Here is a 72,089-nt window from a genome sequence, read left to right as displayed (position 1 = left end):
TTTTTCTGATTTCAGTAAAACCCACCTCATTTGTTGCTGTCACTTCACATTACTTAACACAGACTATAAACTTTGCATTAACATGGCTGTGGATGCATAATTTATGGATGCTTGTGTAACTTGGAGCTGTTGTGTACTAATTCCTCTGCAAGAGAAATTAAACATTCTCCTGGTAGGATTACCTTTGATTTCTGATTAGCTGTGCACTCTTCAAATATAAATTGATATCAAGGACAATTTTGCCATGCAGAAGAAATCAAAGATCATTTCTTGCCTCAAGCAAAAGAGATGAACATAAGAGATGAATATCATTTCATTTCATAGATTATAGAATTCCACATGGATGTAGTGTTTTAATATCTAATGAAAATTCTTTAGTCTGGTGGGAAAATTAAGAATAATGCAGAATCTTACAAGAAATACTATTTTTTATTTTTCTTTCTTCTTTTTTAATTTGCCTTGCAGTGAGAAAAATATTGCATCTTTTTCACAAAGGGCAGCAGTAGTGCAGTTTGCATAAGAATTAGGACACTGTTTAAATGAATTAATATCTACTAAATGATAATGTATATATTAAATGATGAAAGGTGTATAACTCTGCAAAAGCTCTGGTTATGGTACTTTCACATTAATGTTTTTATTATTGAATTTATGTGTAGTTACACTATTACCAACAAGCATTGTATAATGATAAATATCTATAATAATAGTAATTAGATTTATGTGCTGTATTTCAGTAATTACATACATAAATAACATGAAATATTGAAACAGAAATACTGTACAATCAATGGTCAAATTCTGAAAATAGAATTGCGCAAAATCATTTATGAAAAATGACCAATAAGATATACAAAGAAAGAAAATGTGAACAGTGATTTTTGAATTATCTGCTAATTTTTAAACAATTCTTAATAAAAGATGCTCATAATTTCTTGCTAGTCAACTTCATATCATTATGTTTAGTATGAAGTCATAACATTTTAATTGCAGAAAATGGATGTATAGCACAACAAACAGGTGCTATACAAAGACAAACAATTAACATCTTCAGTAGTAATGTACTAAACATAGTGAATGAGGCAGAGAGACATCGAATGGGATTCAGTAAAAAAGAGAAAGGATGAACATTCAAATGTAGCTCAATTCCAGATGGTCTACTTACACTTAAACTGAATGTGGCATGAAAATCATCTAAATTAAAATCTCATGAATAACTAATTAGGCTAGCCTATTTGTTATCCTGAATGAGTTGCAAATCAGTTTAGCATAGGCTGTTATCCTGAATGAGTTACTAATCAGTTTAGTATACATTCCCTTGATTTTCTGAGCACATTAATGCTATAATTTTGTGAGACTGGAGACATAATTTCAAATAGACCTCACAGCATGGCTGGTTAAGTCCAGCATTGCATTCTCTAAGCTGTCTTTCATGGTAAAGATTCCAGTGGAACAAGTTGACTAGGCTATGCCAGATTTCCATATACTACCCAGTAACAAATTCTTGCTCATCCTCTAGGATCAGAAAAAGACTGAGAGATATAATACCTTTCTTGTGTTTGAGATGTACTATGAGGTTTTCATGGGTCTTTATTACAACAGCAAAGAGGCATTTAATCGAACACCACTTTGCCGACACATATAGAGCGAACGCACTAAAGCGCGAATGCTCAGAACAGCGATTTCTTACCATGGGAAAGAAATCGCTTGGCCTTCCCTGTGTATTTGCCCCTTTCCCCACCGTAGTGTGATCTCAGAGTTGGTATGTTTAGTTAAGGGGGTGTGGGGTGCACAGCCCCCAATGTTGGGGGGGTGAGGGGCAGAGCCCCTTACATTGCAATGTTTGAAAGTTTGTGTGTTTGTGTGTTAGTACTACCGATTTCTTTCCCAGGCAAAGAAATCGGTGTTCTGACCATTTGCACTTTAGTGCATTCGCTCTATATGTGACGATGAAGAGGTGTTCGATTAAATGCCTTTTTGCTGTTGTAATATAGACCCGGTTTTCATTCAGGAAACCAAGCTCGGTGTGCATCCTGGGGGAAGTATCTGAGAAACACCTTCACAAAATGTCCCCACCATGTTGAATGACTCCTTTTAACATGGAGAATCAGCAGTGCTTGTACTCTTAAATCTTCTCAGATTGCAGAGCTAGTGTGTGTGTGTGTGTGGGGGGGTTTCAGCAACCTTGCTTTAGTCACCTGTATCCAGGAACTCATACTGTTATTCATTACTCAAAGTTATTAAAGTTCATAAAAAATGACTCTGTGGCATCTTGTTTCATTCACACATTACATTTTTAAAATAAACACTATAACAAGGGTGAAGTGTGTAGTAACCATCCCACATCAACCATGCAGTAACTTTGTTGCCTTACATAATATTACTCACTCTGAGATTGCACAACAATGTGCCCATTTATTAATTTATATTTTTTAACTAAAGAAAGTCTCAAAGAAGAGAATTTCAGTGCCACAAAGAGTTGTTTCTCTGAGATTGATAGGGTTGTGATCATAGCTAAAGAGTTTGACATGAATTGACTGGTAAATTAAGAGATTAATTGAATCCCTTAGTTCTTATTTCACCACTGCAGTTGAGGGCAGTAGCTCATTAGTCAGATTGCAAGTCCCTGCTATGTTCAGTTACATACAAGACCATAAGGTAAACAAACTCCTCCACCTGTGACAGCTATGTTTCCATTCTTGCAATAAGAAACCACAAACTATGCAGTAGGCAACCACAAACTATGATACAAAAACAAATCAAATAGTTGGACATAATCGTATGGTCCTTGATGGTTGTTAAGCCAAGGCGCTAGAGAGATTAATAAATTGTATATTCTTTTGGGCCAGTACCCTCTTGCTTTGCTTTTATTTATTTTTTTGTCAAGGTTATTATAATCTTATGTTTTCACTGTAGGTACCTAATACAGTTGCAATAATAATTCAAAGGTACTGATGATTTGTGAGGTGTATAAAACATGTGTGAAGCATCAGAAATCTTGGTATACATCAGAAATATTGGAAAATGCTTATGGAAATCTTAAGCTAAAATTGGTTTATGAACAAAGGACTACAATATCATTATTACTCTAAATAGATTGGTAAAATTAAAGAAAATCAATACTGCAAAACTTGTACCCATCTAAAAATTGGACAGGTCTGGGAGGTGCACATAAAATATACATTTTGAGGTGACATCAATTGTATATAGTTTATATAGTTAGTACAAGATACAATTTAAGTTAGGTAGGCTAGAATGTCTTGATGCAACTGTTTTATTTATGTCAGATTCTATTACGATTAATATCCGAAAGTAATTTTTGTCTTACAACCTAAATGTGAATAATGTGATTGTTAGTTAATTCTGCATATTGATAACTAAACATGATGGTATATGTTCTGTATATCTTATTATGCTTATTGTGAATTGATATTCTATGTATTTTGTTTTTATATAGTTCTGTTTTATTTTCTTTTTATATTAAAAAAGAAGAAAATGCAATAAAAATAAATAAGAAAAAAAAAAAAAGAAATCTTGGTATACATGGCTGCCTATCCTCCAAAATCATCATTTTTAATTTTGTCTTAATGGTTTCTGGATCACTGGTTGGGATACTGGCAAAAGGAAGTTAAAAACAACTTTCACTATGTCCAAAGCTTCTTCAGAGCAGTATTCATCACTTGTTAAATCCCATTCAGCTATAAATATCTGCTCTTAGCAGCCAAGTCCATTTAATACCAAGGTGTGCCTTACTTTCAATCTTGACCACTCCCTGAAATTGGCCACATTTTGAAATAAATAGGTGTCAAATTCAATTGCTTTACTGTTTGTAGAAAAAATGGATTCCTGGGGGACACTGTCACACTTTTGAAGTCCTGTTACATCTTTTGTCTGCTTTTTAGTTGCCAGGGTTAAACAAAAATGAGGATAGTAATAAAAACTATTTACATTATATAAACATGTATTCTGTTTTTGTCAAAGATAATCTGATTAAAGGATAATCCATCTTTATATTTAAAATGATGATTAATTGATAAGATAAATGTCTGAGCATGAATCTAGGTTCACACAAATGAGCAACATTATTAAAGAAATATGTCAGCATGGAAAAGTGGTATCAATTTTCAGACAGATGAGCACCTGTGATTGCTAATCTAAGTAATAGTAAATAAAGTTGAATCAGCAATGTAAATATGTCAGACATCTTTAGTTTAGATGCCAAAATCACTAACGACTTATTCTCAATAGCCAGCACATTTTATGAGCCAAACAGCATGTTGTTTTTGTCATTGATTCTAGACTCATTTTCATTAAAAAGCAAAGCCATAATTTGGAACGCTTTTGGAAGAAAGACAATTGTTAGAACTAGTACATGTTTAATACCAAAAAAGACTTATTTTTGTATTTTCTGCAAGGCTTACAGGTTTACAAGAAGTGGTCCCTAGTATTATTGAGCCGGTACTGGAAAATCCTATGAATATCCAAAACATTTTAACTGTTTAACAAAGAGCACCCTGTATGCCATGTGATAGTATCTATGTTTGGAAAACATTAATTTGGAGGATGTTTATACATTTTTATACCATAAGAAAATTCTTGACTCAAAATGTACTTTTTAAAACAGTGTGTGTGTGTGTGTGTGTGTGTGTGTGTGTGTGTGTGTGTGTGTGTGTGTGTGTGTGTCTGTGTGTGTGTGTGTGTGTATGTGTGTGTGTGTGTGTGTGTGTGTGTGTGTGTGTGTGTGTGTGTGTGTGTGTGTGTGTGTGTGTGTGTGTGTGTGTTTTATGCCTCTCTTAAACTGGCAGAGTCTGTATGACAGTCTGCAATAACCCAGGGACTGATGATTTGATGAACTTGGAAAAAGTATTTATAGCAAAAATCCTTTAAGCACTAACTCATTTAATGCTGTGCCCTTTTCAATATTTTCCTTTTTGGAATGGGGTTTTATGTTGTTTTGATATATCAGGCTGAAGAAGTCATTATTTCCTTTGGTGGCTGAAAGGTAGCATATTCCATTTGCTAACTGATACGTTATTACTTTTTATAAAAAAGAACCTTAACAAATCTTAAACTCCAATCATTGAGGAATGCATTTAATTTCCAAAATCCATAAATGCTACTACTCATACTACCTACAGATGTTCTAGGAATTGTTTAGAAGCACATCACTGTATAAAGCTACCTCTGGCATGAAATATTTATATGCTGCATTTGATCATCCTTGATAATGTATTCCTTCTCTTAGCGTAAGATTAAAAGACTTAGGTAAAATACAATGGATGACCATGATTTTGGTGTTATTAGTCAGGATAAGGTCTGTGGGCTAACCAAGAGAGGGTATTGCAAAAGGCCACTACATGCAGCCAAAGATGTGGTTATGAGAATTTAGGGCAACAGGAGTTGAAGTCTGTCACTGATGCCAGTAGAGGGAAAAACATTTATGAAATGTAAGGATCCTATTTATATTGTTAATAACTATACAGCATTCCCAAAGAAGTTACAAACAATATTCAGTAAGTGGTGTATTTTGTCTGGCAAATACTTGAGATCAATTTCATCAAAAGCATCTTGCTTTTCTTTTATAAAGGATCAAAATCTTGGTAATATATTGTCTTTTAAAATATTCGATTGAAGAAGAGGATTAGAAAATCCAAGACTGCTGATGCATAGTGATTGTTTCATATGCCATTATAAGCTTCTATAAATTTAACAGGAATGTTTTATCTTTCATCAAGAGACATTTCAAATCCAATTGAAGTTAACAAATTCAGTACATTACATCAAAGACTGTAAATTCTGGGAACATTTCTCCTTGCTTTTCTCATTAATTAAACATTATATCATTCAAAGCAGCACATTTTATCCTAAACTGTCACAGTCAGGCATTTCCATTAAAAAAAAAGACGTATAATGACTAATCTCTTCTACTCATAATTTATCCCAGAAATGGACTATTTATCTTTGCTGACATATGGATAGCGTTTATATTATGCTGTCGAAAACTCAAACTGTCGACAGCGTAATAATCGACACGAAAATGTCAAAACCCCGAACATCAAACACACACAAAAAAAAAAAAAAAACCCAAGCACAATACAAATTGCTCTATGCAGGGGGAGCAAGGCCCCCTACACCCCCACACCCCCCACTACTTAAATATACCAACTCCGAGATCACACTATACTGCAGTAAACGGAAATTTCCCCTTACAGAAATTTCTGTTTACACGCGCGATGACTTTTGCTTTCGACATTTTGGTGCCGACAATATCAGTTTCAATATTGTTGGCCTTCGACAGGGTGAAGTAGACCCTATGGATATGAGGACTTGGTTGAAGAATTAGCTATAAATTTTATTTGAAAATATGAAAGAAAACTATAAAAGAAATCTAATTCTGGGAGAGGAGCTTCTCAGGAATTTGAGGTGAAATTCATCAAATATCAGTAGCCTGAAGAGAAAAAAAACCCAAACCACAATATTGAACACTATTTTTCTATGGAAAATCATTGCCAGTATGATTTATAAAAGTTTGTGCCAGCAATGACTCACTTGTTTTGGAAGATTTTCCCTTTCCTTGAGTTGGTGTGACCATAGATCTAGTGTATATATAAGTTTATGTGGATAATAGTTTTACCCTTCTGTGTTTTAGATATTATTTGTTGGTATTTCAGCTCCTTGGTATAAAGGAACACAATGTTGCATAATAGAATTTTGGGAGTGGATTTCAATTGGAATAAAGCAGATTCTCGTACTTGAAAAGAAGTCAAAATGCTTCTTTGGCAAAGGCATTAAAATTAAAAGATGGAATTGTGAAAAAATGAGGGATATTTTTTTTCATTTTTATACTATTTGTACACAAACATGTATAAATATAATGTACAAAACTAATAGTTTATGTTCCAAAAGTAAATATCCCAGAAGTATTTCAGGTCATAATGCACCTATGTTTAATTTGATTATTGCTAACACCTGGTAGAATCCCATCATAGATAAAAAATTTGGAACTTAAAGAGCAGTTTAGCATTCAATTGATAACTTTTAACACATGATGACGAGGAGATATATGCATTCTACAGGGACCTTATAATCATGTGCATATTGTAAACTTTTTAACTGAATACACTAAAATAATGGAATAGTAAAACAAAATTCAAGAAAATCTTAATTCTGATAATTAAGAATATAATAAAAAGTTTAAAATTGAAATTGATAATTGCCTTGAATTGGAAATAAATGTCTTGTATGCAGTATATAAGAAATCTTAAACTCATATTTACATTGGAGGCTTTTAAATGGAATATGCTAAAATCATGGAATAGTAAAAATAACTCAAACAAGTCATGACATTCTAACTTATTCTAGTTGTAAACTTCAGAATGGAGAATTATATGTGGTGATATGATTGAGCCTTAGGAAATATTGACAAATATTACATCATATAAAACTGTAATTGCTCTAGAAAAAAAACTGTTTAATTATTTAATAATAATAATACATAATTTAAAAAGTGTACCAAAGAAAAATTCTAGATTGAATCAAACTGATCAAACAAGAAACTTATAAACAGTGAACTACAATAAAGATATTCCCCAGGATTTAATAAACTCCATGTAGGTACCATGTAGATCCTACACTGAATGTACCCATGCACACGGCCATGGTCCCCCTCGCAGTGCGCCATGCATATTAATAATGGTGTACTGCTGAGGGAGAGCAAAGGAACAGGGATATTAAATCAGTGTAGAGAGATTTGTACAGGCTACCCATGGTTGTGGATGCCTGAAAAGATGTTATGTACAGGGTGAGGATCCCTGTAATACACCATGCCACTGCTGAAATGCTGTGAATTGTGTTAAATGTGTAATATATGTTATATGGTTTCATTTTTTTGTCTGTATGTTTGCGCTACATGGCGCAGAGCATAGCAATGCCAAGCCATGCTTACATATAGTCAGCTGATACCTGCTACACATCTAAAAATTGAAACCAGATGTAATCAATTATCATAATTATGCATTTCTTTATTTTTGTTGTAATTTTTATATTTTTTGTAAATGCCATTTGTGCAGCATGGTGCAGAGTGCCACAGAGCCAGGCACCACTTAAATATACATAGCTGACACCTGCCAGAAATCCAAAAATAGAAACTGGATATAATTAATTATTTATTTATAGGTTTGTTTACACGTGTTTTTGTGGCATGACACGGTGCTCAGCAAAGCTAACAGGTAGCCTAGTAGTATATGTGAAGGCATACTAGCTTTCATAATATCCAAGTAGCTAAATGGGTAGAGTTACAGCCTTATATGTAGTATGTCCTGGGTTCAAGTCAATAGCAAGCAGCATGTCTGCAAATTGATGTACAATTTTTATTTAATTTAATAACAAAATTGTGAAATGTGGCACTGCTGCGCTCTACTACACTTTGCTCAGTCATGCTAAGCACTCCATAAACATGCTAATGGCTACCAATGTTTGCATGGTGTGAGAGTTTTCATGCTGCTCAGCTCTGCTAAGATGGTTTGCAAGCTGCTAAGTGATGTGGTGTTTTTTGAATGCTGATCAATGACATGTAAGGGTGGGAAAAGAACCTATATTAAGCACAATAGGCAGGAATTCTGCACCATTCATTGGAATTAAATTGGCTGTTGATATGGCAGGCAGTGCTGGAGAAGGTGTGCTCATTTGGGCACATAAGTGGGATATTCAGGAGTCCAGGGTCATAGTTGGGCTCCTGGTAAAGAACCACAAACCCAGGCTGATGCAGGGTGGTTTCCAGGGCTCAGAGTGTAAGGCAGAGGCCTGGGACCAGTTGGTCAGGGAATTCACAAGTGTTACTGGTATCCCCTGCACAGGTGAGAAGTGTCATCATCACCATGACAACAGAACCTCAGACACCTGGGTCCAAGAAACAAGAGATGGGAATGTCCCACATGTATGTAAGTGTCTTTTCCACTGTCTTACTAAAATGCAAGCTGAATCTCTGCAAAACTGGTATGCATAATGGTGTGCTTCTCTCCCAATAGCTGCAGCTGAGAGGGTTCACAATGTTGTGTTCCATGCTGGGCACCTGGACAGGTTGAGATGTGAGTGTAGTAAGTATGGATTTAGTATGCTAACTGTAGTGTAATAAGCAAGAAAGAGTAAAGCATTTACTACAATAGAGTATGCACAAGAAATGTTGTAGTGCCATAAATGGGCACATAAAACTATAGTGCAATAAATGGGCAATTAAAGCTGTAGTACAATAAATGAACAATAACAACTGTAATTCAATAAACAGTAAACAATACTAATAGTAAGCAAAATGGTGTACAGCAGGATTGTGTTGTCATAACCATTACAGTAGAGCTGTATGCATTGACTGTCTATGGTAAGGTTGCTGCATTCAAGTGTAACTCTGTAACAGCTGTAGAATGCAAAACTAATGGCCTTCAAACTGCATTGCTTAACTCATAGTACTGTCCAAGACTGTCTCCAGGCCAATATCGGTCACATAATACTCTCTGTTTCCCCTACACCAGATAATAAAGGTATATGGGTGAGGTAGCCCACTCCATCAGCAGATATTGTGTGTGGACTTCACAGATATTTCAAAGCAATACCAATAAAAAGTGTTCGCTAGCACTGTTGATTCTAAAATAAAGCTGTTTTAATATATGCATTAGAGTTGTATTCCATGCATGTGTGTTCTACTGTCACTGCAGTCGATTATAACACTTTAATAGTTCTAGAATGCAAAAAGACTGTCCTGTAACTTGTATTGCTCAACTCATAGTATGGTTCAAGGTTATCTCCAGCACACTATCAGTCACGTAATACTCACATTTTCTTTCCCCAGGAACTAAAGGTATATTGGTGAGGTTGTTCATGTTATGGGAGGATATTGTGTTTAGATTTCACAGAATTTAAAAATCAATGCCAATAAAGTGTACACCAGCATTGTTGACTCATAAATACATTTGTCTACTTCCATTATGGCTGTATTCCTTGCATGTCTGTATTAAGTTGCTGCAGTCAATTATTAATTTTTTTCCAGATGTCCCCTGCAGTCACAACTGCTATTTCCATGCCTGCCAACTAAGCCACAATGGCTGTCTAGTTTATGTACTGTACACAAACATGCCTCTCAAGTGTCATGATTTCTCATACTGTAATTAAAACTGTGCAATCCATCTGTCACAGGATTACCAGAGAAAGACTAACTGGAATGCAATGTATTACCAAGTCTGTTTACAGAACATTTTGGTAGTTATATAACTCCACATTATGTGAAACTGTTCTGTGTAGTTGTGTACCTGCATTTGTCATTGCTTGGCCCATACTGACCCATGCTAACAGCTTAAGAGGTATGCATGTGCAACATCAGCTATAGGAGACTTGTAGTCATTGCACCAAAAACTGACACTACACACCTGTATAGTATATATTATCATTGATTTCAGGGATATAATCTGCAATGCCACTAATGGAATGCTTTTCTCTCTCTCCCCAAACCTTATCTTCATTCATTTATTATTGCTATGTATTATTATGATTTAATATTAACATACTTTGTTAAACTAACTATAAATGTGATTGGTTATTGTTATGTGTTATTCTGATGCAATATTAACATATTTTGTTAAACTAACTCTTTTGTTGGCCATATGCTTTAATTCTTATGGGCATGCCATTACCATACTGACTGTTATGTTATTTCATGTTGTATTACACATGATATATATGAATATGTATTTGGATTAATTAACATGATGTTCCATTCTGTTAATACTAACAATGGTTTGGTTATTACTAGCTGTAACTTATTGTTATACCTTATTTAGCACATCACATCAAGGTAGGGCAGTTCCGGCTGATCCCCATAGCTTGCCTCAACTGGCCATGGCACCGGGTCCCAGCACATCTGGGACAGAGACTGGTGGTGCCCCCTCTGCTGCCCTTGCACTACCTGTGGCATCAGGTAGTACCAACCCATGGGGCAGGGCCGAGCCCCACTCAGGGAGCTGTGGTGGAGGGGGATTTGTCACCCAGGCTGACTTGCTGGACTTGGTGTGCAGGATATTCTACTGTGGGTTTGACCACCACCTATGCTGGATTAAGGGCATGCAGGCTGACCTGGTGGGGCAGCCTCAACCTGATGCCCAGCCTCCACAACTGCCACCCTCGGGTCAGTGAAGGAGGAGTGCTCACAATCCCATGGGTGGGGATGTGAGTCACGCTCCTAGCTTGTAGAGGCACACGGGACTTGGATTCCAGAACACCCGCCCTATCCAAGGTGTTTAGCCACCTCATGTGTTACACACTGCCCTTGTCTGCTGCCTTGTCTGTCTTGTCAATCTGCAAATGCATCCTTATCTACCCAACTTACCTCCCACACACACATACATATGTCCCTTTCACGGCATTCTACTCTCACCTTAATAAAAGAAAATTGGCGCCTGTCCCCCCAAAAAAAATATTGCTCCATACAAAGCCCTCCATTTTGCCCATGTATCCACTGGACACACGTAATTTGGTGCAATTGGCTTGACAAAGCAGTTATGTTGTCCTCAACCCTCTGTCTGGGGCTGACAGTTCGAATCCATGTCCAAATTTTGTCAAAGTACAGGGTGTTGTACAAGACACGCATAGTTATGGTTCTTCCTTACACCCTTCCTGCACATCCCTACCTACCCTCCACTATGGTTTTTCCATGCTTGCACCCCATTTCATTACTTTTCTATCTCACCATTTTTCTTTTCTTTATGTTTTTTAGTGAGATGCTGCATGATGTGATGCATCTCCCAGCTTTGCAAACGTCAGCTAAATAGAGCTATATTGATTATATGTGTCATTAAAATTCTATTACACATTTACAACATAAACACCTGTCCCATGTTTTTAACCCAAGACCATCACACCTGCAGACCATTGCATTACCCTGCCATGCGACCCAACTCTTATTTAAAACAGGTGCTTTAACAAAAAGATAGTAATTGCCAGTTACAGTCATTAAGCCCATTTCTGCAGAGCTGCATGCTGTGCTGCACCTTGCAAACTTGAGTAAAACTTAATGGAAAAAAATGGAAGTATTCCTAGGACTCTGGTGCAATAGTACACTACTACAAAGCCAAAGAGATAATAATGGATGCAAGTGAGGCCTCTGATAGCAGGTAAATGTGCCCTTTTTGTCAGCAACATGTAGAAAGACACCTGCTAAGGCATTAGTGGCAAAACAAATGTGCAATTGGGACCCTGGTGCAGAAATATATCAATTTAAAGCCTTGAACACACTGATGGATGTGGAACATGATTGTTACAGCATGTAGATGTTTACATTTGTCTTGCAAATACACCTTCTGCAGTAGTGAATCAGTAGTTCAGCTTGTTAAATGTCTCATGAACAGTACAGTTTGCCACACACAGTCCTGGGCTCAAATCCAGTGGTGTGTAGCACTGAATCTTTAGTTTTGTGAAGCCAGCAATTAATGACAGAGGCATACACTCCTTATCCACATGTTACATGTTAAATGAACTGACTGCTTTTAACTGATAGGTTCATAGGTTCATTGGTGTTTACTAGGCTAATGACCACAAGGGCCTTTTTAAAACTAGCCATGCATCCCAAATCTCTGACAAGTTCTGATACTCTTGATAAGTGTAAGCATGTGCCTGGGAGATGAACCATTTACAGGTTACCTCTGTTCATTAGAGGCATAGGTGCCAAACCAGGGATGAATTTCCATTTTCCAATCCAGTTGTCCAAGTTGCATTTGAATTGCGTTAAGAAGGAACTCTGCTTCACATGGATGGGGATCCTGTTCCATAGATGGGGGTAGTCTCTGGGATACATACCTATCTCTCCAGCAGGTTCTATTTATATCACAGACAAGGTTTAAGTCTTTAGAATAGGTAATTATGGTGCTGTTTGTTTTGTGGATATGCAGGAGGTCAATCAGAGTGGGGTCTGACAATACTTGTATGCCAGGCATAGATGTCCCCTTAAAGGCCTGTAGGAGACAGAATACTGGAATAGGGCCTTGAAGTGGTCGGCATAGGACATATTACTTATGCCCTGTATTCTTTTAGTGAGGAACCTCTGTGGACATTCCAGTTGTTGGATATGCCTGGTTAGGTACATACCAAAGGAGACATTGTACTCAATGATAGGTCTGATGAATGCCAAATACAGTGAAACAATGACTTCCTTGGACTTAGATGCCATACCTTTGTTTATAAGTTGTGCAGCATAGAATGCTTTCCTCACCTCTGTAGACATGTGATGCTCAAAGGCTAGATTACTATCTATGTGTGTCCCTATGTCCCTGACTACTGGGTCATCTCTAAGGGGTGTGTTGTCAATATGATAATTACCAGGGATGGATGATTTCCCAAAGGACACTGTTATGCATTTCTTGGCAATTAGTTTTAGTCCATGGCTCTGGCACCAGTTGTTTGTCTGTGTCAGCCCTTCCTGGAGTAAGCATTTGTGTCAGTGTGAGATTCAATGACAGCTCCTAATTGGCAATCATCTGCAAATTTAGTCAGCCAGAGACCACTGACATTGGCCTTGACTTCTGAGAAGTAAATGCCAAAAAGGAGTGGAACAAGGACTGATACCTGAGGGACTCCACTTGTGACTGGTCTGTTTGTAGAGATGGGCTCCGCAATTCTAACTTCCTGGGTCCTGTCTGTGAGTCATTTGGCAATCCACCGGGTGACATACGGGTTTGTACCTAACCTCTTGAGTTTGTCAACAATACCCAAGTGGGGTATTGTGTCAAATGCCTTGGGCAGGTCAAGGTAGGCAGTGTGAACAAGTTTGCCCTCATCTGTTGCTTTGGTGACCTTCTCAAAGAAGTCCACCAGGTTGAGTAGACAAGATCTGCCCTTGACAAATCAAACTGGGCTGGGTCCAGTGTCTGGATGTTTACTATATCTCTAAGCATCATCTCCATGATAATCATTTCCATAGCTTTACATATAAGACTAGTGAGACTTATTGGTCTGTAGTTTACAGGGTCTGCAGATGGCCCACCTTTGTGCAGAGGGATGATTGTTGCCTTTCTCCATTCATGAGGCATGAAGCCTGTTTGGAGGCTACAGTTAAATAGTAATTCCAGAGGCCCTGATAGGTCATGCTTCATGCCATTTAGAAGGCATCCTGGGATATTGTCTGGGCCCATTCATGCAGTGTTCTTGGTCTTAGAGATAGCATTAAGGACCTGTTCCGTAGTGATAGTAGGAGATGTTATATTTATGATATTTCCTGAGGGAAGGTTGAGGGGGAGAGAGGGGTAAAGTTGGAGCTGAATTTATCAGCCAAGAGGTTTGCTATATCTTCTGGCTCAGTATAGGTGGCTCCATTTACAATGAGCTCTGCACACAGTTGCGTATTGCCATTGAGGTTGTGGACATAGCTAAATAATGCTTCGTGGTTGCCATTGACCTGGGAGGCCAAACTTACCTCAAATTTGGCTTTGGTAGACTTTATTTGTCCTCTGAGTTGTTTATTTAGTTTGATGAGAGTGCTTTTATCCTGTTGGGTGCTGCATCTCCTAATTTTTTCCATGATTTTCTTCCTCCTGTTATACAGATGATTGATTTTGTGATTCCATCAGGGTGGCTTGTTTTTTTGAGTTAGTTCTGTACTTCTTTCTGGTGGGTGCAGATGCCTCTATATAGCTATTAACATGCTTGTACAGGGTTTCTGTGAAGAGTTCTGCATAGGCAGAAGTGTTCTCAGGTTTATGGGGGCTTGAAATTTTGCCAGGTTCTCACTTAATAGCAGGAGTTTAGCCTTAGAATAGTTCCTGAACATTCCAGGTTTAGCTGGTGGTCCAGGTTTTATTTTTACTTCAAAGGAGACCATTTTGTGTTCTGACCTTACCAGGGAAGGCATTATAGTAGGGAGTATGCAGCAGTCTCCCATATTAGTGAGGACCAGATCCAGTATGGTTGCACCCCTGGTTGGTGTATTGACTATCTGGTCCAGGGAGTTTGTGTTTACAAAATCCAGGAATCTCTGTGCATGTACATTTGGTGTCGTATAGAATTCCAACTTAATAGTGAGGTAATTAAAGTCATCCATGAATATGGTATTGGGTTGGATGGTTAGTGTTTCTAATAAGTTTAAATACATATTATGGGTTTCCTGGGTCATGGAGAGGGACCTATAGCTTGCAAGGAAGTAGTACTGGATTTTATCTATGGTGATTTGGACATGGATCAACTCAAGTGCATTGTCCTGTTTGACCAGCCTTGAAGTATATTTGTTTTTGATGCAAATAGAGACACCTCCCCATTTAGTCCCTGTCTGTGAAGTAGCTGTCCTAAATGTGTGAAAGTCATTGTAACCTTATACTGTTGATGTGCTCTCTGTGGCTTTAAACCATGGCTCAATGATCGCACAGACATCAGTATTCTCTAGGGTAAAGAGAGCTTCTAGGGATTGGAGTTTTTTTTTTTAGACTCCTAGCATTGAGCAGTAATACGTTTAGATTTTCTTGGTTTTAATTTGCTGTGTCAGAAGTACTTTCAGTTTGGCATTGCTTAAAAAAGGCACTATGGGGGAAGACAATGTTTTAGCTAATATTTGAAAGCCTAGAGGGGAGAAGGTGTAGACCATCCCTGCCAAAGCAGCATGGTCTGTTGACCATCTCCTTCCACGCTGACAAATATTGCACCCCCTTAGAATGACACCAGAAACTAACCCAATTATTAAAGTCAATCATGTTTTGTTCATATTGTGGCACCATCCTTGGAGAAGGTAAAATGCTGCTCAATGCTAGACTCATACCAACCTGAGACAAATATTTTGAGAGCTCTATGATGTCTCTCTTCATATAGTCTAGGGAGGTACATCTGAGATCATTTACTCCCACATGGGCTATGACTGAATCATATTGGTAACTGTGGTCCAATGACCTGAGTGCATGCATAATTTGATGGATCTTAGCCCTTAATAAGCAACTGACCGTAACTTTCTGTTTATTCAACCTGGTGAGAGGGACATCAGCATGTCTTATGATGGAGTTTCCAATGACTAGAATGTTGGATTGTGTGGTGACTTGCCTTTTAGGCTTAGAGGTAAAGGTTCCATGAGATGTAGCTCTATGTGTTGATGTTAGTGTTGTTTTGAAAGAGTGCATTTGGGGCTGCTGAGTGTATTTGTTATGTGTACTTCTAGGACGTCTTTGTGGCTTAGGAAGGTTACATGAAAGTGCCTCAGCATATGTGGGTCTATATGTCTGATCTAAATTTTGTGTGATGGGCGCAGAGTGTGTACTACTGACAAAAGTAGGAGTAATTTTGTGTGAGAGCTTTGCCTCCAGTGACAGTGTGTAAATACATCTCTCACATACCATATCAGTTTGTTTGAGAATTAACTAGTTGTCAGTAAACATGAGGCAATTTCTACATTGCCTCAGAATGCCCATATCCACCAAGCCATTAACAGAGTCAGTAGGATTGTTCATATCCATGGAAACAGATTTTTTTTTTGATTAGACAGTTGGAGTGAGAATATAACTCACTGTCAGGAGTATCTGGTTTGCAACTATGTGGACAGTGTTTCTCACTGCAAACTAATTGTCCTGTATGCAACTAGGTATTGAAGAAATTTAAATTGTGCTTTTACCAGAAAAATGTCGCTCCAGATGTCTAAGTCTGTACAGAGCACTGCCAAACATTTGAGAGGAAACTAATACGTAGACCTAGAAAATTTAAAGATGAAGTATTTAGTCAGATAATCTAAAATTAGAAACAAATCAAGCAGTACTTACTGAAAACAAAGAATTAGCTTGTCAAGAATGATGAAAAAGAGGGGAGTTGCATGAATGCTACTGTCTGGTTACTACTAATGCTGATCTCACCACTGCTTCAATCTGTTGGGATGCAATGCTAGTTTGCTTCTTCTCTCACCTGAAGCAAAATGTTAGCATCAATCCCACAAAGAGAAGCAGGTCACAGCCTGTTTAGTGATCTCCAGTCTTGTCCTAGATGATGCAAGCTTCTGTAGACTTGTAGCCTTTCTCTGGTAGAATATGTTAAGCACAGACACTCACTCTCCAACCAGAAACAGTCAGGAATCAATTCACTCTGCTCCTTCTGTCACCAGGATCAGAATGTAAGCACAGATTCCTACTTGTCAGGTATAAAGCAGTTATTAGGCTTTCTGATGATCAGCAGTCCCCAGGAAATAATGCCACTGTACTCCTTCTCTCACCAGGACAAAACAGAAGCACTAATCCCAAGATGACTACTGAGAGGCAAAATGTGAGCTTTCCCATAACTTGTGGTCTTGCAATAGATACTTAAAGGTAAGATGAAAAAAATGGTTTATCCTAAACACTGCAGTGTGCACTAAGCAGTTAGATATGAAAGTGGGTAATTTAAGTTTTAGCTGCCAAAAAGTTAAGTTTTAGTGGACAGCCACTATTTTTAAAAGAGAAAGAAGTCACAGGTATGCAGGTAGGAACACACATCATGTATCACTATAGCAAATGTATATGTGCATAAATTGTCATGTCATGCAGTAATATACATTGACAGAGAATGTCAACTCAAAGACTGTGAATGAGGGCCACTAATATCAGAGAGCACCACACAATCATTTCAGAGTCACAATGGAAGTTACCACAGCTGAACAACGAACATGCACATTTGAAGTTCCTGCTTGTAACAAGGACTGCCCTCATACATGCTGCAAATTACTACCAGACTGTAATACATGGTTTGGCAATTGACCAAATGGTGGGCATATTCACACACACACACACACACACACACACACACACACACACACACACACACACACACACATTTATATATAGATATATATATATATATATATATATATATATATATATATATATATATATATATATATATACCCCAACTTGCTCAAGGACACACAAAACATTTTGCCTAGTTCTCTGTTATTGATACCATTCCCTAACATATTTACCTTAAATTCATGCCTTCATTGGAGTGTAAAGGGTACTCTAACTCTGGGCCTGGCTCTATAGCAAGGCTGACACAGCTCACATGGTTACTGCTACAGCTTGTTTTCCTCCAAAGCGTTCACACTCTCGGCTTATGTCTATTACCTGCAGCAGTGTCTGCAACTTGTAGCACACCCATTTCTATATATATGTGTCTAGTGAAGACCTACCCTCTGTGATGATGTAGTCTCCTCACCCCAGTAATGTCCAGCACAACATATCAGAAAGGGGTCCTATTCTAGATGAAGGACTTATAAATTATACAGTGGTTGCATATCATTGACTGATGACAGTGCAAATCAGCTGTGTTGGCTGCAATTAGCATTTCAGAACCACAGATTGGTTTGGAGGTAATCACCTGCTGGGAAGCATATTTAAAAGGCAAGCAGCTGGCTATGGGGAACCATTCTGTATGAGACCTTCCCACACAGAGCATGCTATTGTGACAAATATACTATCACCACATATCAACAGAACACTACTGCACTCCATCAAGTATGTACATTTGTGTACAACAGGTTGCAGATGGGTGAATAGACTTATGGGGAATAGATATTACAGCATTAAGCCCATCTTAGACCTGTGATAATGACATGTCAGTGACCTCCTGCTGTCTTACACCTACACAGGACATACAAAACATCAAGGGAACATTGTCTTTTATCCCTGTGGCACACTGGTTTCATTGAACTGTCGCTCTATAGTGGTTGTAATAGCACACTCCTATTCATGTGGCATTGTTCATATGACATATTATAGAGGAGTTACCCGTTGAGGACACACCACAGTAGACCTGAGTATTTGGTGCATGATAATACAGCAGTAGCTGTCATGGCACACATGGGAATACCTGACTATTGCTACTATCTCAGTTATATCCATACAGTTTGTTTGTTTGCACACTGTGGAGTATGACATGTGTGAGCAAGCAGCGGTTGGCCTTGCTGTATCTGTACATAGTGTACATCCACATATTTGATCCGGTAATGTGTTCCTCTTTTGTTGTCTTTAAGGAAGTATGTGCAGTAGATGCTATGCACCCTTCTCGGGTATGGAGAATGAAATTATACTGCAAGGACTAAGGCAACATCATCCCATCCCATCCTACTATTCAGGGGGAGACAAAGCAGGAAACAGCAGAGTGCATTGTGGGCAGACCTTGTCTATGATGTGAATGGCATGGGGCCAGCAGGCAGGACATATGAGTAGGTTCAACACAGTGCAACCAACATGATAAATGCTGCACAATGAAGGGCAGCAGATGTAGCCAAGTATTAGGCTGTCACCGGTGGAGGCCCTGCAGTGGAACAACCACTCTCAGCCACTAAGAAATTCCTGGCAAACCTACTCTCACACAACAGCTTCCAAGCATCCACCACACCATACATCATAGAGGTGGGTGCCATAGTTTCCACAGCTGAGGAGCATAAAGGTAAGCTTACTGTGATCATCATTGTAATACTGTAGCAGTCAGTGTGTTAGGCTGTAGATACTTTTATGTGGTTGTCAGGTCTTTGTTTCTTTGGGAGGGGTTAACCTCAGTTACACACTCATACTCAGACTATGACCAATACAACAAGTAACACAGTAGCTACTGTAAATGTGAGATATATTATATATTATATATATATTACTTTGTTGTGCTGAAACATGCAGTGGTACTGACCTTACCCCACCCCCAACTTTTCTTAGGTTCATCAAGTATTGGCCAAGGTCATGGTCCTGCTCCTGATAAGCATGATACTTGTTTTTTTAAGGAACATTTATATTCTAGTATGGTTAAGGGCCAGAACAATGCCCTATGTACACATAACTTTGTGTGTAAACAGCGTAGGATGTTTTTAAATTCCATTCCTGAACAGGTACCTCAGGATCTTAGAGGGGGTAGTCACAGGAATTTAGTTAAAAAAAACAGATACACTTTGACAGTTACAGGTAAGAGCATATAAGGCTTTTTAAATGAAGCAAGGAATCTAAAAGGCCTTTTAAAAAACAACAGGTTGAAGCTAAATACATTAGGCAGAGAAATGTGTATTTTCTTATATTTGTTAAGATAGTTGTACTAAGATTTTATGTGTTGTTTTTCAAGTATAGTGTCATACCAATTAATTAAAAAGGTAAATATTACTGGTCATGTTTTACTTGATTTACTTCAAGTGAATCTTATAAAAGTCTTGAGAAGAATTTGTATTTTGTTCCGAGGAAGTGTTTTGTGGACGAATGTGGAGAAGAAAATTGTTTAACCGCTAATACAGTTGTGGGTCATCATTATTATGTGTTTTGGAGGGTTTTTCATACACAATAGTTCAGGTATTAATGCACTGCTTTTTTCTTTCTTATTGCAGGTGACCATGGGGGTTGGTGTTTATCCCCTACACAACCTGATGTCAGTGTCTCTTCAGAATCTGATGATGATAGTGGCCACAGTAAGGCACAGGTGGGGGTGTCATGGGCTGAATCTGTCCCAGAGGTAGACATCCCTTTTCTGCCAATATTGTCACTGAATACAGTCTGTATGGCCCCACATACCCAGTCCCTGGAGGTCACAGATATTGGACAGTCAGAGGGTGTGGACATTGAACAGGAAAGTGTGGCAACTATGGCTCCAGTGAGTGTAGAAACTGGCCATAGCCAGAAATCTGGCAAGGGCCTACACAGGCAGATTGACAGGGGTGCTTGTAGGAGGCCTGCTGTCCATCTACCACTTGGTACTGATGTCACATCACGAGTCACTTGGTGCATATTTCAGGCCATCATGGAGGCACAGGCATGTTCTGAACAGAACCCCAGATGCATGCTTAGGTTTATGGTTGCAGCACAGTCTGACATCCATGACTGCCTCCACAGAACTGGGGACACAGCACAGCATTTGTTCACATCCATGTCATCCTCTCCATCGATGCAGGGAAATGAAGCTATGTGTCTGATGCATAGGGTAACTATATTAGTTAACATGTACTTGTGTAATGCAGTGTTGGTTTGCCATGCCACTTGAAGTGGTTACTGATAGATACTATATGCTGGCATTTGTCATGAGTATGCCACCTACATTTGTGTACCTTATGTTGTATGATGTATTGGCTGTATAGTTACACAATGACAGGTCTGTCACAAACCTGTTTATGTTGCTGTTATAGGAGTCTGTTGGGATAACCTATTGATACACAGCGGAAATAAAGCAGAACAGGAATGGCATGTCAGAAATATGTCTTCAGCAAGGTACAGCACAATAAGTGCATGGCTCCATAGTGTTATGGGACAAGATCAGCTTATTAAAATGTATATTAATTTCAGTTTATTAATGATTCTATAATATGATTGCTAAAAAGCAAATATAACAAAAAGCATGAGTGCAGAAAAAGTAAGGTTTAAAACAATATAGTTTAATTTCCAGTGGGTGTACACAAACGGATTAGCGCTTTCACAATAAATGCTTCTTCAGATCCTTCTAGTGAACACAGAAGTCCGCTCTTTATATAATAGATCCAATTAACCAATCAGTAACTGCTCATAATGAGATACACCACGAGCTGAAGGGAATTGGCAGCTGCTGTGACTCACAGTTATAAAAAGTTATAAATATTTGCATGACTGGTTTCAACTTACTAAGAATTGTTCTGGTGGGGTATTTCCATTAAATGGAACTTATGATAAGACTAAGTTGTTGACATTGAAAGGTATTCTGGAAGAAAAGCAAAGCAAAGTAAATTGGAAACAAATGACGGCATTTTATTCTTGATACAGTGAAGCACTTAAAAGGGAAAAGGAGTCAATATTAAAAGGGTTGCAGGATGTTAATAAGAAATTGTTGCAACAAATAAAAGAAGTTAAAAAGGCAGTTCGGACCAGTAAAAAGGGATCCCTTTATCCTGTCTTAGCAGGTTTGGAATAAACTGAGGATGGCCAAAAAGCAGAAAGCTCTGAAGAGGATGATGATCCTTCAGTAGCTACTGCACCCCCCACCCCCATATGCACCAGTATGGGTACCTCCTGTACAAGACTCTGTTGTTTCTCAGACCCCTACCTTTTGGTCTACTGTCCATTAGACACTGAGTTTGCGTGATACTGGTACATCTCAGACTGGTTCCCCTATTCAATCTTCATCTTCTGAACAGCCATCTGCAGTTGAGGGGGTTCTTCTTCCTATCCTCCTCAGATAGCTTCTACTTCCCCAACGGGGGCATTAGTATTTGACACTCCTGCATCTCACCATACACAGTCACATGACAGGGTACAACAGGAGATTACAACCTCTGGAGGGGATCTTTTGGCACCTCTCGGGCAAATATTAGGGGCTAACAATAGGGAACTTGTTCATCAACCTTGGACCCTTGCTGATTTGCATACTATGTGTAAAAAATTTCCAAATATTAGAGAAGATCCTTTAAAATTCAAAGAAGAATTAAAAGCTATAATAGAATGTTACAATATTGCTTTGGCAGATTTAAATAAACTGCTGAGGGTAGTTGCTTCAGATGATATAAGAAAGCAGTTACTGGAAAAGGCTGAGATAACAGATTTCACTCTCACAGGGAATGCATTAACAGATAAATGAACAGCATTGTTAAACAAGATTGTGGATGTGTGACAAGTTAGGACTGACTGGTCTAAAATACAGGCATGTAAACAAAATAAAGGGGAAGCCCCTGCAAACTATTTGAGTCACCTTAAAACAGTATTTGCTAGACATTCAGGAATACCAGACCCAGAATAGCAAGCTAAGCCAGCTATTGCAGCAGCCTTTGTGCAGGGTCTGCAAGCCTCTGTACAAAATCAAATAAAGCAAGTGCTCATAGACTGGCAAGGAAAGACTTAGAGTCTTTATTAAGTGCTACAAATCACTGTACAGAGTATCAGGAAAAACGAAGGAAGGATCCTGAGGATAAGCTGTTAACTTCACAAATTAGGCAGCTGAAAACCCCAAGGGGTTGAGGCAGAAGCAGGGAAAGGGGTAGAGGAATTGCTAGACGATTTAGCAAAAGTGCTGGTTGAGGGGAACAAGGTACAGCTGGTTGGCAACAATGAGCTGGTAGTGTCCCTCCGGCTTCATCTAATACATCTTGCTTCAATTGTGGAGAAGCAGGACATTGGAGAGGGGAGTGCCCACACAAGCAAATGCAAAGAGCCCAAGATACTTGGACTGAATGGCAACCAAATTATAATAATGCAGTTTTTCCTCCACCATCTCCTCAGATTGGAAGGAGTCAGGAAGTTCCATACTGACTAGGTCAAGAAATTAATACAGATGTGAATCTTAACCCTCTAGTGCCAATAGATCAAAACGGACCCTACGTTAAGATGAAAATAAATTCAAAGAAAACCCCATTTCTGGTGGACACTGGAGCCACTGTCAGTGTTATAAATTACTTCATAGAGCCAAATACCAGTATCAGAGCATAAAGTCAAGGCAGTCAGAGTGACAAATACTACTGTTACATATCCTGTTTCAGAACCCTTCCCCATTTCTTTTGGTCTGATTGAAGAAAAGTATTCTTTTCTTTCGAGTACCACTGCACCAGTAAATCTGCTAGGAAGAGATTTGTTATGCAAGCTGGGTTGTTCTATTTACTGTACCCCAGAAGGGGTGTATTTACATGTTCCAACAGAATCAGAGGGGGAAGTATTGGCAATTTTACAGAAGCTGAGGAACAGCCTGTTGAAAGCATACAGGCTGATGGAGAGTTACTACAGCAGGTACCTGCCAACTTGTGGGCTAAGCGTGCAAATGAAGTAGGTATACTGAAATGAGCTGAACTAGTAAAAATAAAATTAAATCCATCAAAACCTCTCCCTAGAGTTCCACAATATCCACTAAAGCTGAAAGCAGAACAGGGAATCAAACCTGTAATTCAGTCTCTAATACAGCAAGGAATAATAATACCAGCTAAAAGCCCTTATAATACTCCTATTTTTCCAGTGAAAAAGCCAGAGAAGGATACTTATACATTTTTACAAGACTTAAGGGCTGTAAATAATGCAGTACTGCCTACTGTTCCTATTGTTCCAAATCCAGCAAGAATACTGAGTTGCATACCACCTACAGCTAGTTATTTTTCTGTAACAGATTTATGTTCAGCATTCTTTTCTATACCTATTCACCCTGACAGTCAATTTCTGTTTGTTTTCACTTATCAGGGACAGCAATATACATGGACACAGTTGCCACAAGGATATACTGAATCACCTTCATTATTTTCTCAAATTCTGAAAAAAGATTTGGAAAATGTGACATTTCCGGGTCGGTCTGTGTTAGTACAATACGTAGATGATTTACTGATAGCATCAAATTCCTTTCAGCAATGTCAACAGGATACCTTGCATCTTCTGACTATCCTTGCAGAGAAGGGACACAAAGAGTCCAGAGAAAAATTACAATTGTGGTCATCTCAGGTACATTATCTTGGTCATTTAATATCTCAGGGTAGCAGGCAAGTGTTACCATCTAGTACTGATGCAATATCTAAGGTCCCACGTCCGACTATTCAGAGACAGCTTAGGTCTTTTCTAGGTATGACAGCATATTGCAGACAATGGATCCCTAGCTACACAGAAATTGCTAAACCTTTGACAAATCTTTTAAAGCAGGATACACCAGAGCCTCTCCTTTAGAATAGTGAAGAGAAAAATTAATTTCAAAATTTGAAACAAGCGTTAGCTACTGCCCCAGCTTTAGGGTTACCAGACTATAATAAACCTTTTATTTTATTCTGTCATGAAAGAAATGGATTTGCTCAAGGAGTACTTGTATAAAAACATGGGGACAGCTATTGTCCATTAGCTTATTACAGCACAGTACTTGATTATGTTGCAAAAGGTTTTCCACCCTGTTTAAGGGCAGTTGCCACTGCTGCCATTCTAGTTAATTTGGCACAATCGTTGGTGCTTGGGCATGATCTCACAGTCCCTCATTCTGTATCATATCATTTGCTTAAAATGAAATCTCAACCACTCTCGACTGCATGTCTAACTAGATATGAACTTACACTTCTTTCTGATCCATCTATTTCTCTGATCCGCTGTCCTGTTCTAAATCCTGCATCTCTGCTGCCTACTGCAGAGGATGGTGAAGAGCATGATTGTGTGTGTGTAGCTAACTATTTGCATTCTCCTAGGGAGGACAAAAAAGACACTCCTATACCCAATACTGAGTTAAATTTGTTTGTAGATGGCTCATGTGGAAGAAAGCAATCAGAAAAGTTGATCTCAGGAATAGCAGTCTGCACCAGAGACAATATTGTTGCAACAAATATTAGAGGTTGTTCACTCTGCTCAAATAGCTGAGTTAGTGGCTTTGCAAAAAGCATGTGAGTTAGTCATAGACAAAGTGGCCAATATTTTTACAGACAGTCATTATGCATTTGGGATAATACATGATTTTGGGCAACTTTGGAAAGAGAGAGAGTTTTTGACCTCTTCAGGAAATCAAATTAAAAATTCAGGGTACATAAAATCATTGTTAGATGCACTTTTGCTACCTGAGGCTGTCTGTAATCAAATGTTGTACACATCAAAAAGGAGAGAATATAGTTACCAAAGGTAACAATTTAGCAGACCAAGCTGCTAAACAAGCAGTAGTAAATTGTTGCAAAAATCTGTGTATGTCAACCATAACAAACTGCAACAGTAATGACATTTTTAATTTTGAAAAGTTGTCAGCCTTTCAAGCTAAAGCATTACAGGGAGAAGTTTTGAGGTGGCGTAAGGATGGATGTAGAAAATCCTTTGATGGCACATGACGACATCAGGATGGCCGACTGGTGGCGCCTGCCTCTTTGTTACCTTACCTGGTTAGGGCATATCATCTACCGGGCCATAAAAGTAAGACGGCTTTGTTTAATCAAATTACCTAAAGTTGGTTTGTCCCTCATGTCTCCTCTTTGATACTTCAGTATGTGCAAAACTGTAGTATATGTTTGGAGTATAACATAAGCAAACATACCAACAGCAAATCTGCATGTTTACCTCCACCCTGGGGACCTTTTGTTAACATACAGCTGGATTTCATCCAGATGCCTAAGACTAATAATTTACAATTTATTTTGATGGTGGTATGTATGTTCTCAGCATGGGTGGAAGCTTACCCATGTTGCAAAGCTGATGAAGTCACAGTTATTAAAAAAAACTGTTATCTGAATTTATACCAACATTTGTTATACCAAGCACTGTCAACAGTGATCAGGGAACACATTTTAATGATGCATTGTTTAAAGAGTTATGTAAAGCTTTTAATACTAAGTTGAGTCTTCACTGTTCCAGCCATCTCCAGTCATCTGGATTAGGGGAAAGGGAAAACAGGACCCTTAAAAATAAAATTTTGAAGATTTGTACTGAAACCCATTTAAAGTTGCCCAATTCCTCTCCTTAGTATTAATGAGTATAAGGGCCTCACTGAATGTCATCAGGAAGTTGAGTCCATATGAAATATCACCGAACAGTAACAGCAGCATTACCAAAGCCTCCTGACCAGCCCTGTCATCAACTACAGCTGGCCGATTGGGTATATGTATAACTTTTCCAGAAGAAAACAACCTCAGTCTGAGGTGGAAGGGCCCTTTTCAGGTCCTGCTAACCACTTTCACTGCAGTTCACCATGCAGGACTACCAACATGGATCCAAGAAGAACTGCCGTGTGGGGATCCCAGATGAATCATCGCAACCAAAAGAGGGACATCGAGGTGCGATAGATAAATCATCTGCCCAGTAAGGTCAACTTCAGTAGCAGTCCATGATGAATCCAATGACAACAGGTACTTTTGTCTTGTTTCTGCTGCTGTTTCCTTCTATAAACTGGTAAAGAGAAAACAGTTTATTGTTGGTCGTTTGGCAGTAAACCAAAAATCTAAACAAAACAAACTGCTGGATATGTTTGCATATGCCTCATCATTCTAAGGCAGGAATTCCTATGATTCCCATCCCTGCATCACAGGTGTTGAAAAGGACCTTAATGCCATCAGCTTAATCTGGTGTAATGTAACTGATTTTTCAAAGGTTATGTCTCTTCATCTTGCAACTGCACATCATGGAGAAACATGTTATGCCAGAAATGGGGCTGCACCATTGGGAAAAAGCAAATGTAATGACACCAGGCATGAAAGTGTGTTAGAGTCTTTGTACTTAAAAACTATGGCTGGGGGCATGTCATGGGCATGATAAATGACTGTTACTACATCTGTGGTGATCATGCCTACCCCTGGTTGCCTAAAAAATGGGCTGAATGTTCCTTTGTAGGCTACATTACTCCTGCTATTCAACATTTCAAACACCCACCAGCAGGTAGACTGAGAAATAAGCAAGCAATTCATTGGGCAGAACAAGTGTTTTCAATTTTTAATCCTGGGTATGGAGTGCAAAGGACAATGCTTGAAATCACCATGCTTGCTCAAATTCTACAGGAGGTGGCCAACGAAACTATACATCACATCAGGATGGCAAATCAAGAAATTACTGAAATGCGAACTGTGGTATTGCAGAACTGAATGGCACTTGGTATAATGCTTGCTGCAAAAGGGGGGGGGGTCATGTGCTCTCATAGGGAGTCGTTGCTGTTCATATATTAGTGTCTATCATGATGAACAAAAAAAACCTGGCAAATTTCATGGAACAAAGGGCCAAAGATTTGGGCAGCACATCAAAACAATGGACACTTTTTGGATGGTTGGGTAGTATTTTTGGTAACCTGGGAACTAGCATAATCCAGGGTATTGCCATTGTACTTCTTATTATATTTGTGATCATTTTGGTATTTTCTATTCTAAAGGCTGTGATTACAAGAAGTTTAACTTCACCTGCACATGAAATGCCACTGCATGTACCAATTAATGACAATTCTATTATAACAGATGCTGATTACTATGATGCAGAGGTGTACTTTATCAAGTTAAGAAAAAGAAAAATATAATTACATGTATGGTAAGGGAGGAAACTGTTATGGGACAAGATCAGCTTATTAAAATGTATATTAATTTCAGTTCATTAATGATGGTATAATATGATTGCTAAAAAGCAAATATAGTTTGTATGCAGGGCTGGGAAAAATACAGCTTCATAAGCTAGAGTATTGCTGTATCTTAAATGCATTCTTTTAAAGTGTAATAAGGAAAAAGTACGTGTTGCATGAAGTTGAAGCATGTTAGTTACTACAAAAAGGAATTTGTTAGCCTGACTCCTCCAGACTAGGAGTCAGTTGTTGCTAGGAAAGGTTTGAAACATCCAAGGTCAGAAGCAAGACCCCATGAAAGCAAGTGGATCATGTATAGAAAGGTGTTCACGTGAAGTCTGAGGCAAACATCATGAGGGATGAGGACATTTGTAAAGTTTTCTATTAGTCAGAGTAATTGAACCGTAAAAAAACTGCATGACCAGTTTAGATAAGTAAAATGTATAAAAGATGTAGTTTGTCTCTCTTCAGAGAGAATGATTTATTAATGGCTATGAAGATTGTCTCTCAGCACTGCTAGAATAACATTTATGTTTGTACATCCTGAAGTGTTGTTCCTGACTGAAGGCATAAAAGGTAAATTCTTAACGTTATTTATTTTTGGCTATAACAGTAGGTTCATATGTGTATAACAGGCTAACAAAGACAATGGCACCATTCAGCATAGTCATGCATCCCTAATCTCTCAGAAGGTCTGCTACCCTTGATAAGTGCCACCAGGGTTTTTGGTACTAGCCCATCTACAAGCTGTAGTGATGATGATGACCCATCTACATATATCCTGTGTCCACTTCCAACACTTCCCCGACACTGGTTATGATTGCCATGTTCTGCAATGCCCTGTGTAACCTGCACATGATGTGAGTCACAGCTGATGTGTGCTTTACATGCATGGGAGGCCTGTTTCATGTAGGTTGTACTGCCTGTGTTGCATACCTGTCTCACCAGCATGTAGTGTGCATACCACACTGATGTTGTCAATGTGTAGAATAGGTGAGACGTGTTAGTCCTGTCATGGATACGTAGGAGGTACACAGTGGAAACTGACACCTCCCTGTATGGAGCCATACACATCCCCTCCAAAGCATTTAGGAGACAGACTACACATGTACGGTCATGACATGGACCCCATAGGACATTTTATCTACACTGTGCATTGGTGTACCATGGAACCTGTGTGACTGCTACAGTTGTACGATATGCCTGTGTAGTGACATGGCAAGGGTGCCATTGCATACAATGATAGGTGTGATGACTGCCGCATTCATTATACTAGTGATGGTCTGGGATTTACATCCCAAACCTGATGGTATTGGTTGTACAACAGTGAATGCATCCACCTCTTTCCAACCAGTGACAGTCGAAGGCTACAGTACTCTCTGTGTTCATAACTCCATGTGTAATTGCTCAACTGTGTGTGATGTGCTGACACTACAATATTTTGCAGGGGTGGATGAATCCCCCACAGGATAGTATTGTGCAGCCATTGGCATTTAATTGTTGTCAGTGGCTCAGACAACAACTGACTGTGTCTTAGGCCATCCTAGATAACTGTTGGTTCTGTGTGGGATTTTGTGACAGCTTATGATACGCAGTCACCTGCTAATGTACTCCATAAGAGGTCAGTGAGAGTAGATCTGACTGGAAAGAGGGAATAGGTAGAAGAGGTACACCAATAATGAACTCCACTGATGACTGGTGTCATTGTAGCACACATCTCCCAATGCTATGTTCCCTGAGTATGACTGTCAGACACTTGCCTATCCACCAGCTGATATAACACTCTGCACATGATGTACAGTTTTCAGCATGGTCTGCTGGCCTAATATTGTCTTAAACATTGTCAGGCCATGGTTTCTGGAGTGAGACTTATGTCCAACATCCATTGCATAGTGTAACAGTCAATGAGCTCTGCTGGTTACATTTGGTAGGCATGAGCTAGCCTTCAGCAAAGATAACAGTGTTTGGTCCAATGTCAATAGGTGCACAAAAGTGGTTGTGCTCATAGCCATGCTAACCACTATCATGGTATTTCAGGTGACAGGACTCAGAATCTGGGGACACTGCTTTGCACTACATGCTAGTTGTCCTCTGTGCAAGTAAGTATTGCAGTTACTGCCAGCATGTTGCAAGAAGAGTCATACAAGGTGTTTGTACAGAGCACAGACAAACATGTTAGCGAAGTGTAATATGTACACAGTGTATTGCTTAGCCATGCTGTGGCTCACTTGCCCAATGGTCCAGGTCCTTACCTACAATGCCCTGGAGCTCTTCCATGACATCCCAACATAGGGAATGTGCTGCATAATGTGTTTATCAATATGGGTGACCACTGCAGCCCCCCCCCCAATGTGAGGTCCTACTTGGTGAAATCTGGCCAAGGATCATGTTCTTTGGAACTACCAGCACGTACTCCCTTGCAGACAATACAGACATATATACCATGTATGACCTCTTGTGGGATGGTTGACATAGCATGACTGCACATCCCCCTGCAGATGGGACAGGCAGGTATCCACAGCTCTACACCCATGCATTATGTCAGCAGCATTACAACTACATGAACTCAGCTGTACAGGACAGGTGGGACACAGGCTTGCCATGGCTCACCAAACCTAACTGGTGGACAACTGCAATTAGCAGGCTGTGCAATAACAGGGGGACATTGCTGTGTGACAGTTAGGGTGAGGGTGCCCTCCTAACATGCAGGCACAACCTCCTCAGCTAAATGAAGTGCATAGTGTTGTTGTGATGTTGTGTAGACACAATAAGTGACAGCATTCGCCACCCACACAAAGCCGAACCAGAAATAACAGTGTAGTTACATGTGTAACCTCAAAGGACAGGCCCAGAATGTCACTGACCTCAGACATCATGATGACACATATTATGGGTCTGTACTCATACCTAACCTGTACTCCCACACTCTCTGCATCAAGTGCACTCCCTTATCCCCACTACACATGACACATGACATTCCTACAACCTGTCCCATAACTCCCATATTTACAGAGCAGTTTGTAATCGGCCTTTCAATGAACCACATGCAGCATCTATTGCACATGCTAACATTCCAGGCTGCATCCCACATGTGATCTCAGAAGGATTACTAACACCATTGGGAAACCCTTGTAATCATACTGACACCACTGGCAGCACACCAGCTTAGTGGACAACAGCAACTATTCTACCCTTGCACAGAGGTAGTGCATCCACTGACTGACATAACTATAGACCTCTTTGTGTAAGTATCCATATCTGTATGCTCTTAAGAGCAATCATCATGGAGTTGATCAGGACATGTATATGTGATCTATACATAGTTGACTGAACACAGTTTGGATGTGTACAGAGTGAGCATGACTGTTACACTTGGTGGACATTTCCAAGGCAGTCGCCAAAGACCTGGGTGAGGGTATTTCAGGATGTACAACCCCCAGAATGAACTAAGCCTTCTGAATATATCCCCACTCAGGCAACATTTACAAAGCACCCACTTAGGCATCCACAATACTATCATTGTAGAGGTCACTAAGTGGCCCATTGATGGCATACATGCGCAACATGGGGACATCCATCTCTAATAGCTGATCTGTAAGCAGCAGTGCTCAACAGGGCTCATTCTTGGGTCCTCTACTGGTTGGAGTCCATGTAACCACAATACATGCAACTACTGAATGACTGTGGCTAACAATGTTGGCTGATCCCTGCAAATTGTGAGCACTCATAGAGTCTCAGTGGTATGTTACTATTCTGAAAGATGGTATTGCAAACATGCATCTGTTGACAAACTAATGGCCATAAACCCCAAGCAAATATATATTTGTAGTATCATTTCCATCAGGTAGATCCATGTAACTGGCAAGTAGCACATCAGTCACAACATGTGCTGTGCATACTTTGGAGTGGAAGAACTGGGCACACAGACCTGGACACACAATGGGGGCTGGCATAATGGTTAAGGTAGTTACCTTGCAGACACAAGGTGTAAGGTTTGATACTCACATAGGATAATTGGTTAGGCTTAAAATGGCCCACAAGGACAGTTAGCTTAGTACAAACCTATGTTGTATACCTCATGTGCCTGAGATCACCATATCTCTACAGTGGCATGGCAGGGATCATATGCCATAACTGAAGCCACAGTCACCAGTAAGGGAAATACTCATAACCTCCACATACCTTTCTCTCAGCATGCCAATATCTGAGTGCAATTGCCAATTTTTGATGTACCTTTCCAAGCAATACTAGCAATTGCACACAACAGTATGGTCCCTCACAAGGACAGTTCATGTCTTCAGTATGTGTTTAATGGGGATCGTCTGCAATGAGTGTTATTGCTGCCTGTGGCATATAGACTACTCAGAGGTGATCTGTGCCTTGCTTACAGGGCAATGTGTGACTCAGCTTGATTGCATATGCTGCCTATCTGCAGGTAGCATAGTAGATAGATGACTCATAGTAAGGGCATTAACATAATATGTGATGTTAGTACTACATGCTTGTGGGAGGGATTTCTCTAGCAGACTGAAACATACCCTTGGAACAGAATCCTGCCTAATGGCACACAGAGCACCTCAGTGTACCTCAGCACATGCCCTTCATCTGATTGGCTGGGTGACCGTCATCTCAACACAGGGTGTCTGCCTGTGTCCCTCTTGGACTTTGGTAATATGTGCTGATACTATAAGTATGGGTATGATGATATCTATGACCATGGGGGCTGTATGACCATTATTCTAGTACGGTTCAAATGTCCTATGGTTCCATAGCATAATGTAAAATGCTCTAACAGGCTCACAGAAAAACTTGGCAACATTAAGGCTAGCACCACATCCAATCACTGCATACAGGACACTCCAAGCCACACACATAGTGCAAGTTTGCTGTATGTAGGTGTGAACACTTACCTATGTAATGGTACATACTACAGATCACAGTACATGTTGGATGAAACACGCCTCATGTCTGCTAGTATTATCAGTTTAGGATATATTATGCTTGATGACATAAGCAGGCCTTGTTGTGATCAGTCCTTTTAGGGGGTCACATTACTCACTACAAAGAAAACACTGCAAAACCCTAATTATGTCTATGTTACCAAGGTTACACCATACGAATATATATAAACACACACCAAGTGGGCTTGAGTGAGAGTAGAACCCCCTACCTATCTAGTCTTATATACTAGAGAGCACAAGACTTACACACTCCACAACTTAAGTCTGAGATTACATTGTCAGCTGGTAGTCTTAAGGTGGCTGACATCATCATCATACCTTACAGAAGAGGGCAGTTTTGAAGCCAGTAGCAAGTTACAGTCCCAAAAAGTGCATAACCATTGCAGGTGGATAGCCCATTAGGGCATGACCATTGTTATGAGTGGGGATATACACGCACACGTACTAAGTGGGCTGGAGTGACATTAGAACCCCTATCTATCTAGCCTTATATACTAGAGATCACAGTACTTATTGCCTGTACCACAGAGTAAGTCTGCTGTATATGCAATTGCAGGCACAGTACTTGTGCATTACACAAACTGGGCTTGTGTTGAACAGCATCTGTGGCCTGCAGAGAGATATTGATTCATGCTGTTTCCCGCATCTAGTATCCTAGCAGTGAGATAACTGTTTTTATCCTAGCCATTTGTGTACAGTTACCAGCATGGTCATGGGTGGCTTCTTGCAGTTAGTTAGGCAAACTTGTGGGCAAGAAGAATGTGCTCTGTCCATACATGTGTTGACAACATTATACATTACACCACCAGCTCACCTGTGTCTATGTGGTGATATCCAGCAGGCACAGAGGTCTGTAGGTAAATGGATTATGTACTGTTGCACCCTTAGTTTGGTTCATTTGACCAACAGTATGTTTGTGTGATAGTGCAAATTTCCTCACCATTATTTGAGTATGTAGGACAATACAGACATCCACACACATATTTCTATATGTAACAGGGATGTATATATAAATGTGGCTGTGTGTATGATATGCATATGTGTTATGTAGATATATGGGGAGAAGCTATATATCATTTTAATATATATATATATATATATATATATATATATATATATATATATATTAGTATATATCTATTTGATATTACATAGTAATCGATATATTATGCATGTGAGAGAGAGAGGTAGTGACAGACGGATATGTATACGTATATGTCTGTATGTACAGACATTTATACATAACAGGTCATTTTGATGAAGGGGCAAATGTACTGCGCTCATTTTAAATAACTGTATGGGCATGCCCAGTGGGACTGTCAGTACTTATAATGTGATGCCAGGCCACACCAACCTGTACAAGAGTCCTTGATTTTGTATGTTACAGATATTAACATCTGACCCTGTTTCTGCAATACTGCACTTCACTCAAAATGTGCATGACATTCCTCAGCTGTCTGTGGTACTTAATATGCGACTGAGGTTGATAATGTTACATTACACACAGACTGACAGTCTGCATACCTCTCAACTTTCCTGATTTTCACAGAATGTCCAGAGTTTTGCCTCATATGTTTGGTCTGTTCCTCATACATTTATGGTTTTCTGGTGAATTATTGATTATTGACATCACTAAATTATATTAAATAAAGACAAACATTTCTGGTTCAGACTTTATATCCTTCAGAAATGTGTAATAATATGATACATTTTATTCCAGCAATGTTCTAGGTTTATAGGAACAATAGTTAAAGTCTGCCCCTATGTTTAGGCCTTTGTCCCCCCAGTCTTTCTGGCTTTGTCCACATTTCTTGCACTAAGAGGTTGAGAGGTATAACGGTCTGTGAAAACACAGACCTAGTGCTACTTCACATGCAAAAAATGTGAATAATTCCAGATCAGAACCATCAACACCATCACCCATGCAATCTTCCCTAGTACACTGAGCCACACAGGTAGCCAGACAGAGAGGAGTCATTCATCGCACAGTCAACAGCATAAATATGAACATTGTTATTCTGCATGAAGAGAGATATAAAATTTGTGAGTGATACCTATGTTAGAGCCCTGAGATTTCCTGGTCCACTGATATACCATAGCTGATTTTCTGTTAAAGCAGTTATATGGGCACGCTGCTCTGTTGGGGGTGGGGGAACAACAGCACATGATCAGCTGGGGTAGACAGTAGTCCCAATATCTTGTGAGCCAACTGTTTAACATCTCTCTTGCCTGATGTTGTGAATATTCCAACCGTGAGGCACAATGAATATTAAGGAACACATACTATTGGACTGGGTATCTGTAGTCTTATGTGGATGTTACATCTGTCCAAATAACCCACTATATTTCCTTGCACAACAGCAGCTGATCCATACATACACTACCCTATTACAGTAATCCTTCCAATTAGTGCTTAGGTTAGAGACTTTTGCAAATTCAGCAGTTGACAGAACTGTAGCTCAGGGCTGACTCGATGTGATGCAAGCAGTACACAGCCAATACATGGACAGGTATGGGTTGTGTTAGTTGCCTGGAATTAGCTATTTTAATATATGTATGTGAGTAGGAGTAAGGTGTCAGTCCATAGGACCCTAGGTTGTCAGTGCATGTGATATGCGTTGTCTCTTAGCCAATGCCAAGACATACTGGGCACACCTACATCTGCCTATAAGGACATCATCAGGGGGCTCCTCCTCTGAGTCCTCCTGTGAGTGTGGCTGTGGTGACTTAGGTACTGGTGGGGATTTGTATATCCCTTCTTTTTGCTGATCTTGCTGCAGCTGCTTCTGGAGGATCATACTGTGTAGCATGGCACATACTGCGAACATATGTGAACATTTGGCTGGAGAGTACTGCAGGACTTCACTAGATATATCAAGGCACTGGAACAGTGACTTCAGCAGCCTAAACACATGCTCTATTATGTTCCTAGTTTGTGCATGTGCATCATTATGGCATTCTTGTGTGGAAATTTCTGATGGGTGGTATTATCCACTGTTCCAGTGCGTAGCTAGCATCCCCCAGTAAATGGCCATGTGGGATTTGTCCCGTAGCAAACATCTGGTACAGCACAGCTGTGATATGTGCTAGATATGGGAGTCATGATAACTGCCAGGGCTTCCAGCACACACATTCCTGATAATGCCCTGGGCATTGCACATAACCTGGAAATTCATGGAGTGGTACCCCGTGCAGTTGATGTCGTTTCTACCCTCTTCACTGGGTGGTACCTTGATGTGAACATGAATGCAATCTATGGTACCTAGTACTTCAGGGTAATGTGCTACATGGTAGAAGTGTTTGCATGTTGCTGGCCCTTGCCTCAGGGGTGAGAGGAAAATAAATATGCTCACTGGCATGTGGTAGCATGGCATCCTGGAACTGGTGGAGTACCCTGATGCTGATGCCAGGTAGTCTTTAAAAGGTACCTGTGGCTATTATCCTAAGGGCTACACATAACTTTGTTTCCATTGGGATGGGTTCTCTTCTGTTGGCTCAGGGTCTGAGTTGAGGGAGGCAGAGGTAAGTGAGTTCTTGTAGTATGTCACTGTCCACCTTGTTGCACTCTACAATCTCCAGCTCATGTAGCTTATGGAAGGTTAGTCTGAGCCTGAACACTCTTCTACTTTTCTGCCTAGGCCTATTGTCATAATCAGCAGCAGCACTGACTTCAGCATCTAGCACATACAGATGTAGCAGACCTACAGCAGCCCCTAGCATTCTTTCAGTTAAATTTTCCAAGTCTGTATTCCAATGGTGCAGAGTATGGGTGAAAAATCAGATTGGTGGGTGTATGCATACTTTATAGTGCTCTACTGTAGGTGGTGACTGCATGATTGGCTACATATGATGCATTGCACCTGCCTAGTATATCATTAACATCATTTAATGTCCCTAGTTTAAGTTAAACAATGGTCAAACCTAATTAATATATCATTGGCTTTTAGATACCCTCAGCACTGAGGCATGCCATGCAAATGTGCACCCTGTAGATAAACAAAGCTTAGCACTTAGTGAACACCCCCCCCCCCCAGACATCCACTCTCACCATGGTGGCATGCTGAGCAAACAGGTGCAGCTAAGCTCAAATCTGCTTTGAAGTTATTGGACACATCCTCTCCTGATGTCAGCTACCTTCTGTGTGAACACCAACACAGTTCAATGCCTACACATAGGCGATATGTGGACATGATTACCCCATTATTCTATTCAGTAACTCCACCTCATTTGCATAGTGATCCATACTCACAACCTGGAAACTACATGCATCCAAGCCCTACCACTTTAGCAACAGCACTAATGCACCAGTGTAGATACTCCATGCAGGGTCCTGTAATACAGTTCTCTCTCATAATATTAATTTTGTTTTTGACACATTTTTTTTTATTTTTTATAAGGCATGTTTGCGCATTGCGGCACACCAAACAAATATGCCCAGACTATTAAAAAAAAATAATTATTTTAACACATTTTCTGTAACTTTTGAGACACACAGAGGATAGTTTTGCTCATATCTTGTGTGTGGTATGCCATCTCTGTCCATCTACCTACATTTTTACAACCTCTTTTGTCTGTCTACATTCCTGTACATGGAATTTTTCCATGTACAATACAGACATTGACACAGGTCTGCAGAGCTGCCTAGCTACTTACTGGATCACACTACCTGCCTCATTTACATGAGATTCACCTGTTCATGAGGTTATTTGCATGCCAAGGAACTTGCATGAGTGCCACCCAGCAGTGCCTACTGAATCAAAATCCTGCGATGCCTACATGGTAAAAAAGACCATGTAGGGTTTATTAAATTCTCTCCATTGACTTTGCATGTGTTTAGGAAATATTATGAAAATATTAATAATTGATAAAATGTAGGCCTAGATGATGTAAAATTAAAGCAACTAGCAATGAGCAGTATTAGGCACACAGATGATCATATTAAATTGCAAGATGTCCAAGATCATGTTAAGGAATTAAAACACAGTAAAGCTCTAACAGATGGATTTATATCTGAGATTTAGTTTCAGCAAAATGTTATTAATTTACTACACAAAGTTAATGACTCACAATATAGTAAATGATTCTTCCTTTCTGGAATCATACATTGTTATAATCAATAACAGAGAAAGCTAAAAATCTAGAACATTGCTCATAATATTGACCCAGTTCATTGATAAATGTTTATTATACATTCCTTTGCATAAATTTTAGATGAAAGGATTAAATGTCTTACTATCCATACTAGATAAAAATTAATCAAGGTTTATAATAAAAATAAAGACTCAATTGAACATTTAAAAAAATCTCATTGTTTCATTACTCTGATCATAATATGTATGAGTTAGCAATCCTTTTGTCTTCAAACAGAAAAATCCTTCCAGTCATTCAGCTTGACATGTTTGTTTAAAATACTTAAACATTTTTTGAAAACATTTACTGTGATAATTAAAAACTTTATTTTAATTATAAAGCTGATATTAACCCTTTAATTGCTGACATCTTACAAAAGGTGTTCTCAGAATACTAGATGACTTGGGCTTTTTTTTTTGCTCAAATAAACACACACACACACACACACACACACACACACACACACACACACACACACACACACACATATATATATATATTTATATATATATATATATATATATATATATATATATATATATATATATATCTATATATATCTATATTAGATGATCGAACTTTCAAAAGTTCGACCGTCATATGGTCGACATCATCTGATCGGACTAACTAAAAAACAAAATACACAAATAACCTACCTGAATGTCCTCCACACCCCCACTCCTTAAATATACCAACTCTGAGATTGCACTACAGTGCAGAAAAGGGAAATCTTCCCATTCCACGCTGTATGGAGATCTCCGTTAAAACGTTTGAACTTTCAAAAATTCGATCATATGCTGTTGACCATAGGACGGTCGAACTTTTGAAAGTTTGCTCATCTAATATAAACAATATATACATATATATATATATACATATCTATATCTATCTATCTATCTCTTTATATATGCCCATAACTCCCAAATGTTTCAGAATTTTTTCAGGACATCTTCAGGGAATGCTACTGGCATAGATATCGATAATATACCCATCAGTTTTAATGTAATGCCCCTGCCTCAACATATGCAAAGAATAACAAATCACTTTGCACAAAGTTACATATTCTTTTCATTCTGAAATCACCAATATTTTGCACTTATGCTTTTCTTGTTTTTGTGTATTTTACTCTAAAGAGAACTTAATGTTACATATTGTTTCAATTGGCTGTTTGTTAATGTTGCAGTCTATCAATTTACAAAGAACATTTAGGTCTGAATTCCACTCTGACATCAAATGACAGTATCATTTAATTTCTACAAATGCATCCTGACAAGACTCCATTGCACTCCTACTTATATGTTGTTTTACACAACTTAACATCTATTAAGGAAAGCAGACAACAGAATCTTAATACGTGCATGTCTTTCAGAACATGTGAAGATTCATATATTACCATAACATATAACAATGGAAAAAATATGACACTTTTCTGGGAAAGTGTATGATGTGTTTTCACTTTTCATAAGAACACAACGGTGCTATAATTTAAATACATACAGACTTTTTCAGACTAGAAAATTAAAATATACAATTTTGTGACAGAATGACAGCAGGATTTAAATGGCTATATAAGAAAGATTTCAGAGGATACACAGCATAAATGGCCACATTACACTGTAGCCAATTGAAGTATTACATAAAATCTACCAGAATAATGTATCTTTGTACTTTGTTACAAAATAAGTCAGATATGCAAGTGATCCAAGAAGAGAAATAAAACACACAAAGAACGCTGGTGGTGGAAAGCATAAATCCAGGAAATTATCATAAAAACAATTGGTGTGCAGGAAGATTTGAGAGAGCGATAAGATGGATCTGTCTAAGAAGAGATACTGGCTGGTTAACAGCAATACTAAGAGAGAATTAATTATGGTGAAGGTGTCAAGTAAACCTCTGCCAGCTTCCGGGAAATGACTAAACAGATGGCACAAAGAAGGTGCAAGTTAATGACAGACAGATAAAGAAGATAGTCAGCAAATGCTATTAATAATGGATGCCAGCAATAATATAGTCAAAAATCAATCAAGGGCAGCTGGAAGAGAACTTCAGGAAGCTTCTGGATAAAGAAAAATGCAGAGGGTCTGTTGATGTATCCATAGCCTAACATGAAAAAGAAAGGAGACCCTACTTTAAAAGAAGAGTGATGTGCATTAAGGAAAATTAAATCAGGGAAAGTGCCAGAATCAGATGAATGCATAGCAGATGTTATCAATATATTGCATGTTTTAGGGGAGAAACATTTTCTGATGGTACTTACTGAGGAATGGAAAGAGAATGAGTATCCCAGATGTTCAGATAATAAGTATCAGTCCACCATAACTAAAGGGGTATCACATGCAAGCTTTACAGGAGTTTTAAACTCATATCACAATGCATAAAAGTAGTGGGAATGGTGGCTAATAAAAGAATACACAGAGTCCGAAAACGATGGGAGAAATGCAATTCAGAACAGGTTGCAGTGCAACTGACCTAAGGTTTGCTATGAGACAGATACTGACAAAGAAGCTGAGGATGAGGAAAGAGTCCAAGTGGAAATTGTTAGACTTAGGGGAAGTATATGACAAGGTCCCAAGAAAGCTGATTTTGTTTTCATTGTAGGTTTGCTCTGCATTGTTTTTGAACACTGCAACTATATGTACACGTGTACCATCAACTGTTATCCAGGCATCTCAGTGACAGCCAGTTATATTCTGGTTTTAGTGGACATGGAATTTGGGCTGGGAAACCATGTGTCTCTTCTATCACTGCTGTACCCTCCATGACATGTCTTGCATATCTCTATATTTCTTGAACTGTTTTGGCATAGTATAAAACCTACAGTATAGCATCAATTCAACCACACCATGCTGGTTGTGTTCCCTTTGGTATATGCCTTTCCATCAAACTTCAGTTATGAACCTTTATCCCCATTTTGTGGTCTGCCATTTTTTACTTAACCCCACCCACCACAACCATATTCCTACTAGCACTGTGCCACGTATACAGACTACCATACACATAAGCAATGAACACATCTTGGCATTATCCTTTATAATGGCATTGACCACATGCAGGATATACACATACTACTACGCTCACAATAGTTGCTGTACCTGTACTGCCTCCCATATTTTCTAAAAATTGTGTTTATCCCTACAGGTATTTTCATATATGTCTTCCTAGTAGTTACCAAATGGTATGTAAATGTGACAGGAAGAAATGATTTACATACATGTGTGGTATGTATGATGTTCCCCATGTTCAAGTGACAGACATTATGGTGGCTGTCACATGTTTTGTTGGTATACTATCAGCAATGGGTATGCATCACATGTCAATTTTCATAGATGTACATGTCTGCCATGATATGACTCAAAGTTTTGAGGCAGATATTGCTGTTTTGCCTAAGCCAGCATATATGGCCACAGCCTTTATAGTTCATGGTTGGATAATGTGTCCCTTATGCCCTCCTGAATATCTTGAGAAGTCTGTGATAGCTCCTCTTCAGACATCTGGAGTTCTAAGGCCAGATAATGTACACCAAGGGCTGGAAAGTCCACCATGTTTGGATATGCTGATATTGTGCAATATGATACACATTATGACCATCTGTGCAGCCTTTCATGGTTGTTGCAGTGCATTGCACCCTGAATGTGTTCACATACCTGAATCATAATTTCAGAATGCCAGATAATGAATTATTAGTATTCTGTGTTGTGGCATATGCTCTTTTGAATGCATACTCAGCAGGCTTACATGGGGCTCTGACTGGTACCTTGAGCCAGGGATCCAGCAGATATCTGCAGTCACTTGGCATAAAAAGGACACTGTGAGTATAGCACATATCTTCTATATATAGGAATGCTTACCAAGTAGTAGCCACTTGAAGAAGTATCACATCCTATGAGAACAATTGCCTTAGGGTACTCTCCCTCCATATTGTTGCATCATGTACATTACCATAATGTGTTGCCATTAGTTTAATGATACGACCATCTGCTGAGCACACTTCCTGACAAGTGATGGCCATGCCTTTCTTTGAAAGTACAGTTCTGCACCATCCGTAGAAGAAGTTTTAATTGGTACATGGATACAATCAATTGTACCAAGGGCACATGAGAAATTGGCTATAACTTTTCAATCCTTGGCAGCCTGCATCTCATGTGGTGATGATGAGAAACAGAAGAACTCATCCACATTCCTGCATATGACTGCCAAGAACTGTCCTAGCACCTGACAAGTAACTGCCTGGGACACCCCGATGGTACCAGCCATGTGCCAATGGCATGTCCCAGAAGCCAGTAAACAAAGGCTCAGCCACATCTTTGTTTCTAATTGGTCTGGGTTCCCTTGCAGGATGTGTGCAAACATGATGGGTGCACACATCCCACATACAACCTGCACCAGCTTTCTGACTATTCTATATATGTTTGTCATTTCTTAATCAATGAACTGGCTTAACTGTATCTTGGAATTCTGTCATGGTGGTTGTCTCTGAACATTACAATGCATTTGCACATTACCCTCCCACATCCCCTGTAGAACCACAGACTGCTATATTGCTTTTTTAACATAAGTTATTCTTGAATACATTTTATGCAAAAAACACAATTAAATATTGTAGAATCAAAATATAATTGTATTATTTGTTCTAGTGAATGCAACCTTCACTGAATGTTTGATGTAATATATTGGCATAGTCTACTAATACTAGTTTGTCACTTTTTATTGTCATTGATTGCACACAGTGTATCAGAATCAGGCACAATCCCATTAAGTCTACAATTACCTCACACCATCCTCATCAGCATATGCACCTGACTTCTGGCTGCGCTTGGAATAACATCTGCTCTTTCTTCACAAAAGACCTACTTAAGTACATGAGCACTACTTTCTTTTAGAATTTGGGTGAATCTATTTAATATTTCGGTCCACTTGCAACCAGAACCCTGTATTAGCAGCAGTCCAGACCAGAATTCTTTCTCCATTACTACTTGTTTTTTTTCCTGGAACCAAACACAAATATTAGAATTAACAGCACAATCAACTGAGACTGCAATCTTGGGACCAATTAGTAATGCTGGTTGATGTAAATGGTCAGAAATATTATATATATTTATTTTGCATTTGTTGACCAGGATAGTCTGACCGGATACATGTCCATTTTCAGCGGAGGCCCGGGGAGAAAAGCTCCAATAAAAACAAGATTACAAGGTAACAATTAATATTACAGATACAGTATATACATTGGATACATGCTTTAAGAAGCTGTACAACTCCTAAGTTTAAAGATAATACCAGTCTGGTTAAGTAATGCAGCTAATCTAAATGATAGTTTTGAACTCATACTATAGTGGAGTTATAGGTAGTGAGTGCAGCTAAACTGCACACACTTTAAAAAATGTTGCTGCAAGGCACCAACACTTAAAAGTCAAACTTCTTTAAAAAGTAGTTAAAAATAAAACCACATCAAACAACACACAATAACCCACCTTAGTAAGCAAGTTGGATACTTCACTGGGATAGGGTCTCAGAAAAGTATGTTGTGCAATGTTTTAGAAACTATTATATGCTTCCCTGATATATGCTTTGAGAACAAGATGACATCATGCATTGCAAAAATACAGACCTATAACAATAGTTTGTCTCAACTGGTTTAAGTACAAAATACTTTATCTACAGCCTTGTGAGAAACACCCACTTTAACAAGTTCTGTATATCTTTGTGTGCTTTCATCCTTTGACTAAAGTGACTTATGAAATAAAGTGCCAAGCAACATGCAATACTACAACAATAGTATATATAGCAACTTGTACACAATGTGATTGCTTCCATATAGGTACATGTTTAAGGTGGCTAAAGGACTGCATTATTGAACATAAGTCTGATATTAGAAGACAAGTGATGACTAATGCCTTGGCAAAACATATTATGGATAGGGGTTCGATACATGATTTTAAGTTTAAGGTGCTACAATTGGTGTTTAGTGATTTAAGGGGTGGTGACATAAATAATAAGTTAGATGTGGTTGAATATAAATGGATTACTTTATTACAAACTGATAGACATCCTAGATTAAATACTTTTATTACAATCAAACCAATCTTAGCAGTGAAACAGACATTATACAGATGAATTCTTGTGTATTTTTAACATGTATTTTTATGCTATAAAAAATGTAGAAAGTTTACATGTAAATTATGTAATTGTATATGTATGCATTTAAAATGGTTCCATATTGCAATTGGTTGGCTGTGTCATGTGCTGTCTTTTATTAGAATATAAACTGGATGTTTTAAATGTTTTATTCATACTGATGAAGAGTGTTTCCTGAAAGTTTTATCTTGTTGAATAAATTTGGCATTTTCTACTTGGTTTTGTTCTGTTCTGCTATCCTCACTTGCATCCAGTGGATTTAGCTGTAGTTGGTTTGTGTATTTAGTGTGCTTTCATCTTTTGCCATGAAATAATTAAAATCACTGTAAAGCACTCATGTTTCTCTACAACAAGTTCAAAGCTTGCAGTATTTCTCTCTTAGCAAACAAAACATGTTTATAATTAAAATCCAAGCTGTTATCAAAGTTCAAACACTAATTCACCACTACAACTTACTTAAGTAAAAAATATATCATCTGCCTTTCTACATTTACAAATTCAGACTATATATAAAATATTATGTAATAATGCAGTCATAGGTTCACAGGTTCATAAGTAGGTACTAAGTTAATGTCCTAGGGACTATATAGGCCTAGCCAAAAAGGTACCCTGGCTTTCGCCCCTAAGAAAATTATTTTCCTGTGCCCCTGTCGAGCAGAGCGACAGAGGTAATCCCCGGGGTGAATTTCCTATTTCCCATCCAATCATCAAGATTTTTCTTGAAGAGTGCTAATGAGGAGCTTTGTTTGATATAGATAGGAGGTTTATTCCAGAGTATGGGAAGTCTCTGGGACAGGAATCTATTCCTCCAGCATGTTCTGTTTATTGTAGTGACATGGTTTAGGTCCCTAGAGCATGTAGCTTGTAGGGATTGGGATTTCTTTAAGTGGAGCATGTCCAACAGCTCTGGGTTTGACATAGCTTTGTATGTTAGGCAGAGATCACCACTTAGTAGGCGATATGCGATGTAGTAAAGCTGGAGTTTATTGAGACGGTCTGCGTAGGGCATCTGTTTGAGGCCAGTAATCCTCTTTGTGAGGTATTTCTGTCGCCTTTCAAGTTGTTGTAGATGCCTTGTGAGGTACATACCAAAAGGGGCATCGTACTCTATAATGGGTCTAATGAGTGACGAGTAGAGGGGAACAATGACCTTTTTTTTTCCTGGATGAGAAACCTTTTGTGATGAGGTGTGCCATGTAGAAGGATTTCTTGACTACCGTGGCAATGTGATTATCAAAGGAGAGACTACTGTCCACTCGTGCCCTAAGGTCTCTTATCACACTTTTAGTGTTAAGTAGACTACCACCTATGTGGTAGCTCATGGGTACAGAGTTTTTACAAAACGGGATGACAATGCAAATTTTTGCATTGAGCTTGAGGCCATGGCTTTGACACCAGGCATCTGTCTTCATGAGACCTTTTAGTAGGATGAACACATTGTTAGGAGTTTCAATTATGGCTGCTAGTTTGCAGTCATCTGCGAATTCATTACCCAAAGACCTTTTGTGTTAGCCTGTACTTCAGAAAAGTAGATACCAAACAGGAGAGGACCCAGGACTGAACCCTGTGGTACTCCATTGTCACTGGTCTGAAGTCGGATTTGGAGTCTACTACTTTCACAGTATGGGTTCTGTCAGTGAGCCAATTGGCAACTCATCTTGTGACAAAGGATTTTATACCTAGTTTAGTGAGTTTATTTATAATTCCAGAGTGTGGGATGGTGACAAAAGCCTTGGCAAGATCTAGATAAGCTGTGTGAACCACCTTCCCCTTGTCTATGGCTTTGTTGACTGCTTCAAAGAAGTCTATCAGGTTTAAGAGACATGATCTGCCTTTTACATACCTGAACTGGGTGGGGTCCAGAGTTTGGAGATTACCAATGTCTTTGTGTATAAGATCCATGTTGATACATTCCATGGGCTTGCAGACCAGGCTCATTAGGCTAATGGGGCAGTAGTTCCCAGGGTCGATGGTGGCTCCCCCTTTGTGTAGTGGGATAAGCATCACTATATGCCATTCAGTGAATACAAAGCCTAAGGTGAGGCTATGATTGAACATGGTGCTTAGGTGGGCTGCCAGTTCATTCTGCAGTTCATGTAGAACGCAACCTTTGATGTTGTCAGGTCCAGTAGATGCTGTGTTCTTGGCTTTGGAGAGTGTGGTTTTTACCTGTGCAGCCATGATTACAGGAAATTTGCATTCCCCCAGTACAGAGATGGGCCCTTTAGTGAGTGAGGGGGAGTAAAGGTATCACTGAACCTATCTGCAAGGATGCTGGCAATATCAGTTGGTTCTGTATATTTAGTGCCTTTGTGGTGTAACTCAGAGCACATCTGACTGTTGCCATTGAGATTCTTAACATAGTTATAGAATGCTTTGTGGTTGTCTTTAAAAATCAGTGGCGATTTTGTTTTTGTAACTAGCTTTGGGAGGAGTTTATGAGGGATCTCAGCTTCTTACTGAGGCTGACCAGGGAGTTCCTCCAATCATGGGATTTTACTCTTTTTTGCAACAGTTTCTTTCTTCTGTTGCAGAGTTTGTTTATGGCAGGGGACCACCAGATTGGCTTCCTTTTTTTTGGAGGATAGCATCATGGTTCTGTTAGGGATAGCACAATCCATGCACTCATGTAAGTGCTTATAAACTGTATTTGTGTAGGATTCAGCAGTCATACCTCTATTGTCCATCTGCATGGGTATCGTGAAGTTTGCCACTTCTGTCTTAAGAAGTGTGAAGTTGGCTTTGGAGAAATGTTTTACGGTGGTTTCCCTAATGGGGGGGGGGGGTGAGGGCAGGATGTTAATGTCTAGGGTGATTAGCTTGTGGTCGGATCTGACCAAGGAGGAATTGACCTCTGGTGTGGAACACCAGTCGGCCATGTTGGTGATGACCAGGTCTAAGATATTGCTGCCCCTGGTGGGGGTGTGGATAAGTTGATCCAAGGCACTGGAATTTATGAATTCCAGAAAATGTTAAGCAAAAGAGTTGGTGCAGGAGTAGTTTTCCCAGTTAATGGTGGGGCAGTTGGGTTGTACCCTAATATTTTCCAGTATATCAAGAAATGAGGAGTGGGAATCCTGGGGCATAGTGAGGCATCTGTAGCAAGTTACAATTTGGATTGTGGTCTTGCCCAGAGTTAGTTGCACTTGGATAATCTCGGATGCATTATTCTGAGCAACTAGCCTGGAGGTGTATATAAATGAAACTATCATTCTGTTGGCAGACTCAAGTTAAAATGCATATAATACATTCTTTTATTCGAAAAGTATATAAATATATGATTTTGAATTGCTTTAATTGTCACAAAAGAGAATCTCCAGTTGTGTTCCATGGATGCAAGGATGTATATCTTTACTACGTAGGTAAAGAGGCAGAATATTACTGTGTTTGAGTGGACATGAAGGAATACTGAGAACGGTGTATATTAGGATAGAGGGAAGGTGCCTGTTGAACCCTGTGCATATGGTGTACAGAGATCCATTGGAGATGTTGTACAAGTGGAATATGTAGAAAAGTGGGCACAGTGGAAAAACTGACATTGACAAGGCATATGGTAGAAGAGGTAAACATGCAGTATGTGGGGTAGAAAGAGATCTGATAGCATCAGATTAAATGTGTATGGAGGAGAAAATGATGGGGAAGATGAGAACACAATGGTATGAAATGTAGGATATGTTGCAGAATATTAAGTAGCACTATTAAGGAGGTAAAGAGCTCAAGGGAGGGAAACAAGGAAGGAGGACACAGGGAACATGTGGTAAAATGATGAGATACAGAATGGAACAGGATAGCAGAGCCTAAAACTGCAAGAGGATGGATGTGAAGGATGAATGAGAGGGTGCATGTAATGATATTTGTGTGAAAGGCAAAGGCTAAAAAGAAGGGAGTAAAGGTGTCAGTACAATAGGACAAGGGCTGGAGAAGACTGGACAATAGAAAAATAAATTTAGTGGAATCTATTATCTTCTATAAATGGTTGTATGAAGGAGAAAGAATGGTGAATGGAGAGTTGTGGGCATAGAAGCTGGAATAACTGGTCTAAGGCATAAGGTAATGTTGACAATGCAGATTGAGAGATTAGGTAGGACGTTAGAGGATGAATACATTTTGGGTGTGGTCCTTGAAGAGAGAGTGAGCAGGTGTAACAGATAGGTTTCCAGACAAATGTTATAATATGGCACAGAAAGCAGTATTGAGTGTGATGGCAGAAATGTTCACTAGAATTGTGAATCAAAATGGGGTACCTCAGTCCTGTAGACAAGGTGAATAGTGGTATTACAAAATAATATTTAGGGGGTGGACTGTTCAAAATTACAGTTTCCTTTCATTCATAAGTTTGGATGAAAAAATGTATGCCAACATGTTGGTGGTGAAGCAAAGAGAGGGTGAACATCTGTATAACAGAAGAGTATAAAGTGGATTTGTAAAGATAGTATTTCTGGAAGACTACCAAATGCTTTTATTAGATTTCCTGGAAAATAATAAATATGAAAAGGGTAGGTGACCAGGGATGGTGTTATCTAATACAAACTAGAAATTTAATTTGGTGAGTTGGAATTGTTTTTAGCACTCTAGGTCAGTTAACAATGGGTGAGGATAAGAATGGGAAGTGATCACCTTTAATGAAAGGCCCATAAGAATGGGGAGTGACCATCTTTGATGAAAGGCCCATAACAATGGGGAGTGACCACCTTTAATGAGAGGACCATAAGAATGGGGAGTGACCACCTTTAATGAAAGGCCCATAACAATGGGGAGTGACTACCTTTAATGAAAGGCCCATAAGAATGGGGAGTGACCACCTTTAATGAGAAGACCATAAGAATGGGAAGTGATCACCTTTATTGAAAGGCCGATACTTAGGACAGTAGTGAATGGTATGGTGTTAAGGCTGATGATGATAAGGAGAGGGATGAAGCAGAGTTTCTCATTGTCTTCTTTATTGTTATTTTGAGCAGCTGCTGGTGCAAAGAGTGGTGCACGTGGTCAAACACTTATAAAATGAAGATGGCCTGGGCAATATAATGCTGTTTGAAGATGACTGTATATAGTGATGCTTTCAGAAGTAAAGCAGAAGCTAGTATGATCGTTTGTGCCTTCATGTTCTTCCACGCTGTGACTGAATTTGCAGTTGACACAGATAATGCAATTACAGTACTAGCATGAGAATCGAATGGAGATGAGGCATTCCCAATATCTATGGCTTTGCAAAGTATTTGGAATTAAAGATTTATCCAGTGACAGAGGAAGCCAAAGTGAATTACTGAGAGGCATTGTTACAAAAGATAGGGCATCGGCTCTACAGGTGGGTTGTTAAAAGTTAGGAGCTGTGATGAGGCACATTTAGCTAATAATTTAATATGAATGATTGTGATGCTTTATGTATTGTATTGTATTTAGCAGGGCATAACCATACAATGCCAAAGCAGAAATAGGTAAACAGGTACAGGAGGTGTAGAATAGGTTAATTAGGGAGGAAGTAGGCTAAGAACTTAAAGTAAAGATTGAAGAGGTAAAAATGAGTATGGTACAGATATCAGCTTTTGAGATAAGAGCAGATGATACAGGAAGAAAAACTTAGGTGGGCTAAGTGAATTGATGAACAACAGGATGGATATCTTAGAAATATTTTTAGGGTGGTACAATATGAGACAGCGTATTATGTGGGGTGATTGCACATATATGCTGAAAGAAGTTAATGAGCCTCCTTGGTGGGGTTGAGGAAGAAGTGGTGCAAGTATTCTCAGGGGGGGAACAAGTCTCAGATCCTTGAGAAGGCTGAAAGATAGATGAGTTTATACAACTTTAGAAAGAAAGACAAGTTTGGGGGAGTCCCAAGGGAGGAGTGTATGGAGTATGAATGACAGACGGCTGAGTGTATGGGGGATGAAGCTGAAGGATAAGTGCTCAGTAAGAGATGAAGAGAGAATTGTACATCTCTGGTCGGAGATAGAGTTGATAGGAATGGAGTACAATGATCTGGGAAAGGTAAGAAAATGCTTTGGAGAAGGTAGGAAGAGAATGGATAATTCTAGGGAATAAGAGGAGTTATGACTTATTTGCAGGACATTGCAAGGAGTGTGCAGCATGTGGAACACAGGTAGGCTGTTATCACATGGCTGGAATCCAATGCTAAAACAGTTATTAACACTGGAGGAGGTGAAGGACTGCAGATATACCAGTGAGAAGGACTAGAGGTTAGATAAAAACAATACTGGCAGTGGTTTCTTGCCAAAATTAAGTTGGGGAGGGGTGAGGAAAAGAGACATTCTGTTTACTTTAACTTGTAATTATGTTTATGTTCTGGCTAGGGCAGGCTGAGGTAGTGGGATGAATGCTAGTATCTGAGGCTGGGAAGTGCAGGTACAAACCGGTATGAGAAGCAGATGTAGTAAAAGTCTATACAGAAAGCAGTGAAGACTATGTTAAGGAAAAGTGAGGGCTACTGCAGAAGTCATTAAATAAGATACTCTAATAGTGGTCTAACAAGATTTACTGCATGCAAGTGTAATTGACAACGTTATGTAATGCTATAAAAAGGCACTGCCTGAGCTGATGAGTGACTATAATAAATAATGGGACTGGGCTAATGGGGTAAGGTGAGATATGCTAGGATTTTGCTGTTTTTCTCTTATCTAACAGTGTTTTATGCTTCTAGAATATAAATGTGCAGCTATATTCCCATGACATACTTAAATTCTATAAAATGTGAGCATGTATACATATGTATTTCGAGTCTATATTACATGAACACAATTTTATAACTTTGAATGCCATATGGTCAAAGTTATAAAACTTCGAATAGTTAAAAAAAAATAAATAAAATAATAAACCCTAAACTAAGGGTTGTAGGGAGGGGGCAATCCCCCCTGCACCCCCCACTCCCCCCACTCTTTAAATATACCAACTCCAAGACTGCAGTATAATGCAGTAAAGGGGAGACTTCCCTTTACTGCACTGTAGTGCGATCTTGGAGTTGGTATATTTAAAGAGCTGAGGAAGGAGGGTGCAGGGGGGCTTGCCCCCCCTTTTTTTAAACTATTTGAAGTTTTATAACTTCGACCATTTGGTGTCAATCATATGGTATTCAAAGTTAGAAAATTCCATTCATATAATTGAGACCATTGTAATTCTGTATCATTTTGTTATAAAGTCTGAAAATATAAAATGCTGAGAAAGAAATTATATTTAGTACTTGTTCTGCTGAAAACCATGGGAAATGTCCTGAGATTTTCTTACAGATTAGAGTATCCTTCTATTGTAAATTGTATCATTATTCTTATTGAGATTTTTATCAGTTACTTATATAGGAATACTTTAATTCTTTATTTATAATTCTGCCTTAACTGAAACGGAAGAAAATTTCCAATCAATCAACTGGTTAAGCAAAATAGAAAAAATAATAATGCAGTATACTATTAAAATAGAAATAATAATATTCAAGTATGATATTAAAATAGAAATAATTATAATTCAGTATGTTACTGGAAACTAGAAAATATGAAAAACAGCGATTTAAATTACTGGATTAAAAGTGTAGTATGTTAATAAGCAGCATTTCTTTCATGATGCATTACAGATATGCAGAAACCACACTTTGTACAGTATGAATTCTGCATGTGTATGTATTTGTGTGTGCACACATGTGCAACAACATATATATGTGTGTGTGTGTTTGTGTGTGTGTGAGCATGTGTGTGCGCGTATGTGCATGTGTGCATGCGTGTAAGTATCTATATATGTGTACGCTTGTGTGCAAGCTTGTGTGTTATGTGGGTGAGGTGTGTCTAGTGTGTGTGTGTGTGTGTGTGTGTGTGTGTGTGTGTGTGTGTGTGTGTGTGTGTGTGTGTGTGTGTGTGTGTGTGTGTGTGTGTGTGTGTGTGTGTGTGTGTGTGTGTGTATGTGTGTGTACCTGCACAAACGCATTTGATTATTTGTTGTTAAGTTTTCTAGATTTAACCCTGCACCCAATGTTGCTGATACTATTTTATTTAAAATACTTTTATCGAGAGAATATCACAGTATGCATTGGAAAATCCTTCATTTTATGGAAAATGTCTGTTTCCTTTATCTGTCCTGTTATTTTGGGGATTACACTAGTTAGTCTAATAAGTACCATGTTCCTGATCTATGGAACAACTGAATTAAGCAGCAGTGCAGAAGGTCTTTTACTGACAAATCATGCTTGATGAAGATGCCATTAGAGATAGCCTTAAAATATAACCACTGAAATTTTGGATAGTTGTCCAAACTTGTGCTTGGATAATTTCAATGAATAATTTTGTTTATTCAAGGATCAATGTATATAAAATGAAGCAAAACTAAACCTGTGTATAAAGATGCTAAATACATTATAGCTTGCACATATAACTATGGGAGCAAACCTAACATAGAATAATGTGTACTGTACTGATAATTTATTACTTTAAAGTTGCATTGTATGACCATCAATAAAAATTCATTAAAACACTAAACTTTTTAGAATATATTGATTATGCTGTAAGTGTTATGTATATTTCTTTATCACTAATGACAAAGGAATAGCAAGCTAATTTCATTACAACCTTAATAAAATGTAAAAGGCCTTGCTAAATTGTTTTAAATCAATAAACTAAGGCTTTTCTTTCAAGGTAATTTAATTAATTGCTAAACAAAAATAAGATATTTAAGCATATACAAGACTGTGGTCTCATCAGAAGTTTGCTTGCAAGAAAAGTTTTATGCTCACATCGTTACTAAAAGAACATGACGTGTTGAACTGACATTGGTTTTAAAGTATTTGTTGTTTGTAAGTATATTGCTTTGTTAGGAAGCTGGCAGTCTGTGTACAGTTAATTTAATAGTCTTGCCTTGTCATTTCTAGTTTCACACTGGATAATGAAGCAGCTGAGCTAGTTGGATGCCACTGTGGCATGAGATTGCCAGATGACGGCAGTGAACATGATCAGAGAGCACAATTGTACACCACTGCATGACAAGGTCACAGCAGTGTCACACAATACACCTGAGTACTTCAGTGTGAGCAGGTGGATATTAGCAGCTAGCAATATGTCTGCATGTTATAGAACAACAAAATAGTTCAGTACTTGAACATGATGTCCTGATGTCGGATTAAAAGGTGAAAGAAAAAAATAATTGATTTATGGTTCATACATTACACTGATGATCATGCCTATGTACAAACATATCTATATCTATATATATATATATATATATATATATATATATATATATATATATATATATATATATATATATATATATATATATAGATATGTATATAAGGAAAGAGAGAGCATATTTGCTGTACGTCTCAAAGTTAAGGTGAGTCCAGATTCTGTGGTCACTCAAACCAATTTGTGTATTATTCAAAACTTTAGCCTTTGTTAATGATAAAAAGAAAAAAAGAATAAAGACTCGGGAAGTTTTGATTCTAGTAGAAAATCTCAATTCCTTTATTAAGGGACAGATGAGCACTGCTGTATACAATGTAATTTTTATGGGCAAGTGCTGTTATATTTATACAAGTCCAACTGAAAAGAGGTAGATGGAAAAGAGTGGGGCCATCTCTGTTTGGAGGGCTGAGAGAGGGCTGGACCAGGGGTGTGCATCCCTCTGCCCATTGATTGGATGGGGGATGGCCACCCCAGAAAGGACTGAACACCATTAGTCTCTGCATCACTCCCCTTATTGAAATATAACATGGTGCAGAAGAGAACAATCTGGAGGAAAAGTGCAGTGAAAAAATACAGTAAAAATTTGATAGGCTGTATCCAGTAACACTTATCAAAAAGTCCAGTGTTTTGATCTGCAGGTCTTTTGTCAAAACTTCATCAGATCTGCCTCTCTTATTTTTCTTTTTTCTTTTAGCTTTTTAGCATACCTTTTTAGAAAATAAGGAGATAGCTTTCTCCTATGACATGCATTTATTAGTAACCAGACAATATTTTTCAAAAGACTGACTCTACTTTTAAGAGATGGTAGGTGGGTGTGAGGAAATAGCCATATCTTTGAATGACCAGATGGCGTGTAGAAAACAAATTAACATAATATTTAAATAAAATCTCAAATGAAGGTTAAATCAGTTATGTTAGGGATATGTAAAGACTCTCTTTTTACTTTTGTCACTTTTGACAGACCTTTTTGTCAATAGAAAGCTGGGTTTCCCCTATGAATTAAAAAAAATCTTAGGTATTACTTTTGAAAAGTTACTGTGCTTTTATGGGAGGGTGTGAGTGAGTAAGGAAGAAACCATGCCTTTAAGGTACCCAGTGGTTGGTAAAAAAACACAAATAAGTAGGAATATCTCTTTTATTCATCTTGGTTTTGAATATGTTTACTAGCAACTGAATACCAGTTCATGTTAACCCTCATTGGATAGTCAGTGTGGCTTATTCTTGGTGACCGGTGTCACTCTGCCAGCCCAGCTATCTGGAATGTTGTAAATAATCATATGTCATTTGTGAATATCAACATGATTCATATGCTTGTCTTACAAATGTAAGAGAACTATATGTTATGTGTATATTAAACTGCTGATACAGTAGTATGTGTTGAACAGGGTTTGTACAGTACTGAGCTTCAAAAATGTAAAAACTGCATGCCCTGCTGGCTTAGAACAGAAATGTATAGAAACTTTTGTAACTGTATGACTGTAAATAGCTTTAACAGTAGAAACTAGAATATACAGAGTTAACTTGCAAAACTTCAAGATTTTAAGTTGAAATTAAATTGTTTTATGATTTTGCTATGAAAGTTATCTCTCAGTTTCAGTGTAGCAGACATAATTTCTAGAGCTAGAAGTTTTGTGTTGTATTAGAAGAGAAGTAATTACTAGGTTTGAGATGCAAAAGTGCTTTATTGCTTTATGACTTCTTAGCAGCTACACAGCTATATATATATATATATATATATATATATATATATATATATATATATATATTCACACAGATATGTTAATTCTATTAGTTTCTGACACAAGCAGGTTTAGCATGGAAAGTGAAGTCAGGTGACAAAAAGTAATGTCATCCAAGCTAAGCTAGCAGTAATACTTGATATTAATTTAAGAACTCTCTTAGAGAGACACTGGGCATTTTGTGTTTTGTCTTTGACCTGGAAAAATCATCACATCTGCACTTGCCTTGTTATAAGTAAGTTTTTTAGGGCATAGTACCTCTTTTAGCTATAGTTAGGAATGTCACAAAGATTAGTTTAGATGTTTTCTGTATTTATTTGAGACCATCCTGCAATGTTGTCTTAAATACTTCCTGTGATTTTGAACTCTGGTGTAACTTAATACATATTTAATATTGTCTTGTCCTTTTATTATTTATTATTAAATGTATTTAAAAACTATATTTGTGGCTGATACTTGTGAGACATAACTAAGCTCTTAAAGCACTTGCATATGTATTTGGTGACACTGTACAGGCCACTCCTAAAAAGCCTTGCTCTTGGTCAGACTACCATTTGGATTGATAATAACATTACACAGTAGGATTAGACACTCTTTGGTAAGGGCCTTAAGTAGCTGATAAGTAGTGGTTGGTTGCAGCTGGAGCTACTTTGTAATCTGGACAGAAGGGGGCATAGCTATTAAACTTGTGCCAGCCCTCCCCAGGTGTGTGAGTGTGTTTGTATACAAAACAAAATCTCAAAGTGTGTCTGTATGTGTCAGCTACTTGGGCAGGGACAAAAAGCACTGGTTGGGCATAGAAAGTGCTGGAGTTCTTAGCTTGGCCACTCAGCTGAGATCTGAGGTCTATAGCTGTGCCAGTGGGGAGTCATATTGGGGATCTGGAGAAAGAGGGAGAAATCAGCCCGATACTGACTGTAATCTCTGTGTGCTCTTACGGGAAATTGCACTTTACTGTGCATGTACTTGTCATCCTTCCAGTGTGTACATCCCCTAGCTGTTGCCAGTGGTAAGGATTGAGGCTCCTTGATTACTGGGTCAGTGCAGGGGCATCACAACTGGTCACAGTTCTTTTTTTAAATGACACTCTATACTTGATGTGGTAAAGTGACACTTATTTTACCCCAGAGTCCATGTATTCCAGTTCTCCAGGGGTGGTGTGTTCATCCTTCAGTCAAGCAACCACCTAGGGCCACCATATACTGAGGATCCACCTGGAATTTACCCTGGAAGTGTGTTAAGCCACCTAGGGGTTGCTCTAGCAGAACTAGGATTGCTAGTTTGTGATGACAATAAATTAAAAAAAAACAGAAAATAGTCCAGAATGAAAGTGCCAGCTTACTCTAATCCTTAAAAGCAAAGCAAATGAAACTCCAGATGTCCAACCACAGTAGCCAGAAGAAACATTTGCCAGAAAATTTCCACTTGAAAAATGTTAGGAAATCAGCCCTACTCAATTGCTAAAGGTCCAGGATTATGGTATAGGTAAAATATCTACATCTACCGCTCACTGTAAATCTTGCCATTTTAATATTACTAAAAAGGAGTCCAGAAAAACAACCATTTGAGGAGAGAGCTTCCCAAATCTTTGGAGTTGGATCCTATTCCTATTTGCCCAGTCTGACCTTCAAAGGCTAGCTAAAGATGAGACTGTACGTTTTGTTAAAAAGGTTCCTCTAGTCATCATTATAGCTATTCCTTGGGTTCATATCAGCAGAAGATCTTGTGGTTCAGTATTCTGAGACTGAGGATGCTGCAGAAGGAGCAGGAAGAGCTGTGCCCTGTTTTGTACATGCCTCAAGTTTTATTTGCTAAAGTAATTCTTATTTTCTCCATTACATCATTTTTGTTTCCTTGGAGTGTCACATTTTTGATTTTTTTCTAAAATGTAGAATATAAACCCTTTATGATTGACGTGTCTGATCAAGACATTTTTCAAGGTTTTTTGGGGGGTTTTGCTTTGATTTTTGAAAGGTGTTGTGCAATTTGTCTTTTGAATTTGTTGATGGTCTTCTCGACATAAAAACAGTTACATATTTTTCAGGTAGCCCACTAAACTACAGATTCCATGTTGTAGTTGGCAAAATATTTACTGAGATGCTCCTTGCCTGAATTGGGGCATTTGAACAAAAATGTCAACCCAGCAAATTAACACCAATAACCAAGAAAAAAAATCTGCTAGATACAAAAGCTTGTCAGGGTTTCTAAGACAAAACACAGACAGTTATTGTCCAAACTTTTATTAGCATTTGAACTTGTCTTTGTAACTCATCTAAGGGCAGTAATTGCATATATGGGGAACAAGGGTGAAGGTGCCTTATATTAGTATTTAACGCATTATTTCCAATGAGATTCAATGACAGAAAAACACATAAAAAATGTCAATTATAACATATATACAAAACAACAACTAAAGAAAGTGATAGTAAATGTAAATTATTGTCACATTTTTAATCTCCAACAAATCAAAAATGAATTGATTTCATATCCCCCAATATAGCAGATTTACTCCCATACCCCCAGAACTTAAGTAACTAACTCAAGAGTCAGACAACCATGAAAAAAGGAAAAGGTATTGAACTGTACTACAGCCCACATCCTGAAATTCAATTATAGTATAATTCAACCGATTTAATCACTGGCGAAATTGCAAGCAAATTTACAAATATATTTAAATATATATATAGTACTGCCATAGTACTGCCATCACAGATATTTATACGTTTATGAATTATCTTTACCCTCATTTGATGATTTGGCATCAATTTTGGCATTTCTCAGTATTTAACACATGAGAGGACCTGAAAAAAATTCTGGCCATTGCTTCTTGAGACAGGTAGACGATTTCCCATTGTAGGGGTAAAATTTATGTGAGGGAATATGAGGGGATACTGGAGAAGTCTAAACCATATAACATAATTGCTGAAATTATCTTCTCAGTGATATATAGCTGCAGTTACATAACAATAATATATCAGAAGACTTAATTACTTCTCAACTGCAATAGTAGATCTCCTCATAAAATGATATCCTTTTGCAGTTTGCATTTTTAGAAATCATAGAATGAGTTTGTTCTGTATGATATTATGATACTGTATGCAAAATGAACTGAGGAGGATGTCTTTTTTCATTATTAGCTTTCTTCAGACTGGTTCGTAACTTGCAATTATCATTCTAGTTCACATTATGTGGATTGAATGTGCACAGTGTTTTCATGTACTACCTGCACAAACTACATAATTCACTTTGACTTAAGAATCATTTGCTAATATTGTTTGATTCTTTATTTATTTATTTGCATTGGTTTTCTGGGGATAGATAACTAATCTTCACAGACATTTTATGCTGACCAATGGTTATAATTCATTATGAATTATGTATAGCTTTCAGTTCCTTCTGAGTTAATACAATTGAAAAAGAACAAATGTGAAGTACAATTTTGTCTTTCTTATTTGCTTTATTGTTGCAGAGTGTATATTTCTTTACTCCTATAGGCTGGGTTATATTGAAAGCAGTACCATGGTTTCCCAGAAGTATATCATGTAATCTAGTAATCAGTGTAGTTAATATATTTTCTTATTCACCATTTTATAATTGCCTAGATAAACCATGCATTTTGGAGCATGGCTTCCTAAAGAAATTTCTATAGAATAAATCCACAACATAGTGAGACATTAAAGAAAATGGATCAGTAAAGAAGAGATGAGTCAATAATACTTATGCTTTAAAGACCTTGTAGGCAAGGTGCAGCTCTTCATTGTAGCTGCAGCAGGAACATGTGGGAAGAATCAAGTTGGCCTCCTTTTTTAGACATGAGCCTCAAGAGTACTTAGTGCAAACCCACACACAGCTAGTTACAAAGGTTTTAACCTGAGGATACATGTATGCACAGAAGATACTTTTTGAAGGTAGCAAGGGCTGTATGAGTAAGGTAGGATAAAGGAGAAACTGGACCCACAGAAAAAAACATATGCATAGACAAAATTGAAACAGGAGGTAGTAACACAATCAGGGATGCAGAAGAGAAGACAATGGAGAAGGGGATAGGAGACACAGTCAAAATATCACTTTCAAGTAACTGAAATAAAAACAGACAAAACAAATTATGTGTGAGATGCTGAAAAGAATCACGATATAGCAACCAAAAGCAGTTATGACATTGAGTTTGATCTCTGTACCTTTAGTATAATACAGATTTCATGAAGAAAGCACCCATACAATCTTCAGGAGACTTGAATACCTCACCAATCTTCACTTACATTGTGTAAAGCCCTTCATTTACAAGCTGAGGCATAAACGTAATTGCTCTAAAGGTGTCAGTGAAGCACATAGCAGGTGATTATTGCAGACTTAAAGAAGAGAAGCATAAAACACACAAAAATCAGTCAACTTTGTGGGACCTTAAACCCTAAATTATCTTCATTTATAATTTTCAAAACACTTCATTTGTAGTCTGAGCTATGGAAGCAATCACATTAAAGAGGTCAGTCAAGCACATAGCAAGTGATTGTTAAATACTTGAAGACTGACAGAATAAAAGACTCAAAATGCAGGGAACTTGAACCCTCATCCTATTTACTTAGACTCACCTGAGCACTTCATTTACAGACTAAACTAGCCTCTACAAAGTACTTCATTTGTTGTTTCAGTCACAGAAGCAGTCATACTAAAGGTGTCAGTGAAGCATGTATCAAGTGATTAAAACATGCTTAAAGGATATTAGAATAAAAGACATAAAACATAGGGGACTTGAATCCTTATTTTTCTTTGTATAGACTCACTCAATCTCATTATTTACAGAACAAACCATGTAAACAGTCAGAGTAAAGGTATCAGCTTTACTTTATTTGGTATTTGCACACTGCTGAGTCACAGTTCTCAGTTTAATGTGCAACTGCTGTCAGCTTAGGCCAATACACATACTAGATAACAGTGATTGTACTTAATCACTGGTAAATAATGACCAGTCTCAAACCATCATTACTGGAAACATAAGAAACAATATACTAATTTATTGCCAGGTGCATAATGATAACACCAAAAGAAACAGGACCAGTTTCATTAATTTACATCAACTTCTTTAGCTCATCTACATACAATTAAACCCCACATGATTGAATAGTTCATGCTCACCAAAAAATGGTAGTTTAAACTCTAGTACACATATGTTAAAAACATCATGTATACATATAAATCATGCCCTCTCATGAAATAAAATATTTAAAAATAATAAAACAGAACTTTAGTACCCTAATATCAATTACAAATATTCACATTTTTCAATATGAACATTTTACTTTCACTACTACTTTCTAGACCAAGAATAAAATAGATTAAAATGTATTCAGCCCAAACATAAGTATAACAGATATCCTAAATGTCCTGTATGATGTTAACAGAATGAATAATTCAAATATGGAGGAAACAAATCTCCTGCCATTGTCATCATAGACATCCTTATGATTTCACGTTATGTAATCTCATATCTATATATTTATTTTTTTGCAAACACTTGTCTATCCATAAAAAAACTATGTCTGACACTTCTCAAAAGCTTATCATGTTTCAATCCAACACTCAGAATAAGAGGACAGATGTCAGTTATATCAAAGGCAGCTATGTATTATTTGTGACTCCATATATCTTTGCTGTCATCAATATAAATTCTGGTACATGTGCATCAGTCTTAATGAGTGAATGCAAAAACAAAAAGCCTGCATTCAGAGTTAGCTCTCTGATAATATTATTTAATATAACATAACAGATATGTATATAGCAAAACACCCAAAGGTGAATAAATTAAGCATACTGGTTTTGGAAAAAAGCCTTAATCAGTGCAACAATCCAATAACACTATAATCACATTAAATACTGCTCCCTTAAAAACTATTGGTTATTATAATTGCTCATTACGACCTGGTGGTAATAAGGCTCCCAATTTAATAATCCACAAATGTTTTTTATGATTTAACAATGCATGCCATCCCACCTTATTATTACACTTAAACAAATTTTATCAATACTAATGAAAGTAAACCTAGCAGAGGAATGATTCATAGGATGTTTATATAAAGCATTCATAGATTTTGCACATCAAATTTCACTCAAATGCTCTGATATTCTAAACTTAAAAGGACGGGAAGTTTGCCCCACATAAAATGCTGAACATGTGCATGTTGCCAGATATATCACCCTTCAGTATTACAACTGCCATACACCAAGATATAAACTATTGCAGTATTTTAAGATGTAAAATGTGTTTCATTCCTAACAAGCTTACAGAGACTACAGTGTCCACAAGGATAACAGCCTGTCACTATCTGACCATCCAAACTCAATCGATGCTTACCCCTGTCCTTATTCCCAGTTCTTTTATAATGGTTAAACCAACCATACCATTGTTTTACCCTTCCTATATGAAAAAAAAAGGATTTAGGATGTATTGGTTCCCTTAACCTGTCATTAATTAACAAAATATCCCAATGTTTATGCACCAAGTCCATAAAAAAGGATGTATTGTTACCAAAATTCATAATCAGTCTAATATGGTTGCGTGATATTATCCATCATCTGATATTTTAACAATGATGATCTCTGCACCTGATTTGCTGATGTAAGGGCCTTTTTAACAATATGTAAAGGATATCCTCTATTACAAAACCTCCAAACAAGATCTTGTATAGTTTGTTCTAATTCTTGTGAAGATGAACATATTCTTCTAAGTCTAAGAAAATTTTGACTTAGCGATATTATTAATAATGCATCTAGGATGACAACTGGTGGCATGCAGTAATATACTGAATTGTGGATATTTCCTAAACACAGAGCTTTGTAATGTCCCATCACTCAATACTGTGATTTGTACAGCCAAAAAAAAAATAGACTTTAAAAGATAGTTAACAGTGAAATGAATGCAGTACTTGCTCTCATTTAAATATTTCACAAATTCTTGTAAACAGAATCTGACCTCCAAACCAACCAGCAGTGATCCAAATACCTCCACCAGATATCCATTGAGCCCAAAAATATATTGTGAGAATCATCATATGTCAGCTGTTCTTCAACATAACCCATAAAAAGATCAGGATAAATTAGTGCAAAGGAAGCCCGCATGGCAGTCCCTTTTAATTTTCTTCAATAAAATAAATCAGAGGGTGAAACTCAGCAGAAATAATATAAAAAAACTTTAATACGGTTAGTGCTTTCACATCACAGATGCTTCTTCAGACCATGAATAAAACAACATAAGCTAAAACCACTTTATATACTTCCTAAGCTATACCACATTGCTGTTAATTAATTAATTACATCGATTTAACACTCAGGTTAAAGAAACAGCATATTAATAGGTTGCTAACTCAAACAGTTTTATACACAAAATAACATTTCATCACTAAAATGAGAAATCAATGAAAAAATATGTATGTACATAAAACAAGTACAAGGTTTTTAGTAAAAATGAACACTTTGGTGTCATTCAAAGGGGATCCAGTGTCTGTCTGCCTGGGAGGACATGATCGACAGACCAAGATGCTTTGCCAGAGATGGCCTGCACCTGTTGCCCCTGGGATTCAGGTTACAGGCTAAGGCTCCTGCCACCCCTATAGTGCCTTTTTTAAGCAAAGGACAAAACCACCACCGTAACAGGTACAAGTATGCAAAATCTGAAGGTAATGCTACTCGATGCTAGAAGTCTAAACCTCAAAATGCACTCTCTCAAGGCACTCCTAAAAATGGAGAACATCGATATCTGTGCAATAACTGAGACCTGGTTCAAGGCTCCAGAGACCACCCCTGCAGTACCGGGCTACAACTCTTACCACACTTTTCAGCCACCAAACCAGGACCGAAACACTAAAGGTGGAGGAGTGTCCATATTCACCAAGGATATTCACAACACCAGGCTAGTTGCCCAACACAATGCATCTGAAATTCTCCAGGTGCAACTAACACTAGGTAAGACTGCAATCTAAATTGTATCTTGCTACAGATCCCCCACCATGCTCCAAGATTCTCACTACACCTTTCTAAACATACTGGAAAATATTAAGATGCAAACAAACACCCTAATACTGGGTGATTTCAACTACCCTGCCATTAACTGGGAAAACTACTCATGTACCAACACTTTTGCCCAACAGTTCTTGGAATTCATAAATTCCAGTGCCCTGCATCAACTAATCCTTAGTCCCACCAGGGGCTCCAATAGCCTGGACCTGGTCATTACCAACATGAGAAATCGATGCTCCATACCTATGGTCACCTCCTTGTTGGTTAGGAGTGACCATAAGCTAATCATTCTTGACATCCACATCCTACCCCACCCCCCAGTAAGGAAACCTTTGAAAAAAAACTTCTCCAAAGCCAACTTCATACTACTCAAGTCAGAAGTGACAAACTTCATGACACCCATGCAGACGGGAACTGAAAGTTCAACTGCTGAATCCTACACTAAGGCACTGTACGAGCACATTCACTCATGCATGAATCATGCCATCCCCAATAGAACCAAGACACTCTCCTTCATAAAAAGGAAGCCAATCTGGTGGTCCCTTGCCATAAACAAACTTTACAACAAATGGAAGAAACTGTTGCAGAAAAGAGGAAAATCCCAGAATGCAAAAAACTCCCTTACCAGCCTCAGTAAGAAGCTGAGATCCCTCATAAAATCCTCCAAAGCTAGTTATGAAAAGAAAATTGCCAAAGATTCCAAAGATAACCACAAGGCATTCTATAGCTATGTCAAGAATCTAAAAGGCAATGCTCAGATCTGCTCTGAGCTACAACAGAATGGCATTAAATATACTGATCTCAAGGATATTGCCAATATCCTTGGAGATCAATTCAGTGCAAGATTTACCTCACTATCACCACCTAAAGGGCCCATCTCAATACCGAAAGATTGCCAAATTCTGGTAATAACAGCCACACAGGTAAAAAACACACTCTCCAAAGCTAAGAATACAGCATCCATGGGACCAGATGACATCCCAGGATGTATACTACAAGAAATACAAAATGAACTGGCACCTCACCTAAGTGTCATGTTTAATCATAACCTCACCTCAGGCTTCGTGCCCACTGAGTGGTGCACAGCTACATTTATCCCACTCCACAAGGGGGAATCCACCTTGGATCCCAGGAACTACCACCCCATCAGTCTGACAAGCCTAATCTGCAAAACCATGGAACATATTATCATGGAACTTATAAACAAAGACATTGGCAACCTTCAAACACTGGACCTCACGCAGTTTGGGATCGTGAAGGGCCGATCTTGTCTCCTGAACCTGATTGACTTCTTTGAATCAGTCTCCAGAGCCATGGAAAAGGGTAAGGTGGTCCACACAGTCTATCTGGACCTCGCCAAGGCCTTCATCACCATCCCCCACTCTGGAATCATAGATAAACTTACTAAGCTGGGCATTAATCCCTACATCATTTGATGGGTTGCCAACTGGCTTACTGACAGAACCCACACTGTAAAAGTAGCCAACGCCAAATCCAGCTCCAGACAAGTAACAAGTGGAGTACCTCAGGGTTCAGTCCTGGGACTGCTCTTGTTTGGCATTTACTTCTCTGAAGTACAGGCCAACACTAAGGGACTCTGGCTAAAAAGGTTTGCAGATGACTACAAACTGTGAGCCACTACTGAATCCTCAAATGATGTGGAAATTCTACAAAAGGGCCTTACAGAAACAGATGCTTGGTGCCAGAGCCATGGGCTCGAGTTCAATGCCAAGAAATTTATAGTTATCACCCTTTGGGAAAAAACATGTACCTGTGAATTACCACATAGGTGGCAGTACAATAAACACTGAAAGTGTGATAAGAGACTTCGGGACACAGGTGGACAGTGGCCTCACTTTCGATAACCACATCACCACAACAGTCAGAAAATCCTTCTATGTGGCACACCTCATCACTAAGGGCTTTTCATCCAGAAAAAATGAGGTCATTGTCCCACTATACTCATCCCTAATTAGACCCATTATAGAATACAATGCCCTGTTTGGTATGTATCTCTCAATACATCTGCAACAACTGGAAAGGCCACAGAAATACCTCATTAAAAGAATCATCTGCTTAAAGCAGATGCCCTATGCAGACTGTATAAAGAAACTACACCTATACTCCTTCGCATATCGTTTACTCAGAGGCGATCTCTGCTTAACATACAAGGCCATGTCAAACCCAGAGCTGCTGGATATACTACACTGAAAGGAATTCCAATCCCTCAGAGACAAATTCTCCAGAGATCTAAACCTTGTCATCACAATGAACAAAACATGCTGGAGGGATAGGTTCCTGACCCAGAGACTCCCCAGACTCTGGAATAGACTGCCCATACATGTCAAGCAGAGTGCCTCTTTGGCCCTCTTCAAAAGGAACCTTGATGACTGGATGGGAAATAAGAAATTCCCCCCAGGGATCACATCATTCTCCCTGCTAGACAGGGGTCCAGGGAAGTAAATACTATGGAAAGAAATAGTCAGGGAATTGTTATGGCTAGGCTTGTATAGGCCTTAGGGCCGATAGCCTAGTACAAACCTATGAACCTATGAACCTATGAATATGAACAGATCTTATAAATGTCTTATTTTTAAATAGGGCTTGATCAATATTTTATCATTAAGCCCTGGTTCTTTTTCTGCCTGTTAGTCAATAATCCATTTTAAGTCTTTCAATTCCAGTTTATTTTTCATGTCACCCAACATTAAATCATGAAAAATGCACTCAATAACTTTAAATTGAAAAAGATGCATTCCCCCTGCACCGATAACATGTTTAGCTAGGGCACTTCTATATGGTTCATTATTCATAATTGCAGGCAAATGCTTTCTAACCCTCTCTCATAGTGAGTGAGTAATCATGCCAACATAAAAGGAAGGGCAGCCTAAACATATAGCCAGGTATACTAAGTTCTTTGTTTTACAGTTTGCCTTGACTCTAAAGTCATACTTCCTATTTGTTACAGGATGTATGAAAATCCTGTTATCACTCAGGATGTCACAAACACTGCATTGCTCACATTTATTAAGACCATAGATCACTTCCTTGGAATTTTTTGGTTGACAAAGTAACCTTTTGTGATTCTTTTTGTTTTTATAATAAAACTTTGGCCTCTGGCCTACTATCCTTGTATTCTCGGGGTCTGATTGCAGGATGGACCAGTTATTATCAATCACATTTTGTGCTTTTCTAACATTCCCAGCATATTCTAAATGAATGGGTAGATTTTTAGCAGTATAATTTTCTTTAAACTGTTGGGGTGAGGTATCCTGAGTATTATGATGTATGGTTTTGCTGTACCCTTCCTCATAGATTTAACTTGCTGAATCCCAGCATCTACCTCACTTCTCAGATATTTTCTCTGTAACAATTCATTTCTAAAAGTTCCCATATCATGGTCAAAATGCTCCTCTTCCATATCTAACCTAGGTATATGCATAGCCTGACCTTTTATAATATTCCGATAGATATAAGCAGGATGCATACTGTCTCTACTCAGGACATTATTTTTTCTACATTCCTTTTTAAATAATTTGGAAGATAACTTCCCATTAATGTCCTTGAATATGGTCACATCCAAAAAAGATATTTCAGTCGAAGAGACAGAATGAGTGACTCTCAAAAAATCAGTAGTGGTATCTAGAAACATAAAAAATTCTCCCAACTCATTTTCTGTACCCCCCCCCCCCCCGCCCCCCACACACACACACACACACACACACACACACACACACCAAAAGGAAATCATCAACTAATCTCATATAGAACAGAATTTTAATAGCAAATGTTGCATGTGTCAAGACAAACTGTTCCTCCCAATACGCAAGAACCATGTTGGCGTAGCTAGTGGCACATGGTGTGCCCATAGCTGCGCCAAACAATTGTAGATAGTACTTCTGTTCAAAAAGAATGACATTTTTTTCCAAAATTGTGTCTATTAGCATACATAGAAAATCAATTCTTATCATATCATAAGAGCTGTGCAGGCTTAAATAACTCTTAACTGCCTCCAACCCATATGTATGGGGTATTACAGTAAAAAGTGAATTGATATCCATAGATACCAGTAAACAGTTATTGGGTTGTTCAAATGAACTACAAAAGGTCCTGCCAATATCAGACAGAAGTTGTTTTATATCTTTCAATACATAGGATGAAGTACTAACTATTGGTCTTAAATTATTTTCAACATATTTAGATATTGAATATGTAACCCATCTTTGACCAGACACTATCGGTCTGAATGGTGGGTGGTATCTATCTTATTGTAGTTTTGGAAGGCCCTAAATGAGTGGAACAACAGGATTTGTAACAGTAAAAAAGTCCAACAAAGACTTAGAAAAAATCAAACTACTTTCAAAACTGTCATATAATGATTTAAATACCCAGCTGCAGCATAATTCTATGTCATTTAAACTGACTTGTCTATATACTTGTTCATCATTAAACATCTCTTGCCTAGAAGCAACATAATCTTCAGTATTAAAAACAGCAATTCCCCCACCTTTGTCCAGAGGACGAATGACGATAACTGCATCATTTCTTAATTCAGTGAGAGCTGCGTGCTCTTCCTTACTTAAATTAAAAAATATATCCTTGTTATTCTGACCTTTAATACCAAGCATTTCTTTCAGTTGCTTTTCACAAACATTGCAAAAAGCTTCTAACACAGGATTCATATCCGGAACAAATAAGCTGTTTTTTTTCAAAGTTATTGAAATGTTTAGAGTTATTACTGCCAAATAAATATTTCAGCATAACACCACATGCAAAATATCTTATATCCAACACAGTACTCACAAAGTCAATGTCTAAAACTGGAGTGAAAATCAAACCTCATTCAAGTATAAATTCCTGATGTTTGGTTAACATTTTACTAGAAAAGTTTACCACCAGCATTTTCACGTCATTGCCATGTTCCACATCCTTTTCAAATCTCTTCCTACCACCACTTCCTGGGAAGGCAGCCTCCTCTTCCTCCCTCTGCTGCTGGACTGACCCATTCGCAATGAATCCATTTTGCGAATGGGAAGGGGGGAGCCTGCATTAGTGTGGTTTGAACCATCTCCTTCTTTTTTACAGATTGAACAGCCATAGAACCTTCATTTTGACTGTTACTGGTTGAAACATTTGAGATGTGCGGCATTTCTAAGACTTCTAATAACTCTGTGGTGCTTGGAGCATTTCATTCACCCCTTCTTAAGCTAGAATTGTTATTCTGTGCTGTACTAGCACTTACCCTCTTCAAGGTCAATGCCTGTGAGCCCGGAACATTTAAATTTGCATTGATATTAGTATTGTGTGCCTCTCTTGCTTCATTGCCATTCGGCCAAGTAAACACATGTCCATTTGAGAAATCTCTTATATCTCTCTCTAATTTTTTCTTTTTATGATTTATTAAGTGCTGTCCATGTGCAGTCACATTCTCACATAAATTAGAAAGCAATCTGTCATATATACTCACTGGAATAAAGGACCTCAGCTCTTCTAGTTTTCTAATTATATCTCTCAACAATAGATTCTCACTGGGCTTGTGAAAATCAATTAAAAGAGCCATGTATTTGAAGCTGGTTTCAATATTCAACTTTTGCCAGCATTTCAGCAATTTAGGAATGGTATCTGCTGAAGCAGGCAATTTTAGAACTCTGAGGCCCCTCGGAATTACTTTATGAGAAGTACATGCCTCAAAATGAAACCTTTGCCATTTTAGTTGCTTAAACATCAGCAAAGCATGCTCCAAATCATGAATGAGCTTATTAACAGTTCTTTCATCAAATGTTACTTGTTCACATCTCATTTCTTCATGGAGAACTTCAAAGGCTAATAAAGGATTATTACTTTGCTGCAGCATCTTATCAAAACCAACTTGGGAAGCACTTACTTTTTAGGTACATAGTCTAATTCAATGCTGTTTCCTTCTGCCATACTCCATTCGACTAACACCAAAAATTATATCACAAAAACAATGAAAGTCAATAGTATAGCCACTCGAATTAACTCCCTCTCACACCAATGATTCATTAATTGTAAATAGCACTAGTTATGTGGGGCAAACTTCCCTTCCATTTAAGTTTAGAATATCAGAGCATTTAAGTGATATTAAATAATATTATGAGAGAGCTGACTTTGAATGTGGGCTTTTTGTTTTTGCTTTTGTTTTTTTGGCCCAGCACTGATTCATACTTGTGGGGGAGTGTGTGTTTTTGTGCTTAATGAGTGAATGCCCATATGATCAAACTGTGTTTTCTAGTATCATTCATTTTCCAGATTTTTGCTTTACTAGGTACTGTAGTTTTTATGAGGTTGTATTGGTGTTATATTTTTGTTTTCAGTCCTTTTTAGTGATTGATGTCTGATGACATATGTGTAAATATATACATTTATATATATATATATATATATATATATATATATATATATTTATTTATAGGGTGTGTGTGTGTGTGTGTGTGTGTGTGTGTGTGTGTGTGTGTGTGTATATATAATATATATATATATGTATATAATATATATATGTGTGTGTGTGTGTGTGTGTGTGTATAATATATATATATATATATATATATATATATATATATATATATATATACATATATATATATATATACATATATATATATATATATATATATATATATATATACACACACACACACACACACACACACACACACACACATATGTATGTATATATGGATCTACTACAGTAGATCGACTTACCATAATGCTGAGTACCAGAAAACTGAGACAGAAATACCAGAACTGCACAGCAATGAAAACATGATCGACAACCAAAACTGCGATAATGTAGTGAATCCAACTGAAACAGGCAAGCACACCATTTAAAAAACATTCACCCTTGTCCCCACTGTAGTGCTATCTTGGAGTTGGTATGTTTAAGTGGCAGGGGGTGTGGGTGGGGTTTAGCCTCCCAAATGGGGGTGCAGGTGGGGTTCCCCCCTGCAAAAACTGTTCAGTGGTTTTATAGATCTACCTTCTGTACTTACCCATTTCAGTTGCATTCACTACAGGGTCTATATTACCAGATTGAATGTTTAGGTTATCAATTACCTAAACATAATACTGATAATAACGAAAGCAAAAAAACATGAATGGCCAGTTTAAAGCAGGGGAAAGAATCCCCTCGGCCATTATGTGGATTTTTCCCTTTTGTCCAATGTAGAGCGAAGTCCAAAATCCAAATTTCTGTCAGTATGTTCTGTCTTAAACCCCGAGTGATTTGCCAATGATTTGCTAGAAAACCATAGTCACACTTCCTAACTTTGTAAGACCAATAATTAAAATCTGTCCCTGTGTGTCCCTTTACAATTTCCCTTACTGTGACTGACAAGGAGTACAGATACATGTAAATAAAGTGGGTCTATGAATTTATAATTTTTTTTATACACTAAGGTATGTTTAAGCATAGCTGAGTGAGTGTACTTGTTATTACCCTCTGTTCAGCATTGCTGAAACATCCCATAGGAGATAAATAAAAATATACAACTGAAATCCTCATACTGAGATAGCATAGTGGTTAGAGTCCTGGCTTTGTATGCAGGTGTTCATGGTACCAAGGCATGCACTTTATTTTTTACATGGGAAACAGTGTTAAAATTATTATTTTAACTTTATATTATGTAATAATTGATATCTGTCAACCAGAGTAGTGTAGCTGGTCTAAAATGTAAGTGTGAGGGCATATAACGTGAAATCACCCATGTATACACAACCGTCCCATGCAGTATAGTCACACCCCATAATAATGTAATGAAAGCACATGGAGGCATGTCATGTAAAGTAAATCGTATATACTTACTAATATGTCAGTAATGATTAATGAAATCAGAAAATATTTTTTTAAATGAAAAGTTATCAAAGGTTAGCAGTGCTCAGCTATGATTATTTAGTGCAAGCATTGCTCAAACGTAAATGGTAAGCAGTAGTCATCTCAGCTAAATGGATTTGCACACTGTTAAGCAATGTAAGGAGTAAGCGGTGATAAGTGAAGCTAAGAGGACTTAGCCATCTGTTAGCATCACTTAGCTGTGCATAAACCCACACAAACCCACTCACAACTGCTTAAAAGTGCCTTAATCACTCCGTCTCCATCAGCCCTTGTTCTGCCCAGCAACAAAATAATCAGCCTTGCCAAGTCACAAGCCCAGGATGCTGTGCATTATAATCACAGCAATGCACCACTACACCACCTGAGCTGTGGGAAGCTGTAATGCTTTTACAAGCATATCATGCATTCTAGTCAGTTAATATTAATGAAAAAATATTATCACTTCCAAGTTTTGAATACAGGACCCTGTGCACTACAATCACAGCAATGTACCTCTACACCATCTGAGCTGTAGGAATCTGTAATGTTTTTACTAGCATAGCATGCACTACAGTCATTTAACATAAGGGGAAAAATATATATCCGTAGTATGTTATATACATATATATATATATATATATATATATATATATATATATATCTATATCTATATATATCTATATATATATATATATATATATATACATATAAAAATACAAAAAATATATATATATATATATATATATATATATATATATATATTTATACTTAGATAGACATATAGATAACCAACCTCGTACTGCAAGACCTTTGCAGAAAGCCTGACAAAGTGGGGGATAAAGGACAAACAATTGTGGCATCCTTGAAATATGGCTGTTATATGCGTAGAAGTCTTATAGAGTAGCATGGTTTTGTTTAACATAATTCCTGACAGATTCCAGGTCTGAAACACAAATGAATGTAGTTATTTACTGATGTCATTGCTCACATCATCCCAGTGATGAGCCAGAAACCCACAACTGTTATAGGGAACCGACCAAACATATGAGCCATGCATCTAGACAGTGTCTAGACATGTGGACAGTGCAGAGATATGACTGCAATCATTTAAGAGAATATAGAAAACAGTGACAGCTGCCAACCATTTCACCCAGCACCTTCTGAACTACACTAAAACTGTGAA

The sequence above is a fragment of the Protopterus annectens genome, chromosome 11.part0, assembly GCF_019279795.1.
Source record: "Protopterus annectens isolate FY-2018-M chromosome 11.part0, PAN1.0, whole genome shotgun sequence".
Taxonomy (NCBI): Eukaryota; Metazoa; Chordata; order Ceratodontiformes; family Protopteridae; genus Protopterus; species Protopterus annectens.
Note: the sequence above shows the minus strand (reverse complement) of the source record.